The sequence below is a fragment of the Capricornis sumatraensis genome, chromosome 16, assembly GCF_032405125.1.
Source record: "Capricornis sumatraensis isolate serow.1 chromosome 16, serow.2, whole genome shotgun sequence".
Classification (NCBI taxonomy): Eukaryota; Metazoa; Chordata; class Mammalia; order Artiodactyla; family Bovidae; genus Capricornis; species Capricornis sumatraensis.
Window position 1 is genome coordinate 83,180,374 of NC_091084.1, and position 72,089 is coordinate 83,252,462.

Below are 72,089 nucleotides of genomic sequence, written 5' to 3' on the forward strand. Positions count from 1 at the left end.
AATTTGTATTATGACAGCAACCCAAGGCAGTAAGGTCTCTTAAGACACAGAACCTACTCAGAGAATTCCATCCAAAAAATGTGGAAAGGAAAATATTTGTAAATACCCAGTTGTGGATGTGACTGGTGGAGGAAGTCAAGTCTGACACTGTAAAGAACAATATTGCACAGGAACCCAGAATGTTAGGTCCATGAATCAAGGTAAATTAGAAATGGTCAAACAGGAGATGGCAAGAGTGAACACTGACATTTTAGAAATCAGTGAACTAAAATGGACCAGAATGGGCGAATTTAATTCAAATAACCATTGTAACTACAACTGTGGGCAAGAATCCCTTAGAAGAAATGGAGTAGCCCTCATAGCCAAGAAAAGAGTCCAAAATGCAGTACTCGGGAGAAATCTCAAAAACAACAGAATGATCTCTGTTCATTTCCAAGGCAAATCATTTAATATCACAGTAATCCAAGTCTATGCCCCAACCATTTATGCAGAAGAAGCTGAAGTTGCAATGGTTCTATGAAGACCTACAAGGCCTTCTAGAATTAACACACAAAAAAGATGTCCTTTTCATCATAGAAACTGGAATGCATAAGTAGGAAGTCAAGAGATTCCTGGAGTAACATGAAAGTTTGGCCTTGGAGTACAAAAGAAAGAAAGGCCAAGGCTAAAAGAGTGTTGCCAAGAGAACGCACTGGTCATAGCAAACACCCTCTTCCAACAACACAAGAGAAGACTCTGCACATGGACATCACCAGATGGTCAACACTGAAATCAGATTGATTATATTCTTTGCCGCCAAAGATGGAGGAGCTCTATACAGTCAGCAAAAACAAGACCAGGAGCTGACTGTGGCTCAGATCATGAACTTTTTCTTGTAAAATTCAGTCTTAAATTGAAGAAGTAGGGAAAACCAATATGCCATTCAGGTATGAATTAAATAAAATCCTTTACGATTATACAGTGGAAGTGACAAACAGATTCACGGAATTAGAGCTGATAGAGTGCCTGAAGAATTATGGATGGAAGTTGGTAAAACTGTACAGGAGGCTGTGATCAAAACCATCCCCAAGAAAAAGAAATGCAAAAAGGCAAAATGGTTGTCTGAGGAGGCCTTACAAAGATCCGAAAAAGAGAGAGAAGCAAAAGGCAAAGGAGAAAAGGAAAGCCATATCCACCTGAATGCAGTGTTCCAAAGAACAGCAAGGAGTGATAAGAAAGTTTTCCTAAGTGATCAATGCAAAGAAGTAGAGGAAGACAACAGAATGGGAGAGACTAGAGAACTCTTCAAGAAAAGCAGAGACACCAAGGGAACATTTCGTGCAAAGAGGGTACAATGAAAGACTGAAACGGTATGGACCTAACAGAAGCAGAGGATATTAAGACGTGGCAAGAATACACAGAAGACCTATGCAGAAGATCTTTATGACCCAGATAACCACAATGGCGGGATGAATCATGCACAGCCATCATTGCGGAGTGCGAGGTCAACTCAAACTGACAAAGCATCACTATGAACAAAACTAGTGGAGGTGATGAAATTCCAGTTGAGCTATTTTAAATCCTAAAAGATGATGCTGTGAAAGTCAGTCAGGTAGTCACTTCAGTCACTCAGTTGTGTTTGACTCTTTGGGACCCCATGGACTGCAGCACGCCAGGCCTCCCTGTCCGTCACCAACCCCCGGAGTTCACTCAGATTCACGCCCATTGAGTTGGCGATGCCATTCATCCTCTGTTGGCCCCTTCTCCTCCTGCCCTCAATCTTTCCCAGCATCAGGGTCTTTTCCAGTGAGTCAGCTCTTCACATCAGGGGGCCAAAGAATTGGAGTCTCAGCTTCAGCATCAGTCCTTCCAACGAATATTCAGGACTGATCTCCTTTAGGATGGACTGGTTGGATCTCCTTGCAGTCCAAGGGACTCTCAAGAGTCTTCTCCAACACCACAGTTCAAAAGCATCAATTCTTTGGTGCTCAGCTTTCTTTATAGTCCAACTCTCACATCCATACATGACCACTGGAAAACAGAAGCAGAAGATATTAAGAAGAGGTGGCAAGAATCCACAGAAGAACTGTACAAAAAAGAGCTTCATGACCCAGATAGTCATGATAATGTGATCACTAATCTAGAGCCAGACATCTTGGAATGTGAAGTCAAGTGGGCCTTAGAAAGCATCACTATGAACAAAGCTAGTGGAGGTGATGGAATTTCAGTTGAGCTGTTTCAAATCCTGAAAGATGATGCTGCGAAAGTGCTGCACTCAATATGCCAGCAAATTTGGAAAACTCAGCAATGGCCACAGGACTGGAAAAGGTCAGTTTTCATTCCAATTCCAAAGAAAGGCAATGCCAAAGAATGCTCAAACTACCGCACAATTGCACTCATCTCACACGCTAGTAAAGTAATGCTTAAAATTCTCCAAGCCAGGCTTCAGCAACACGTGAACCGTGAACTTCCTGATGTTCAAGCTGGTTTTAGAAAAGGCAGAGGAACAAGAGATCAAATTGTCAACATCTGCTGGATCATGGAAAAAGCAATAGAGTTCCAGAAAAACATCTATTTCTGTTTTATTGACTATGCCAAAGCCTTTGACTGTGTGGATCACAATAAACTGTGGAAAATTCTGAAAGAGCTGGGAATACCAGACCACCTGACCTGCCTCTTGAGAAATCTGTATGCAGGTCAGGAAGCAGCAGTTAGAACTGGACCTGGAACAACAGACTGGTTCCAAATAGGAAAAGGAGTACGTCAAGGCTGTACATTGTCACCCTGCTTATTTAACTTCTATGCAGAGTACATCATGAGAAACGCTGGACTGGAAGAAACACAAGCTGGAGTCAAGATTGCCAGGAGACATATCAATAACCTCAGATATGCAGATGACACCACCCTTATGGCAGAAACTGAAGAAGAGCTAAAGAGCTTCTTGATGAAAGTGAAAGTGGAGCATCAAAATGTTGGCTTGAAGCCCAACATTCAGAAAACAAAGATCATGGAATCCGGTAGATGGGGAAATAATGGAAACAGTGACAGACTTTATTTTCTTGGGCTCCAAAATCACTGCAGATGGTGACTGCAGCCATGAAATTAAAAGACGCTTACTCCTTGGAAGGAAAGTTATGACCAACCTAATGGCATATTCAAAAGCAGAGACATTACTTTGCCAACAAAGGTCCATCTGGTCAAGGCTATGGTTTATCCAGTGGTTACATAAGGATGTGAGAGTTGGACTATAAAGAGAGCTGAGAGCTGAAGAATTGATGCTTCTGAACTGTGGGGTTGGAGAAGACTCTTGAGAGTCCCTTGGACTGCAAGGAGATCCAACCAGTCCATCCTAAAGGAAATCAGTCCCGAATATTCATTGGAAGGACTGATGCTGAAGCTGAAGCTGAAGCTCCAAAACTTCGCCCACCTGATGTGAAGAACTGACTCATTAGAAAAGACCCTGATGCTGGGAAAGACTGAAGGTGGGAGGAGAAGGGGATGACAGAGGATGAGATGGTTAGATGGCATCACTGATTTGATGGACATGAGCTTGTGCAAACTCTGGGGGTTGGTGATGGAAAGAGGAGCCTGGCATGCTGCAATCATGGGGTCACAAAGAGTCGGTCAGGACCAGCAACTGAACTGAACTGAATGCATATATACAGAATCTGGAAAAATGATACTGACGAACCTATCTGCAGGACAGCAACAGAGATACAGATATGGAGTACAGACTTGTGGGCACAGCAAGGGGAAGCAGAGGGTGGGACGAATTGAGAGAGTAGCGCTGACACAGTCATATTACTGTAGGTAAAATAGATAACCAGAGAGAATTTGACACATGATGCAGGAGCTCAACCTGGTGCTCTGAGACAGCCTGGAGAGGTGGGTGAGGCGGGAGGCTCAGGAGGGAGGGGACATATGTATACCTATGGCTGAGCCATGTGGACGTATGGCAGAAAGCAACACAGCTTGTAAAGCAGTTATCCTTCAATTAAAAATAAATAAAACATAAAAACGCAGAAAAAAAGAAATGCCATATGATCCAGGAATTCCATGCCTGGGCATATACCTCCCCCCCAAAAAAACCCCAAAACACTAAATTGAAAGGATACATGTGATAGCTTATGGTGAACAGGCTGCGTTCGTGGTCTCTGAAAGAGAAACTTTCAGTCCAGAGCCAAAGACGCAGTCTCTGTCACTCAGAGCTTTGTAGAGCAGAGATTTCGCTAAAGTTAAAGTGACAGAAACAGTTTCCAGCACAAAGCAGTTGAAACAGGCTGTTGGGAAAGAGGGTAGAAGAGTACTTGCCTCACTAGTTTGAGCAGAACCAATTAGCTGATAAAAATAGATAAAAAGAACACCTCAAGGTTGTGAAAGTTTTACCAGACCTTTTCTCACAACATACAATTAGAGATAATATCAGCATAACATAAGCCAGAAACGGCTCTGGGCACGTGAGAAAGCAGTGAATTGGAAAATGGACTCCCAGGCAAGATTTGTTACAATTATAATCATTAACATGAAGCCTAAGAAAAGCGTTTTCCATGGGTAAGATATATCGTGCTTAAAGAAAGCCCAGTTTTCAAATGAAATAGGTTGTTTAAAATTGACACAGAGCCTAGGGAAACATGCCCTGTGTGGCCGAGGCAGAGGAAGGTGGAAGAGAAAGAACGCTTGCCTCCTCCTCCTTCAGGGGCCATGGACTCCCGATCAACCTGCCCCAGCTTTAACTCTCTCACGTGCTCCCTAGAGTTCACAGCAGCATTATTTACAGTAGCCAGGACAAGGAAGCAACCTCAACGTTCATCAACAGATGAATGTATAAGGAAGATATGGCACATACCTACAACGAAATCCTCAGCCATAAAAACCAATGACTTGCCATTTGCAGCAACATGCGTGGACTTGGAGAGTGTTGTGTTGAGTGAAATAAGACAAAGGAAGATAACTACTGTATGGTATTTACATTATTTAAAGGTAAATACATCAAAAAGATAAATACACCATTTATACATGTAATTGAGAAAATAGAGTGAAACTAGTAAATGGAATCAAAGGGAAACAAACTCACAGATACAGAGAACAAACTACTGGCTACCAGTGTGAGGGGGTGGGGATGTCACAAAATACCTGTGCGGGAAAGAGAGGTTCAAACCGCTGGGTGTGAGACAGGCTCAACAATGTGCTACGAAACAAGGGGCGTGCAGCCACAATTGTGTACTGACTGTAAATGGAAAGTACTGACTGTGAATGGAAAGTGACCTTTGAAAACTGTATATGAATAAAAACTTGTTTTAAAGTATACTTAAGCCAGAAAGCAGCAACAACAAAAAAAAGAATTACCTTTCTAAAATCCATAAATGTATCTCAGATACACACATAGCATTCCTTCATGCCAGGCCTACTCAACATTCCAGGAAACTCTTTTTCCCAGAGTGTGGGATGCACTTGATCTCCCCGGAGAAAGGGTGCTCTCCTCATTTATGCACAGACTATAACCAGGCTCCTGCTCTGTAAGAAGGGTTGAAGAAAACACAAGACTCTCTGACAGCCTCAGGACTTGAAGCTCTGGGGAGAGCTTGGAGGCAGTATCTGGGGCCAAGTGGCTGCCTCCCAGAGAAGCAACAGCAAGCCTGAGCAGCCTAAGGCACGGACAGAGCGTGGGGGCCCACAGGCACAGCAGAGGCTCAGCAGAGGCGTGATAAGCCAGAGGATGATGCGGAGACTCTGGGGACTCCAAGAAACACTTTGCTGCCGGGAGCCAGTGTGAGGAAATCCGCTCAAGGCAAAGGTCATGAGGAAGGAGGCTTCGGCATACGCAAAGGCGGGATCAAGCCTCAGGAGACCCCCTGGTCCCGAGCATCTACCCCCAAAACCAGAGTCTGCCCACTTTACTGTTTTGCGCTCTCACCTACACCTCTGACTTTACAGGGGGCTGTCCCCCATCACCTCTCTCGGAGAAGGAGTTAACCTACAGCTCCAGTTAGTAAAAATTCCTGGGTGCGACAAGAGTGTTTCGACTTACGAACTCCTCTGAAGGTTACCTAGCCTGCCTGTACAGTTTCGTCCGGCCACATGTGATTGTTTACAGCCTCCCAACCATGAGAGGCACGAGATGTTTTAAACTTACTAAAGGCAGATTCTTTTAGGAAGTTAGAAATTATTAGTATAGTGGGTTGGTTAGGAATTATATTGGTGAAGGGTTTTTCATTTATTGGGCCAATGTTTGCTGCTAAATCCCCTGCCCTTATACATGTTAATGAATATGTAACTAGCATATAGGAGAAATGAGTATTAACCTTTAGATTAATCATGTTAACCTTAGGCTAAGTAAATTCCTTTCTTAGTTGTAACCCACTACACCCTCACCCTATAGGAATGCAACTTTATCTGGTACCTTCAGAGGGTGGTGCCTGGTTTAAGAAAAATCACCCCTGGAAAATAAGTTTCTGGTTGACTGACCGTTATCAAAAAAGAAAGGATCATAAAATGTCAGCAGGCCTCATGGCCAGAAGATGATGTAAAACCCCTAAGATCTTTTTGTATACATTTATATGAAGCACCTGATTTTGGTAAAGGTCAGGACTGCTGACCCCCGCTTGACTTTAAAATTTCCATTTGTCTCTATGTGTGAAAAAAAGGTATATAAGCAAACTTGAAAATAAAGAAAACGGATCAGTTTCTGGAAAGACTGATTCCCCCATGTTGTTCTTTCTTTCCCCTTCTGGCTGAATTCCCATCTGGAGCATGGGTACTTGCCAAGCCTCCTAATTTTGCCCTGGCATCTAAGTTCCGCATGAGAGGGAGCCCAAGGCGGGGCACCCTCCGATATTCAAGTGGGCGCTGGTGGCCTACGTAGGTGGTGCAAGCTTCTTGTCTCAAAGCTTCATTGGTATCCCACGTAAACCAAGTTATTCAGCCTCTTTTTCTCCACTAATTCTCCTACCACACTATTGCTTTCTAATCTCCCTCTATATCTTTAACTAAGCAATTAATTCCTAGGACGCTGACTCCACCCCCGCTTCAAATTACCCTGGGTCCCCCGGGACTGGACCCCGGCACTTTGCAAGTGGGGATGTGCAAAGAGCTGAGGTGTACCTGGCAGCTTTGTTCATCTGAAAACCTTAAATAGGATTGTGTGTGTGTGTGATTTTGCTGTGACCAGTACATTCTCTTGGCAAAACTCTGCTAGCCTTGTCCTGCTTCATTTTGTACTCCAAGGCCAAATTTGCCTGTTCCTCCAGACCAGAGAACAAACCGCTCATAGCAAACACCCTCTTCCAGAAACACAAGAGAAGACTCTACACAGGGACATCACCAGATGGTCAACACCAAAATCAGATAACCACGATGGTGTGATCACCAACCTAATGCCAGACATCCTGGAATGGGAAGTCAGGTGGGCCTTAGAAAGCATCACTACAAACACAGCTAGTGGAGGTGATGGAATTCCAGTGGAGCTATTTCAAATCCTGAAAGATGATGCTGTGAAAGTGCTGCACTCAATATGCCAGCAAACTTGGAAAACTCAGCAGTGGCCACAGGACTGGAAAAGGTCAGTTTTCATTCCAATTCCAAAGAAAGGCAATGCCAAAGAATGCTCAAACTACCGCACAATTGCACTCATCTCACATGGTAGCAAACTAATGTTGAAAATTCTCCAAGCCAGGCTTTAATAGTACATGAACCATAAACTTCCAGATGTTCAGCTGGATTTAGAAAAGGCAGAGGAACCAGAGGTCAAATAGTCAACATCTGCTGGATCACACAGAAAGCAAGAGAGTTCCAGAAAAAAACATCTATTTCTGCTTTATTAACTATTCCAAAGCCTTTGACTGTGTGGATCAAAACAAACTGTGGAAAATTCTGAAAGAGATGGGAATACCAGACCACCTGACTTGCCTCCCGAGAAACCTGTATGCAGATCAGAAAGCAGCAGTTAGAGAACTGGACATGGAACAATAGACTGGTTCCAAGTAGGGAAAGGAGTGCGTCAAGGCTGTATGTTGTCACCCTGCTGATTTAACTTCTATGCAGAGTACATCGTGAGAAACGCTGGACTGGAGGAAGCATAAGCTGGAATCAAGACTGCCGGGAGAAATATCAATAATCTGAGATAGGCAGATGACACCTGCTTTATGGCAGAAAGCAAAGAACTAAAGAGCCTCTTGATGCAAGTGAAAGAGGAGCGTCAAAACGTTGGCTTAAAGCTCAACATTCAGAAAACTAAGATCATGGAATCTGGTCCCATCACTTCATGGCAAGTAGATGGGGAAATAATGGAAACAGTGACAGACTTTTTATTTTCTTGGGCTCCAAAACCACTGCAGATGGTGAGTACAGCCATGAAATTAAAAGACACTTGCTCCCTGGAAGAAAACATATGACCAATCTAGACAGCATATTAAAAAGCAGAGACATTACTGTGCTAACAAATGTCCGTCTAGTCAAGGCTATGGTTTATTCAGTGGTCAGGTATGGATGTGAGAGCTGGACGATAAAGAAAGCTGAGCACCGAAGAATTGATGCTTTTGAGCTGTGGTGTTGGAAAAGACTCTTGAGAGTCCCTTGGACTGCAAGGAGATTCAACTGAAAGGTTGTTGCTGAATGAAAAGACACTGAGATTCTTGACCTCCAGAGGAGAAGAATTCAATCCGGGGCTAGAGACGAGGCTTGATCACTCAGAGCTTTTGTGTAATAAAGTTTTATTAAAGTATAAAGGAGATAGAGAAAGCTTCTGACACAGGCATCAGAAGGGGGCAGAAAGAGTTCCACCCTGCTAGTCTTTAGCTGGATGTTATATAGTCACTAGCAGTCTGTTAATGAAAGAAAGGAATGTCTTAAAACTCAGAATGGCACCAGGCGCCATAAGATGCATTTTGCGATAATCTTGGCACCAGATGATTCATCCCAGGCCATAAAACGATTGACTTGAATCTTGTAGAAGGGCAGATTGCCATACAAATAGTTTCATTTACATAGATTAGGGGAACAATATCTGAGTATAACATACTGGTTTGTCAAGTCGATTCTGAGCCATTAGGCGGAACTGACTTGAAGACAGAGTCTGGGGTAAATGCATAGCACATTAACATAGCTTAAGACAAACATTTCCATTTGAAAAATGCATTGGTTAACTCAAGGTTTGAGAATAGTTAACTTCAGGTGAAACCAGGTGTCATTATGGCAACACAGTATTTTAAGAGAAACCTCGTTTTAAATGTGTGCAGAGAAGGAAAAATATCACTAGTTTGTTTCCTCCTGCCGCTTAAGAGAGATAAAAACGTCTGACACTTGCAGACCCTGTCTCCTCCATTTGGAGACCCCTGGCCTTCCTGCCTGTTACCCTCTCACAACCAGTCCATCCTAAAGGAAATCATTCCTGAAGATTTATTGGAAAGACTGATCTTGAAGATGAAACTCCAATCCTTTGGCCACCTGATGCAAAGAACTGACTCATTGGAAAAGACCTGATGCTGGGAAAGATTGAAGGCAGGAGAAGGGGACGACAGAGGATGAGATAGTTGGATGGCATCACCAACTCAATGGACATGAGTTTGAGTAAACTCTGGGCGTTGGTGATGGACAGGGAGGCCTGGCATGCTGAAGTCCATGGGGTGGCAAAGAGTTGGACACGACTGAGTGACTGAACTGAACTGAGTCAAAGTTATGATTTTTCAGTAGTCCTGTATGAATGTGAGAATTGGAACATAAAGAAAGCTGACTGCTGAAGAATTGATGCTTTGGACTGTGGTGTTGGAGGAGACTCTTGAGAGTTCCTTTAACTGCATGCTAGGAGATCCCACGAGTCCATCCTAGAGGAAATCAGTCCTGAATATTCCTTGGAAGGGTTGATGCTGAGCCTGGTGCTCCAATACTTTGGCCACCTGATGTGAAGAACTGATTCATTAGAAAAGACCCTTGTGGTGGGAAAAATTGAAGGCAGGAGGAGAAGTGGATGACAGAATGTGAGATGATTGGATTGCATCACCGACTCGACGGACATGAGTTTGTGGAACTCTGGGAGTTAGTGATGGACAGAGGAGCTGGGAATGCTGCAGTCATCGGGTCACAAAGAGTCAGACAGGACTGAGAGGCTGAACTGAATGTGTGTGTTCGCTGCTTAGTTGTATCCAACTTTTTGGAAAACCATGGACTGTAGCCCTTTAGACTCCTCTGTCCATGGGATTCTCCAGGTAAGAATGCTGGAGTGGGTAGCTTTTCTCTTCTTCCGGGGATCTTCCCAACCCAAGGATAAAACCCAGGTCTCCCACATTGCATGCAGATTCTTTAGTATCTGAGCCACCAGGGAAGCCCTTGCCTGGGCAGGCACGGGTGCAAGCCAGGCTAGTGTGGCCACATTACCAGTGTGTCCTAGTTCCCACAGGCTGGAGAGGACTCAGACATCAGTGTTTCCCTAAAACTGCCTGTTAATGCCTTTCTCCCATCATGCTGTAAGGAAAAGAAAGCCTTCCCCTGTACAGAGTGTTCTCTATGACAGAAGTTATCATGCATAAACAAATATCCCACATGAAACTCCTCTCCACAAATTCACGTTTTCTCAGTGCCTCAGGATCCTATTGTTCATTGCTGTTTAGTTGCTCAGACATGTCTGACTCTTTTGCAACCCCTTGGACTGCAGCCTGCCAGACTCCTCTGACCATGGAACTCTCCAGGCAAGAATACTGGAGTGAGTTGCCACTTTCTTCTCCAGGGGACCTCTGGACCAGAGATGGAACCCATGTCTCCAGCTTGGCAGGCAAATTCTCTACCACTGAGCCACCTGGGGATGTCTCAGGACCCTGACTTAACTCTAAGGATGGACAGCTCTTCACTCAATTCCATCATCGCAGCAGCACTCAGCCAGCTTCACTCAATCTCTCTCTCCACTTATGGTCTCCACCCAGCTTAAGCCTCACTCACAATTTTATTTTTCACAACTCCTTTCACTCCCCCGAATATTCAGCAGCACTTTAAAATATGAATGCAGATCACTCAAGATGGTGGAGTAGGGGTGCATGGAGCTCATCTCTCGCCACAAACACATGGAGAATGCTTCTACACGTGAAAAGATGGTCACAGACCATCAGGGAAACAGAAGTCAGAACCACAGTGAGGCGTCACCTCACATTTGTCAGAATGGTCATCATCAAAAAGTCTACAAATCGGAGCCAAAGGGAGCCTTTGACACTGTTTGTAGGAATGTAAATTGGTGCAGCCACAGTGGAGACCACATGGAGGTTTCTCAAAAAAGTAAAAGAACTACCATATGACCCAGCAAGTCCACTCCTGGGCATAGAAACAGAAAACAAACAAAAACATCAATTTGAAAGGATATGCCCATCCAGACGTTCACAGCAAGATTATTCACAACTGCCGACATATGGAAATAACCAGAGCATTCATCAGCAGATGAATGAACAGAGACGCTCTATGTATACACACAGTGGAATCCTGCTGCTGCTGCTGCTGCTGCTGAGCCGCTTCAGTCGTGTCCGACTCTGTGCGATCCCATGGACAGCAGCCCACCAGGCTCCCCCGTCCCTGGGAATCTCCAGGCAAGAACACTGGAGTGGGTGACCATTTCCTTCTCCAATGCAGGAAAGTGAAAAGTGAAAGTGAAGTTTTCATTCGTGTCCAACACTTCGAGACCCCATGGACTGCAGCCCACCAGGTTCCTCCGCCCATGGGATTTTCCGGGCAAGAGTACTGGAGTGGGTTGCCAGTGCCTTCTCTGACAATGGAATACTACTCAGCCATAAAAAAGAATGAACTTTTGCAAACTCCAGCAACTTGGATAGACTTGGGGGGCATTATGCTATGTGAAATGTTAGTCAGAGAAAGATAAAGAATGCATAATATCACTTATATGTATAAAAAAACACAACAAAAAGTGAATATAATACAAAAGAGGCAGACTCTCCGATACACAGAACAAACTAGTGGTTAACAGGAGCTACGGGAAAGTGAGAGTGTTAGTTGCTCAAATGTGTCTGACTCTTTGCAACCCTATGGACTATAGTCTGCCAGGCTCCTCTGTCCATGGAATTCTCCAGCAAGAATACTTGAGTGGGTAGCCATTCCCTTCTCCAGGGGATCTTCCTGACCCAGGGATCAAACCCAGGTCTCCCACATTGCAGGGAGATTCTTAACCATTTGAGCCACCAGGAAAGTAGGGAGGGGAGTGGGATTCTATAGACGTGGGAGAGCAGGAAGTACAAACTACTGGATGTAAGATAGATTCAAAGTGTATTGTACAACATGGGACTATAGTCAATATTTTGTAATAACTCTAAACAGAAAGCAATCTTTGAAAACTATATAGAATTTTTTAAACGATTAAAAAAAAATCTACATGTGGAATGAGCCTCACCAAAAACTAACTGGAAACTGGTACAAGGACACCTTTACAACCAAAGCTGTAAGCAAGATACACATGTAATTGGATAAAACAGGCAGAGATCAGGTCAGGATCTGTGATGCGGGAGACTCGGAGGCAAAGGGAGATTACACAGGCAGGCCCCCCCGAGGAGCGAGGGTGCAGGCCACTTACCGGGCACCCCTCACTAGAGGTCAGGCCCGGGGAAGATGAGCTCCTCGGCTGGTCGGAGGGCTGCTGGGACTAACAGGAGGGCTGTGGGAAGTGTGGCCTCTGCCTGCGAGGAGCACCAGAGCACTAGCTTGCCCTTGAGGCCAAGAGGAGAGGCGGACTGAGGACTGCTCCAGTGAAGGCCATGTCCCGCAACTGCCCGAGCACCAAGTAGGCCAGCCTGAGCCGAGGGAACACTCCAGCCCTGTTCACTCCACATCACAGCTCTACACTGGACCTACGAGGGCTGCCGTGACCAAGGAGAGCACACACCCAGGGACTCAGAGGCTGCATGGCATCTGAGCAGGGCACGGGCAACAGCTGCTGGGCACAGCTGCCTGCACCGCCCTGCTGCTCAGCACTGCCCGGCTGTGGGGCAAGGACCCCAGCGCCTGGAGAGAGGACATGAGCACTTAAAGGGAGCAGAGCCGACCGTGGGCTCAGGGCTTCCACCCCAGGGACCTGGGACCTGAACCCCTCGCCCCCGATGGGGCAGTGTCGGCCACTGAGTAGCAGGGAACCCCACCTCACGCTCACAGTGGCTCTAGTGCCCCGATCTCCAGCCTGCCGAGAATGAATCAGGAAGACAAAGACAGTGTGAACAGACCAACCACGAGTCCCGAAGTTGCATTCCTGGTTTTAAAGCTCCCAGCAAACAGAAGTCCAGGATGAGATGACTTCACAGGGAAATTCTACCGACCTTATAAAGAAGTGACAGTCATCACTTCTTGAACTGTTTGGAAAACCCGAAGCAGAAACAACACTCTCAAATTTATTTTACACGGCCACCATTACCCTGATACCAAAGCTAGACAAAGACGTCTATTCATACCCACGTCCATCCTGAATACATGTGAATGAATATGTATTCATACGCACTGAATTAAGATACATATATATTTGAAACCCCATCCAAGAAAATCATCAAATCTACAATAATTTCCAGAGACTTCCCTCAAATCACTCATGACAGTAAGTTACAACAGGCCACCATCTCATCAGAACTCTTATTCCTACTAAATTCATAATCTTGAGGTTGAAGACACATTCAAGGCAGATTCCTTTTTTCTTAGCACATGCATGCTAAGTCGCTTCAGTCATATCTGATGCTTGCAGCCCTACAAACTGTAGCCCGCCAGGCTCCGCTGTCCATGGGATTCTCCAGGAAAGGATACTGGAGTGGGTTGCCATGCCCTCTAAAGGGAATCTTGCAGACCCAGGGATCAAACCCACATCTCCTGTGGCTTCAATAATCCGGGAAAAAACCCTTCTTTAGCACATATTATGCTTAGTATTGTCAGACCCTCTCTTCTCACAACAGGTAAAGTGCAAAAGAAAATACAAATGTTAGAAAACAAAGTGCCTCATTACATAAGAATAAAATACCCTCGTCTTTGCATAAAATACTCCCTTGGTATCTTTAATTTTATTGAAGAGATCTCTAGTCTTTCCCATTCTATTGTTTTCCTCGATTTCTTTGCATTGATTGCTGAGGACGACTTTCTTATCTCTCTTTGCTATTCTTTGGAACTCTGCATTCAAATGGGTATATCTTTCTTTTTCTCCTTTGCTTTTCACTTCCCTTTTCACAGCTATTTGTAAGGCCTTCTCAGACAGCCATTTTGCTTTTCTGCATTTCTTTTTCTTGGGGATGGTCTTGATTCCTGTCTCCTGTACGATGTCACGAACCTCCGTCCATAGTTCATCAGGCACTCTACCAGCTCTATTTCTCACTTCCATGGTATAGTCATAAGGGATTTGATTTAGGTCATACCTGAATAGTCTAGTGGTTTTCTCCACTTTCTTCAATTTCAGTCTGAATTTGACAATAAGGTGTTCATGATCTGAGCCACAGTCTGCTCCTGGTCTTGTTTTTGCTGACTGTATAGAGTTTCTCCATCTTCGGCTGCAAAGAATACAATCAATCTGATTTCAGTGTCAACCATCTGGTTATGTCCATGTGTAAAGTCTTCTCTTGTGTTGTTGGAAGAGGGTGTTTGCTATGACCAGTGTGTTCTCTTGGCAAAACTCTATTAGCTTTTGCCCTGCTTCACTCTGTACTCCAAGGCCAAATTTGCCTGTTACTCCAGGTGTTTCCTGACTTCCTACTTTTGCATTCCAGTCCCCTATAATGAAAAGGACATCTTTTTTGGGTGTTAGCTCTAGAATACCTTGTAGGTATTCATACAACTGTTAACTTCAGCTTCATCAGAGTTACTGCTCAGGGCATAGACTTGGATTACCGTGACACTGAATGGTTTTCCTTGGAAACGAACAGAGATCATTCTGTCATTTCTGAGATTGCATCCAAGTACTGTATTTCAGACTCTTTTGTTGACTATGATGGCTACTCCATTTCTTCTAAGGGATTCCTACACACAGTAGTAGATATAATGGTTATCGGAGTTAAATTCATCCATTCCAGTCCATCTTAGTTGGCTGATTCCTAGAATGTTAATATTTCCCTCTTGTCATCTGTTTGACCACCTCCAATTTGCCTTGATTCATGGACCTATCATTCCAGGTTCCTATGCAATATTACTCTTTACAGCATCGAACCTTGCTTCTATCACCAGTCAGATAATCACACACGTAGAGCCAGACATCCTGGAATGTGAAGTCAAAAGGGACTTAGGAAGAATCACTATGAACAAAGCTAGTGGAGGTGATGGAATTCCAGTGGAGCTGTTTCAAATCCTAAAAGATGATGCTGTGAAAGTGCTGCACTCAGTATGCCAGCAAACTTGGAAAACTCAGCAGTGGCCACAGGACTGGAAAAGGTCAGTTTTCATTCCAATTCCAAAGAAAGGCAATGCCAAAGAATGCTCAAACTACCACACAATTGCACTCATCTCACATGCTAGTAAAGTAATGCTTAAAATTCTCCAAGCCAGGCTTCAGCAATACGTGAACCATGAACTTCCAGATGTTCAAGCTGGTTTTAGAAAAGGCAGAGGAACCAGAGATCAAATTGTCAACATCTGCTGGATCATGGAAAAAGCAATAGAGTTCCAGAAAAACATCTATTTCTGTTTTATTGACTATGCCAAAGCCTTTGACTGTGTGGATCATGAGAAACTGTGGAAAGTTCTGAAAGAGATGGGAATACCAGACCACCTGACCTGCCTCTTGAGAAACCTATATGCAGGTCAGGAAGCAACAGTTAGAACTGGACATGGAACAACAGACTGGTTCCAAATAGGAAAAAGAGTATGTCAAGGCTGTATATTGTTACCCTGCTTATTTAACTTATACACAGAGTACATCATGAGAAACGCTGGGCTGGAGGAAGCACAAGCTGGAATCAAGATTGCCAGGAGAAATATCAATAACCTCAGATATGCAGATGACACCACCCTTATGGCAGAAAGTGAAGAGGAACTAAAGAGCCTCTTGTTGAAAGTGAAAGAGGAGAGTGAAAAAGTTGGCTTAAAGCTCAATATTCAGAAAATGAAGATCATGGCATCCTGTCCCATCACTTCATGGGAAATAGATGGGGAAACTGTGGAAACAGTGGCTGACTTCATTTTTCTGGGCTCCAAAATCACTGCAGATGGTGATTGCAGCCATGAAATTAAAAGACACTTACTCCTTGGAAGAAAAGTTATGACCTACCTAGACAGCATATTAAAAAGAAGAGACAATATTTTGCCAACAAAGGTCCGTCTAGTCAAGGCTGTGGTTTTTCCAGTGGTCATGTGTGGATGTGAGAGTTGCACTATAAAGAAAGCTGAGCGCCAAAGTATTGATACTTTTGAACCATGGTGTTGGTGAAGATTCTTGAGAGTCCCTTGGACTGCAAGGAGATCCAACCAGTCCATCCTAAAGATCAGTCCTTGGTGTTCATTGGAAGGGCTGATGTTGAAGCTGAAACTCCAATAGTTTGGCCACCTGATGCGAAGAACTGACTCATTTGAAAAGACCCTGATGCTGGGAAAGATTGGAGGCAGGAGGAGAAGGGGACATCACAGACTAAGTGGACATAGGTTTGGGTGGACTCCAGGAGTTGGTGATGGACAGGGAGGCCTTGTGTGCTGAGGTTCATGGGGCTGCAAAGAGTTGGACATGACTGAGAGACTGAACTGAACTGAAAATACCCTCAATGACATACCAACCAAAAGAAAATGTAAAAGTTTTAGGAAAGCCTGCATTGTGTTTTTCTATTGAATGAGGAGACTTTAGAGTCACAATGTAAGAAAGCTAGCCATGGGGCTAAAGGCAAACTGAATTTATAATCAATATTCAGGCTTTACAATAATCATAAAAGGTCTTCAGTTCAGTTCAGTTCAGTCGCTCAGTTGTGTCCGACTCTTTGCGACCCCATGAATCGCAGCACGCCAGGCCTCCCTGTTCATCACCATCTGCCAGAGTTCACTCAGACTCACATCCATCGAGTCCATGATGCCATCCAGCCATCTCATCCTCTGTTGTCCCCTTCTCCTCCTGCCCCCAAGCCCTCCCAGCATCAGAGTCTTTTCCAATGAGTCAGCTCTTCACATGAGGTCGCCAAAGTACTGGAGTTTCAGCTTTAGCACCATTCCTTCAAAAGAAATTCCAGGGTTGTTCTCCTTCAGAATGGACTGGTTGGATCTCCTTGCAGTCCAAGGGACTCTCAAGAGTCTTCACCAACACCACAGTTCAAAAGCATCAGTTCTTCGGCGCTCAGCCTTCTTCACAGTCCAACTCTCACATCCATACATGACCACTGGAAAAACCATAGCCTTGACTAGACAGACCTTAGTCGGCAAAGTAATGTCTCTGCTTTTGCATATACTATCTAGGTTGGTCATAACTTTTCTTCCAAGGAGTAAGTGTCTTTTAATTTCATGGCTGCAATCACCATCTGCAGTGATTTTGGAGCCCAAAAAAATACAGTCTGACACTGTTTCCACTGTTTCCCCATCTATTTCCCATGAAGTGATGGGACAGGATGCCATGATCTTCGTTTTCTGAATATTGAGCTTTAAGCCAACTTTTTCACTCTCCTCTTTCACTTTCATCAAGAGGCTTTTTAGTTCTTCTTCACTTTCTGCCATAAGGGTGGTGTCATCTGCATATCTGAGGTTATTGATATTTCTCCCGGCAATCTTGATTCCAGCTTGTGCTTCCTCCAGCCCAGCGTTTCTCATGATGTACACTGCATATAAATTAAATAAACAGGGTGACAATGTACAGCCTTGACGTACTCTTTTTCCTATTTGGAACCAGTCTGTTGTTCCATGTCCAGTTCTAACTGTTGCTTCCTGACCTGCATATAGGTTTCTCAAGAGGCAGGTCAGGTGGTCTGGTATTCCCATCTCTTTCAGAATTTTCCACAGTTCATTGCGATCCACACAGTCAAAGGCTTTGGCATAGTCAATAAATCAGAAATAGATGTTTTTCTGGAACTCTCTTGCTTTTTCCATGATCCAGTGGATGTTGGCAATTTGATCTCTGGTTCCTAAAACATACCTTTTGTGGTTTGGCAAAGAGTGCTAGTGGCACTTAGGCAATTTCTGTGTAAAAGAAACGTCAGTTTCTCTTTCTGAATGTTTTGCTCACTGGCTGTATCTTTCACTAAATATTTACACCCCAAACCTGAATTTTAACTTCCAAAATGCCAAGATAAACATTCCTGGATTATACCACAGTCATAATGTTAGGGGAAGCACACTGATTGAAACCGCCCACCCTGGCCAGGTACCATAGTAACCATTTGCATGAGTTGTTTTATGACAGGAGATCCTGATGAGGAATACAGAACTAATAAGCCACCACCAACCGGAAGAGTTCGAGAAAGGTCTAAAGGAGACACTGCGTGTCTGTCCACTTCCCAGAATCCCTCTTGCTAGCATCCATCTTCGCTGAGTGATGCATGCGCCACCAGGAAAGACTGTGAATTAGAATGATTGGTCAAAGACCACCCAGAAACTAATCCCATCACCATAAAACCCGAGACTGCGAGCCACGCGGCAGAGCAGCTCTCCTGGGTTCCCTTACCCTACTGCTCTCCACCTGGGTGCCCTTTCCCAATAAAGTCTCTTGCTTTGTCAGCACATGTGTCTCCTCGGACAATTCATTTCCAAGTGTTAGACAAGAGCCCAGTTTTGGGCCCTGGAAGGGGTCCACCTTTCTGCAACAATAACATTCAGGAGTCGCAGGCCATCTGCTCTCCAGGTATTTTAATGCCTCAGTAAGTCCTAATGGTTGCATAACAGCTTATTTGTACTTGTCAGTTAATTCAAAATGACTGCTCTTTTTCTTTCCACTTCCTCATCCACCTTTCCAGAACTTCTCTATTTTCGAGCTGCTACCCTCTACTTCTTTACATGGTGGTGGTTAGTCGCTCAGTCATGTCTGACTCTTGCGACCCCATAGACTGTAGTCTGCCAGGCTCCATGCGATTCTCCAGACAAGAATACTGGACTGGGTCACCATTTCCTTCTCCAACTTCTTTATGTGTCTCTTCATAAACGCTGTTTTAACCACTGCCCACACGCAATAGTTGATGCCAGGAATAACCTGAAAGCTAAACTCACCTTAGCCAGTCAATGAAAAAGTCATTCCGGTGTCTAGCTAAATATTTTCTGAATTTAATTTCCTTCTTTAGCTACTTATAAGTCAATGACTCATTAGCTCATGAGTCAATGACTCAGCTACTCACCTTTTTCAATATGTTTGTGGCCAAAATTATTCTTTGAGAAGAGAGCAGGTGAAAGATGGGCTTTTCCTCAGATTCTGGTTGCTTTGCAGTGAATGTACATATGAGAAACACCCCAGGAGGGAGAAGATAACAAACGGAGGTGTGCAGAAGCCCCCGCTGGAGGAGAAGCCTCACTGAAGGAGAAGCCTCCGCTGGAGGAGAAGCCTCACTGGAGGAGAAGCCCCCGCTGGAGGAGAAGCCTCACTGAAGGAGAAGCCTCTGCTGGAGGAGAAGCCTCTGCTGGAGGAGAAGCCTCACTGGAGGAGAAGCCCCCGCTGGAGGAGAAGCCCCCGCTGGAGGAGAAGCCCCCGCTGGAGGAGAAGCCCTCGCTGGGGGAGAAGCCCCCGCTGGGGGAGAAGCTCCCGCTGGAGGAGAAGCCCCCGCTGGAGGAGAAGCCTCACTGGAGGAGAAGCCCCCGCTGGAGGAGAAGCCCCCGCTGGAGGAGAAGCCTCCGCTGGAGGAGAAGCCCCCACTGGAGGAGAAGCTTCACTGGAGGAGAAGCCCTCGCTGGAGGAGAAGCCTCCGCTGGAGGAGAAGCTTCACTGGAGGAGAAGCTCCCGCTGGAGGAGAAGCCTCACTGGAGGAGAAGCCCCCGCTGGAGGAGAAGCCCTCGCTGGAGGAGAAGCCCCCGCTGGGGGAGAAGCCTCCGCTGGGGGAGAAGCTCCCGCTGGAGGAGAAGCCCCCGCTGGAGGAGAAGCCTCCGCTGGAGGAGAAGCCCCCGCTGGAGGAGAAGCCCCCGCTGGAGGAGAAGCCCCCGCTGGAGGAGAAGCCCCCACTGGAGGAGAAGCTTCACTGGAGGAGAAGCCCTCGCTGGAGGAGAAGCCTCCGCTGGAGGAGAAGCTTCACTGGAGGAGAAGCTCCCGCTGGAGGAGAAGCCTCACTGGAGGAGAAGCCCCCGCTGGAGGAGAAGCCCCCGCTGGGGGAGAAGCCCCCGCTGGAGGAGAAGCCCCCGCTGGAGGAGAAGCCCCCGCTGGAGGAGAAGGTCCCCCTGGAGGAGAAGGTCCCGCTGGAGGAGAAGGTCCCGCTGGAGAAGAAGCTTCACTGGAGGAGAAGCCCTCGCTGGAGGAGAAGCCCCTGCTGGAGGAGAAGCCCTCGCTGGAGGAGAAGCCGCCGCTGGAGGAGAAGGTCCCCCTGGAGGAGAAGGTCCCGCTGGAGGAGAAGGTCCCGCTGGAGAAGAAGCTTCACTGGAGGAGAAGCCCTCGCTGGAGGAGAAGCCCTCGCTGGAGGAGAAGTTGCCGCTGGAGAAGCCCTCACTGGAGAAGTGTCTGCTGGAGGAGAAGCCTCGCTGGAGAAGAAGCCCTCACTGGAGGAGAAGCCCCCACTGGAGGAGAAGCCCCCGCTGGAGGAGAAGTCTTCGCTGGAAGAGAAGCCTCACTGGAGGAGAAGCCTCACTGGAGGAGAAGCTCCGCTGGAGGAGAAGCCTCGCTGGAGGAGAAGCCCTCACTGGAGGTGCGGCACTAGACAGCCCACGGCCGGCCAGGCGCCAGGAGTCCGTGCGCGCGCCGCCCCCTCTCCCGCGCCCCGCTCTCGCGCAGGCGCAGGAGGGCCCGGGGTCGCGGGGTCGCGGGGTCGCGGGGTCGCGAGGCTGCCGTTGGAGGCCTGCGCTGCCTGAGGAGCCTGCGGGCCGGCTGGATCCCAGGCCCCTTGAACTTTCCAGGATGCCGGCTTGGCGGGGTCTGGGGACCTGGCGCTGAGGGCGCGGCTACCAGAGACGCGCCCCCAGAGCCGGGGCGGGGCACTGGCGGGAGGACCCCGTCGGGACAGCCGCTCCGGAGCAGGGTGACCTGCCGGTGCCGTGGCCAGCCAGGGCCTGGGCCAGGCAGGGCGAAAGGACCGTGAGCAAGTAAAATGAGGGGTAACGATGTCGCTTTGCTTTTGAACTTTAACTGTTAAAGGCCCCAGGGAGGCACGGAGACAGAATTCAGTGCCTCGCCACGCCCGCCCGCCTGTCTTGTCTCCTTCCCCCTGTCTGCAGAGGCTGGGACTCACCCCCCCCCGCCCCGACCCGCAGAACCAGTCTCTTTCTCCCTTGTTAGCTGTAGTTGGTGTATAATACTGTGTTGAGTTCCACGGGAACAGATACCGCACTTCCCTTTGCTGAAGTGACTCTTCGTTTATCTGCTTTGTGCACAGCGGCATCTGGCGGCAATCCTGCACGCCTCACTTAACTTCTTGCTCCTTTCCCCTTTGGTAACCGTAGTTTCCCCCCGCCCCCATGTCTGTGAGTCTGTTTTGTAAATAAGTTGATTTGTACTATCTTTTAAAGATTCCCCTGAGAAGTGATATGTATGTCTTCCAATGTCTGACTTGCTTAATTTAGACCGATAATCTCTAGGGCTTCCATGTCGCTGAAGATGCATTTTATTATTATTTTTTATGGCTGAGTCTTGGCGTGCTGCAAATTCATGGGGTCGCAAAGAGTCAGACACGACTGAGCGACTGAACTGACCTGAATATTCCATTGCATATATATATACATATATTTGTATATATGTGTGTGTATAATATCTTCTTTATCCATTTCTTTGTTGAGGAACACTTAGATTGTTTCCATGTCTTGGCTACTGTAGATAGTGCTTCTATGAACATCTTTACGAATTAGTTTTTTCTCCAGATATATGCCGAGGAATGGGATTGCTGGATCATATGCCATCTCTATTCTTAGTTTTTTAAGGGAACTTCAGACTGTTCTCCATACTGGCTGCACCAGTTTACATTCCCACCAACAGTGTAACAGGGCTCGAACTGGGTTTCTCCACACCTTCTCCAACATTTGTTATTTGTAGATTTTTTTGATGATGGTCATTCTGACTGGAAGGAGGTGATTAATATCTCATTGTAGCTTATTTAATAAAGTCTGAGTCTCTTGGTCACAGTGCAGGACTGGCCCTGGACAGACAGAAATTAATTCCTGGACTTCTGGGAGCTCACACTGATCTTGGGAACCAGTCATGAAAATCAAAAGTCAAGACTACACGGTGATAGGAAGTATGCACAGAATGTTAGGGAATCAAAGAGAGGACCATCTTAACAGACTCATGAAGCAGAGGCTTCCCAGAGAACATTTCTGCCACCACTGTTAGGGCTCAGACTTAAGGGAGTGGCCAGGTGAGGCTGAGAAGCTGAGCACAGAGCAATTCATGAAGGGCTTTATGAGCCCTGCCAAAGGATCTGAGCTTCATTCTGAAGACTGTTAGGAGTTGCAGCCCTGCTAAAGGCACTGAAGATGGAGAAATGGTTTCTCCACGTGAGCTCTCTGTAATTGTTCCAGAATTTCTGTGTAGCACTAAATTAAGGGGTGAGGAGGGGGTTGAGAATAATGGCTCGGGGCTTTCCTGTAGCTGCTTTTTGGCTTAGTGATGGATCACCAGAAGATAAAAATAAATCATTAATTTTCTTTTATATTCTACTTTTAGTTTTTAACTGGGTTGTAGAGTAACCACATGTAGAATTTTTTGTTTAGTTTCTAACCATCATGTATTACAGGAAGACATTGTAGCATTTCTCACTCTCTTCCTTCGGTCAGTTAAGCTGAGGCTTTCTAACACACAATTTTTTTCTTGGTTTTTTAATGAATACTTCATTTGGAGTGGTTTTGGTGGAGCCTGATGGCAGTTATAATGATACTAAATTTCTACTTCCCCAGTCACTCATGGTGTTTCCACTATAAACTGAAAAGACTTTTTTCTATACATACAAAAAGGCTTACTATTTTGATTATCTTTCTTTTATCTAAAATGTGGCAAATAATAGCAGTCTAGATATGACTTTTCTTCATTACTCTATACATGAATTTTATAATTTGTCTTTAAGCATGACAGAGTGATTGATCTTCATTGCCTATAGGCTTATACTCTTTAACATTTCTCAAAAGTGACATTTTAATATATAAAGCTTAGTAGCTATAATTCAGCTGTTAAAATATTGTTTTCTCTATTTGCTCTCACAGTTCTTGTATTCTTACCTGGCTTTTTGTGTTTCTGTACTTTATAGAATTAAGAGACATTCAGGAAATCAAATATAGAAACCAGAATTTCATTAAAATAATCAATTCATGAGATTTTAAGGGTGCAGAGAATGACAGATAATTTAGTCAAACTCTTCTCTCATTTCTGGAAGGTCCAAGGAAAGCTTTGAGATCATCTGTTAGGTGATCACTTGAGTGGCTGAGTGACAGAACTCATGTTTTTGACCTAAGTATGCCATGTTAGAAGATATTAAGCAGTGTTATTCTAGATCCTCAAGTGGGTGAAATCTCAGAAAGAGATGCTTTTAGCCAGGTTTTTAATGTTCACATAAGTAAGAAAGTGATTTAAGCGCAAGGGGAAGCTGCAGGAATAACAGTAAGAGTGTTTAGGATTGTGGAAGCACTTTAATAAGTTGTCTGATGGAAGAAAAATCCATTTTATAGAAATAAGAACTAGGTAGCAAATATATGTCAGGGGGAAAAAAGTCACAAGCCCATGATGAATTCAAGTCCAAGAATTTGGTTTTAAAAATGCAAACATGGCATTATGAGTTACATTGAATTGATTATGAATTGCAAATGAGCTATTAAAAGCTTTACTAAGATTCTCTAATACTAGTCTTATTTCCTGCTACTGCTGCTGCTGCTAAATCGCTTCTGTCGTGTCTGACTCTGTGCGACCCCATAGACGGCCGCCCACCAGGCTCCCCTGTCCCTGGGATTCTCCAGGCAAGAACACTGGAGTGGCTTGCCATTTCCTTCTCCAGTGTGTGAAAGTAAGAAGTGAAAGTGAAGTCGCTCAGTTGTGTCCAACTCTCAGCGACCCCATGGACTGCAGCCTGTCAGGCTCCTGCGTCCCTGGGGTTGTCCAGGCAAGAGCACTGGAGTGGGTGGCCATCGCCTTCTCCAGTCCTATTCCCTAGGTTTTCTTTATACTTCATAATCCAGAGATGCTGTTCACTACTCAGAGAAAATATGTGTAATATTGTATATATCAAAATTTTTTAGTCAAAGGGAGGCTTTTCAGTTCTGGAAACCTAACTCAAAACAGGTGAATGCAAATTCCTTCTAAAAAATCAAGGAGAGAAGAAAGGGATTGCTTCAGAGTTTGGGAAAGTAATTGCAAAACAGTAAGAAAAGAAGTGACCTAAGTGTTTTTTTTTGAGCAAAGCTTGCATTTATGTTTTGTGCTGTTTTGTAGAAGTTTGCTACTAGAGATATCACCAGAGATTAGAGACGTAATCCTCTAGAGGAGATGCTGGTAGTATGGCTGTATGTGCGTGTTGTTCGAAAGTCTCTACAGCAGATTCTCTTGTTTTAGCGGTAAGTAAGACTTTAACTAAATTCAACATCATGTACTGTTTCTATTTAGTAATGGTAAAGAACCTGCCTGTAATGCAGAAGACCAAAATCTCAAGGATTTTGAGATCTAGTAGAGGATTTTCTCCCAGTCAAATCCAAAGAACCTTTGAAAATGATGTTGTTCTTCCAAATCTGACGCAGAGGAAACCTTGAAGTCTGAATCTAAATGCATAAGATTGTTATCCCCCAAAAGTGGGTTTTCTATGCAAAAATTTTTCTCTAAAACACAGCTTTAATATTAACCAGTTGCATTTATGTACTTCATAGATCACTTGCTTTACAAAGAAACAAAGAGCTGAAACTACCAACCGTAAAACATTAAATAGCTTCCTATTAATATTAGGAATATTAGCTTCCTTTAATATTAATCAGTTGCATTATGTGTTTCATAGATGACGTGCTTTGCAAAGAACTGAAACTACCAAACATAAAACATTAAATAGCTTCCTATTAAAGTTTATATGAAAATGAAAGTGAAAATAATGTATCATCTGGAATTTTTAAAGAGTGATTAAAAATGTGATTTAGTATTTGAAATATTAAGTTTACATATAAATTCAGAAATTTACTGGTACGTATTTACTGGGATTATAATTGCCTTTTGACAAACTGAAGTTGAGTAATAATTCTCCCTGACCCTAAACTATCCCCTATCCAACAGGAAGACCTTAGGCAAGAAAGTCTCCCTTGGGTATTCTTTGTATCTCTGTGTTGACTCTACCTCATCTCAGCATGCTCGTGAACAAGATCCATATCGAGTGTGCCGTGACCGAAAAGAAGCACCCTCAGTATTCTCCTGACATGTCATTAGTTGATAGAGAGGATAGCCAGCAGCAGAGTCAGATTGTCAACTTTCTTATGGGAGAATTCACCAGAATTTCTATTGAACAGTCTGATGCTCCAAGTATGGCTCATTTCTGTTGGGTAAACCTCAGTACTTCCTGGTTAGGGCCCTCTTTTTAGACTAACCAATCCAGGAATTTCATGGTCACGTGCACTTCTATTTTACTACCATCTTTTGTAAAAACTTTGAATTTTTTTATGGTTAGCGCTTGTTGGAATTGTTATAAATCACATGGTTTCAGTACTAACAGCGTTCTCTCCCCATAGGCTATCCAGATCATGACTGGCACCTTCTGTGTTTTCATGTGGTATCTTGTATTGATTTTGTATATGGGACAAATTAAAGGCGTCTTTGGGACATACGAACCGATAACTTATAAAACAGGATGTTTTTTATGGGGAATTATTGTGAGTAGAACACATTTTTTTATTAATCATTTAGTAAATAGTATTCATGCCACTAGTAGAACATAGGAAGAGTTTCTGAAATTTTCAGGAGAGTTAAGTAACCAAATTCCACATTGATAATTCAAAGTCAGATGCCTTTTTTTAAACAAATATTTATTGAGCACCTTTAACTTGCCAGCGCTGTTATAAGAGACATTGATACAGGACTGAATGCATGATGACAGCCACAGGCTGGGCTGTCCTTAGATATGGGGACATGTCTATACAGTTGCAGAACTGTAAGCGTAATCTCCATTAGCACGGTTAATTTTCACGTTAAGGTCTTTGCCTTAGGGCCCTCATACGATGAGTCTATACTCACACATTTTTAAAATCTGTCGTCACCTGCACTCTTCTGCGGCTTCTTATAGCCATAAAGAAGTAGGAAGGTCTGGAGAGTGACATCCTGGAAGCCAAGTAAACAAAGAAGAGGGAAAGGCGAGACATATTAATTCTGTTATGTTGTCAGATAAGAGAAGGGCTGAGAATTGACCATTGGAGTTAGCCATATGAAGGCCGATGGTAAGCTTGACAAATAGTTTCAGTGGGAGGTGGGGAAAAGCCTGACTGGAACTGGTGTAGAAAATAATGCAAGGAGAGGAATTAGAGACAGCAAATGCAGACAGTTTGTTTAAGGGTTTTGGTGTGATGTGGTGTAGAGTGATGAGGCTGCTGAGGGAAGCCTGAGTCGGGAGAGGGTTAGCTTTTTGTTTCAGTAAGATGCTCCATGTCCTTTGTTGAGGGGACTGAACCAGAAGAAGCTGATGGGACATGAGACAAGTGATGGAGGAGGGTATTAGAATCATGGGCGTAGACGCAAGCAACGAACGCCTTTTAACACAAACAGGAGCCTGGGTAGCGCTCCTCTAGCAGTGGTTCCCAGCTAGAGGTGATGTTTCCCCTCAGAGGACATTTGGTGGTAACATTTTCAGTTTTCATAGCTAAGGGCTATACATCCAGTGGTCAAATCAAGGATGCTGCTGAACATCCTATAATGCAACGGACAGCCCCCAACAAAGGATTATCCACCTTTAATGCAAATAGTGTCAAGGCAGGTAACAGGAAGGAAGGTAGAGGAACAGAGAAAATGTGCAACTTTCAGGCCATTGGGTATTGGGAGCTTGTGGAACTTCCCTTCTGATGGCCTCAACTGTTCCAGTAAACTAGAAAGCAGGATCCTGCTCTGAGAGTGTGAATGGATTGGTTGGTTGATGTGAGAGAAAAGAATGAGGAAATGGTCACCTAGGAAAAATGCGAGTGTGCATGGATTGTGGAAAAGCAGTGAGACTTTGATGCAGCATTAAAGACTCGAGCTTTTGGAACATGGTTGCGTAGTGAGATGCCTCAAGACAGTTACATGCATCTGTCTCAGGCCATGCTCAGCGGCACGGGTGCAGGCCTGGAAGAAGGAGAACTGTGTTTAATCAAGAGTTTGGCCTGTCCACACAACTGTGACCAAGAAAGGTGCAGAGGAGTTGAGAATGTAAGAAAGCAAGCATTTTAAATAGCTGGCCATAGAATTTAAACTGGTAAAGGAGAGAATATGACAAAGAAGTGAGGGGCTCAGATTATAGATCCGCATGGGGTCAGTGGATTATTAGAATTGTAAAATTATTATGAAAACTGTAAAATTATTATGAAAACTGAGTTGGTGGACAAAGTGAGATAATTAACATGGAGACTTGAGAGGTGTTACTATTCTCAGGCGGCGCTAGTGGTAAAGAATCCGCCTGCCAATGTAAGAGGTGCGAGTTGGATCACTGGGTTGGGAAGATCCCCTGGAGGAGGGCATGGCAACTCACTCCAGTATTCTTGGGTTCTCCTGGAGAATCCCTATGGACAAAGGAGCCTAGCGGGCTGCAGTCCATGGGGTCGCACAGAGCTGGACACGACTGAGTGACTAAGCATGCAGAAAGAAGAGTGACCGAGGTAGGGGGTCGGTAGATGACGTCAGTCAGAGGGGCAGTGGGTGATGGCATCTGGTGACATCTGATTCAAAGCTGGAGGAGAGAGCGAGGTTGGAAGGAAGAAGGGAACCACTTACCCGCGCTTAGAACCGATGGTAGAGGGCAGTAGGAGGTCCGATGCTGCCATTTGCTAGGGCTGTAAAGGAGCAAGACACCTCGAGGAGAGCCTCTGCTTTTGTGTGCTGGCTTACAGGTGTCAAAGCATTGCCGTGGAAAACAATAGGAGAAAAATAGTGACTTTGCGGGTAAAATTCAGATAAATGATTGCTGTCCTTCACTGTTTCTAATCATCATGTTATAAAAATATCATAGTTATCACCTATATTAAGTTATCTAAAATTTCAATTAAATATAGTTTAATTCAAAGTTTCTCATTTAGGTCATAAACTTTGAAAGGCCTTTCTTAAAGCACATAGTTTGGTAATCTAGTTAGCACTAGTTTAAACTTCACAGGGCGTTTTCACTTTGCATTTTGAACCAGTTGTTACCTGCACTTTGCCTCCTTGGAAACCGCAGTTCTGCTACAGAATGCAGTGCTGAGCATGTACACTCAGGTGATCTCCAGTAGCTCGTAAACCTCGAGTGTGGCCTTTCTGTATGTGCGGTGTAGTAGGAGTACTGTTTTCCTACAAATTAGCCTTTACCTTAGATCTTTGTCAAAGCCATTAAAACAGATAAGACAAAAGGAATATTTCAAAGGGATTGTGCAGCCCACTTTCAAACAATATGGCATAGCTTTACACTTCTGGGAAATAGCCAAAGTAGCCTGGTATGAAATAATGGAACTTCTTTTTATAAAATAAAGGCAAAAATAGGAATAACATCTGTTACCTTAATAATGGCTACAGTCTCAATTAAGAGATATATTTTGTACAAACACGAGTTGGAATGTAGATTCATGGACTACTTTTTCATATCTGGATATATACACAGTAACCATAATCAGTAATAGCATCTCAGTCAGAAGTATAGCATTAGAAGTAAGAATTGAGTTTCGGAAGCATGTGCAGATACAAGCAAATTTGGTCCCTGTTTCAGGACTGTCTAAGTCATCTTTGGCATATTCTACATCCCACTGTCTGAGTCATGCACACTGTCCCTTACATGTTTCTATTATTAGCGATCCTACTGTCATCTTCATTACCATAGATGTAAATTTAACCCCTTCTACTGAAACTTCTTTGTATTATTCTACTCTGACTATTCTAAAAATAAGTGACTTAGAAGAGGGAATTGTTTAAAATATATTTTAAGTTGATGAGCATTGTCAATGAGTATTTATAAATATATGTTTTTATATTCAGTTTATCATTTCAGGAATCTCCATAATAAGGGCAACAAGGCATCCGTCTCAGAGCCAGGTAAGTTAAAATGTTTAGTGTGCCCTAGACATCACTTGGCACAAAGCTAAGTAGGTTTTAATGAAAACATAGTGGGCATCTAAGCAATAAAGGAATCTACTCTATCTGTAAAATAAATGAAGGAGTTAAATGAAAACCTAGGAGCATATAATTTAATGTAGACAGACATGCTATATTAGAGTTATGTAAAGGTTTCCAAGTATAGAGGTCTTTTGTTTTTTTGGTTTGGTGTTATACCTTTTTTTTTAACCTTATATGAATTTTACTGTTAGCAAAAAATTTAATAGAACTCAATGAGTTTATAAATAGACATAATACTGTTATAAAACTTCATTTTCCTAACTCTAATTTGAGAACACAATTGTACCTTGTAACAAAATAGAAAATCTGTTCAAAATAAAGATCCATCTATATTATAGGTAGAAAGATATTGGGAAGGAAAATAATCCTAGAATCTCAGAGCTGAAAGATACCTTAGAGATGAATTAGTCTACTCTTGTGATTGTAGAGATAAAAAACCAATATCCAAAGATGTAGATGGATTTCCCTAGAGAGTTAAAACCCTGGATTAAAGTTAATTGAATCCTATTCAGCCTGTTTCTGCAAGCAGTCATTTTCCATCTTTTTTCTCTTTTTGATGTGGAACTCCTTTTGTTCAAATCATATATTATAAGGCTTTCTTCCAAATGAGTCAGAAGATTGTAAAATATAATATTTTTGAGCCCAAATGGAAGATTTATGCTTATTGGTATGAAGATGTTTTGATATTTACTCCAAATTAATCAGCTTTCATATAAACCAGAGAAGGGCTTCACGCTAATGGCAAGCATACCAACACTTCTAAAGCTACCGAAGCTAGATCAAAGTTTTAACTAGATTTCCTTTTCCAGTAATACAAACTATTGAACAATATCATTTATTCTGAGTATAATAAATTTACTCTATATCTTCTTTTTAGCTTACCTGTGCTATGTTTATGAACATCTTATGCATAATTGTCGCAATTATTTCAGTGATTCTAACAATAGTTGAGTTGTCTACTTTTGAGTCTGTGTCATACAGGAACTATGGACAAGCGGTAAGTGACCAATTCTGTGGGAACATCTTACTTTCAAAATTATTCTTTTCGGAGGTTTTAAAACCTTAGAAGGTAAAATAAAGCTTTAATTCATATCCATGAAATTCTTTGATTTAGTAGTAAGCTCACAACTGAAAGTTTTAATTAAAAAATTACTCTTCACATAATTTTTTGTAAATACTAATAGGATGTTTGAATTCCTGACATGCCCAATGAAAATTAAGTAAAAATCTTAAGACTTAAGTGATACACAAACACCCACACACATACACACACGTTAGGATTATTCTCTTAAAGAAAGAAAAGTATAATCCAAGACTTAAAACCGTTCCCAAAATCAGCAAAAGAATTCTGCTATTGATGCATATGGTTGGAATTGTGTAAAGCTACTCATTTCTAGTTTAATGTAGATATTTTCATTTATATCCTGTTTTTTATATCTCACATGAAGTTTACTTTAGGCCCCCTCAAATGCCAAATGTGCATGAATCTGCATTGCTTCCATTTAATTAACTGTCTAATCACATGCTTTGTACTAGAGAAATAACCATATTTCTAAGATAGTAACATCTCCAATAAATGTGAATATCTTTACTGATACTATAATAGATTTATTTCAGTTGTGTTCAGAATCACAGAGTATAGTGCTGCAAAAGACTTTAGTAATATAGCAATTTACTATATTATAGCAATATTCCATTTAAAATGAGAACAGTTTGGAGTGGAGCTCCTCTTTGTTATTTAACAACAGAACAAAACAAATAACAATTTGGAAATTTTAATTTAAGGTAATCTGAGTAGAAGGGTCATTACGGATAAGGGATAAACGTCCTCTGCCCCTATATACCCTCTCTCCATGCCTGCAGTATATCGTAAAGGAAGGATGGGGGAATCAGATGAAAGAATCCACACATGGAATACAAAAGTCTAGAAGACAATAAGATAGGGAGAGGAGACACGGTAATACCTCCAGATAGGTTGTCAGTCATGAATGATGTATTGATTTAAATAAGCATGCATTAGATTTCCCCTGTAAACTATAAGAAAATTTCCATTGGCCCTGGAAATTCAAATCTATCAATCTTCCATTATAACTTCAGGGGCAGAGATGGGGGAGGGATAGAATTAGTAAGTATAGAATTGTTTCAAGTTATTTCAACTTACCCCTCTTACTCATAAGCTTATAATCTTAATTTAAGAAATGGCATAATTGCCAAGACTTTGAGAATCCACCTTCAATACTGGAGACCTGGGTTCAATCCCTGGGTTGGGAAGATTCCCTAGAGAAGGGAACGGCTATCCACTCCAGTATTCTCACCTGGAGAATTCCATGGACTGTATAGTCCATTGGGTTGAAAAGAGTCAGACACTACTGAGTGACTTTCACTCACTAACTCACTCACTACCTTTTGCAAACAGTATTAGAAACCATTGTATACCAAACTTATCTGACATGAACTAAATAGTAATGATCAGTTTCACAATCTCCCAAACATAAAAATTTCAATTTTACTTGCTGTGATTAATTGCACAAAATCAACTTAGATACAGTATCTTTTCCTAGAGGCATTATAAAATTATATACCTACATTTTCTATCTTTTTTTGCCTTTTCATACTGTTCATGGGGTTCTCAAGGCAAGAATACTGAAGTGGTTTGCCATTCCCTTCTCCAGTGGACCACATTCTGTCAGACCTCTCCACCATGACCTGCGCATCCTGGGTGGCCCCACACGGCATGGCTTAGTTTCATTGAGTTAGATAAGGCTGTGGTCCATGTGATCAGACTGGCTAGTTGTCTGTGATTGGGGTTTCAGTCTGTCTGCCCTCTAATCCCTCTCTCAGCCCCTACCATCTTAGTTGGGTTTCTCTTACCTTGGACGCGGGGTATCTCTTCACGGCTGCTCCAGCAAAGCGCAGCCACTGCTCCTTACCTTGGAAGTGGGGTAGCTCCTCTCAGCCGCTGCCCCTGACCTTGGACGTGAAGTAGCTTCTGTAGGCCGCTCCTGCGCCGTCGCAGCCGCTGATCCACAGCAACCAGTTGTGATGGGACTGGTGATGGAAGCAAGTTCCGATGCTGTAAAGAGCATAGGAACCTGGAATGTTAGGTCCACGAATCAAGGCAAATTGGAAGTGGTCAAACAGGAGATGGCAAGAGTGAACATCGACATTCTAGGAATCAGCAAACTAAGATGGACTGGAATGGGTGAACTTAACTCAGATGACCATTATATCTACTACTGTGGGCAGGAATCCCTCAGAAGAAATGGAGTAGCCATCATGGTCAACAAAAGAGTCCAAAATGCAGTACTTGGATGCAATCTCAAAAATGACAGAATGATCTTTGTTTGTTTCCAAGGAAAACCATTCAGTATCATGGTAATCTAAGTCTATGCCCTGACCAGTGACTCTGAAAAAGCTGAAGTTGAACAGTTTTCTGAAGACCTACAAGACCTTTTAGAACTAACACCCAAAAGAGATGTCCTTTTCATTATAGGGGACTGGAATGCAAAAGTAGGAAGTCAGGAAACACCTGGAGTAACAGGCAAATTTGGCCTTGGAGTACAGAGTGAAGCAGGGCAAAGGCTAATAGAGTTTTGCCAAGAGAACACACTGGTCATAGCAAACACCCTCTTCCAATAACACAAGAGAAGACTCTACACTGGACATCACCAGATGGTCAACACCGAAATCAGATTGATTATACTCTTTGCAGCCGAAGATGGAGAAGCTCTATACAGTCAGCAAAAACAAGACTGGGAGCGGACTTTGGCTCAGATCATGAACTCCTTATTGCCAAATTCAGACTGAAATTGAAGAAAGTGGAGTAAACCACTATACCATTCAGGTATGACCTAAATCAAATCCCTTATGACTATACAGTGGAAATAAGAAATAGATTTAAGGGACTAGATCTGATAGATAGAGTGCCTGATGAAGTATGGTTGGAGGTTTGTGACATTGTACAGGAGACAGAAATCAAGACCATTCCCCAGAAAAGGCAATGTGAAAAAGCAAAATGGCTGTCTGAGGAGGCCTTACAAATAGCTGTGAAAAGAAGGGAAGCAAAAAGCAAAGGAGAAAAGGAAAGATATACCCATTTGAATGAAGAGTTCCAAAAAATAGCAAGGAGAGATAAGAAAGTCTTCCTCAGCCATCAATGCAAAGAAATAGAGGAAAGCAATAGAATGGGAAAGATTAGAGATTGCTTCAAGAAAATTAGAGATTCCAAGGGAACATTTCATGCAAAGATGGGCTCAATAAAGGACAGAAATGGTATGGGCTTAACAGAAGCAGAAAAGATTAAGAACACATGGCAAGAATACACAGAAGAACTATACAAAAAAGATCTTCACAACCCAGATAATCACGATGGTGTGATCACTCACACTCACCTGGACTGTGAAGTCAAGTGGGCCGTAGGAAGCATCACTATGAACAAAGGTAGTTGACGTGATAGAATTCCAGTTGAGCTATTTCAAATCCTAAAAGATGGTGCTGTGAAAGTGCTGCACTCAATATGCCAACAAATTTGGAAAACTCAGCAGTGGCCACAGGACGGGAAAAGGTCAGTTTTCATTCAAATTCCAAAGAAAGGCAATGCCAAAGAATGCTCAAACTACCGCACAATTGCACTCATCTCACACGCTAGTAAAGTAATGCTCAAAATTCTCCAAGCCAGGCTTCAGCAATACGTGAACTGTGAACTTTCAGATGTTCAAGCTGGTTTTAGAAAAGGCAGAGGAACCAGAGAACAAATTTCCAACATCCGCTGGATCACTGAAAAAGCAAGAGAGTTCCAGAAAAAACATCTATTTCTGCTTTATTGACTATGCCAGAGCCTTTGACTGTGTGGATCACAATAAACTGTGGAAAATTCTGAAAGAGATGGGAATACCAGACCACCTGACCTGTCTCTGGAGAAATCTGTATGCAGGTCAGGAAGCAACAGTTAGAACTGGACATGGAACAACAGACTGGTTTCAAATAAGAAAAAGAGTATGTCAAGGCTGTATATTGTCACCCTGCTTATTTAACTTATGTGCAGAGTACATTATGAGAAATGCTGGGCTGGAGGAAGCACAAGCTGGAATCAAGATTGCCGGGAGAAATGTCAATAACCTCAGATATGCAGATGACACCACCCTTATGGCAGAAAGTGAAGAGGAACTAAAAAGCCTTTTGATGAAAGTAAAAGAGGAGAGTGAAAAAGTTGGCTTAAAGCTCAACATTCAGAAAATGAAGATCATGGCATCTGGTCCCATCACTCCATGGGAAGTAGATGGGGAAACAGTGGAAACAGTGTCAGACTTTATTTTTTTGGGCTCCAAAATCACTGCAGATGGTGACTGCAGTCATGAAATTAAAAGACGCTTACTCCTTGGAAGAAAAGTTATGGCCAACCTAGAGAGCATATTCAAAAGCAGAGACATTACTTTGCCAACTAAGGTCCATCTAGTCAAGGCTATGGTTTTTCCAGTGGTCATGTACGGATGTGAGAGTTGGACTGTGAAGAAGGCTGAGCGCCGCAGAATTGATGCTTTTGAACTGTGGTGTTGGAGAAGACTCTTAAGAGTCCCTTGGACTGCAAGGAGATCCAACCAGTCCATCCTAAGGGAAATCAGTCCTGGGTGTTCATTGGAAGAACTGATGCTGAAGCTGAAACTCCAATACTTTGGCCACCTGATGGGAAGAGCTGACTCACTGGAAAAGACCCTGATGCTGGGAAAGATTGAGGGCAGGAGGAGAAGGGGACGACAGAGCATGAGATTGTTGGATGGCATCACCGATTCAATGGACATGGGTTTGGGTAGACTCCAGAAGTTGGTGATGGACAGGGAGGCCTGGCGTGCTGCGGTTCATGGAGTTGCAATGAGTCGGACACAACTGAGCGACTGAACTGAACTCACCTGAACTGAACAGTTTCTAAGGCAGCCAATATTTCACAAGATTTTCTAAATGCCAGCTTTTCTAACATAAACTAGTGGCTTGACTAAATTCACAAACTGAACAAGTCATCAGTGTTCTCATGTAGGTTCAGCTGCCCCCGAAAGTTCATGCCTCTGAAAAATACTTCTCATACAATAAATCCAAAGCCAATATACTGCCTTTATTCAGACAGTACCTTTCATACTCACTGTGTGTAACCCCTTGAACAAGTTTAACTTCCCTCTTCCTGGTATAAGTGGAGAAAATCCTATCACATATCTGTTAGTTAACTGCTCTGTCCCCCCCCAAATGCCAAGCCTGTTGTTCTAACATCCTAATGACTTTTCTACTTGAATTTGTTTCTGTTGCCATCAGCTCAAGCTCTGCATACATAAAATAGAAAATATTTGCCTCCTCAAAAATACTGTATTGCGAGACTCCTTTATTTTGATATCCTAGTCTCAAAACCTTGAACTAAACCTCACCCTTAGCTTTACACTGTCTTCCCAGTTACCAACTACTGCGTATCATTTAAATTTTTACTAATTAAGGATCACTTGGTTGAGACAAGAAATACAACCCAAATTGACTTCCAGAAAAAGGGGCACTTACTGACTTAAGCTGAATTTAGAGGCTTAAATCATATCTTGAGAACTCAGTCATGCTTCCTATTGTTTTTCTCAGATACACAACTTTCCACTTTTAGGAGAAGACTTTGTCTGAAATTGAGGAGTGAGGGCAAAATTCCTTTCTACAGTCTTGCCAGGCCGCAAGTGCTTTCCAGCTAAAGCGCCATGACTATCTTTCTGTCGATAAAATTAAATGAGATTCTTTACTTTGCTATTTCAAACCCACTATAGACTTTTCTTTATTTTCTTGTTAATATCATCTTGAATGAACACTTTACTTCTGTTAAACTTGTTTTATAATTTTCTCAAAAAATGTTATGTTCATTCTTGCACTTAGTTTTTTGCTCACATTATCAAACTGTAGGTCATATATAGTTTGGGTTTATTTTTTAATGTCTCCATTTCTTAATTATTTTTGTCCCAATTTATGTTATTAAATTCTGTCTTAAACAAAATAGGTTATAGAGAAACAAGTAAATCAGAGCTGCCTGGACTATTATTGCTTTCCTCCTTCAGTTTTCTTAGTCCTTATTTCAAATGTCCTACTTCTTTATGAAGCCTTCTTAGATGTGAATGACTTTAAGATGAGTCTCCTATCCTCTGTAATTATTGAGCAAGTTTTTAATCCATTTTGACATCTTTAACCTTATCATATATAACCTTATATTATCCTTCTGTATTTTCTACTGGAATATAAACTGAGAAATCAGGAACTTTGTCATTTCATTCTTACCATCTAATGGCTACCACCCAATAATTTCTTGCATATAAAAGGTATTAAATAAACCCAGAAAAAGAGAAGGGGAGAGGTGAAGGAATTGAAAGAGAATTGTGATGTTATTTCATCTAGATCAGTATTTCATTCGTGTCTTTCCACAGCCAGCACGAGCACTGCGTTTACTTTCAGGCTTAGTACCAAATCATTCATCCTCATATGTACTTGGAAGTATCTTTCCAGTAGCAATGAAAGGGATCTGCTGTGTTTATCTCAGAAATCACAATCACCTTATACTTCTAAGTAAAATGTTCTCTTTTTGAATTTACTCATTCTTCTATCTATGGGAAAGACTGAAGGCAGGAGGAGAAGGGGATGTCAGTAGATGAGATGGTTGGATGGCATCACTGACTCGATGGACATGAGTTTGAGCAAGGTCTGGGAGTTGTTGATGGACAGGGAAACCTGGCATGCTGCAGTCCATGGGGTCGCAAAGAGTCAGACACGACTGAGCAGCTGAACTGAACTGAACTGATTCTTCTGTCTGATACTCTGGCAATTTCTATGTGAGATTTTTACACATGTAAATTTAAGTATGTGTAATAATAGCTGTTTTAATGATGAGAATGGCTTGGTGTTCAATAAAATCTCTTGGTACTCTTCTTATCATTGGAGACATGAGCCAAATCTTGTTGACTGATGCGTTTGGATAGTGAGCTATACCAGAGACTGTAGTGAATAGAATGAAAACGAAGAGTTGCAAGAATTGAGACAAGACTGCTGAGTGACGAAGATCAAGAATCAAAGCTGTAGGTAACTAATTGGGGGAATGAAAGCTAGGAAAGAGAAGCAGAAGGCACAGGAGTAGGAATGCCTAGGGAAATCAAATGGTGAAAGAAGCTTATTCATTCTTGTATTTCCCATCTTCTCCTTGACTGCCATATTAGGAGCTCCTGAGAGCACATCTGCACTTACTCAGGGTAATAATGCAGGTAAAGTCACTGCGTCCACTAGGCTTTCCTGTGACTTGAGCAAAGCGCCAGTCTTCTTGTGCTTCCTGTCTGCTGCTTCAGGTTGGCCTGGATTCTTAGCTAAGAGAACTACACAGGACTGAGCACTCTTTTGGTGCTGTGACTTGGCTCAAGACTGGATCTCACGGCCGATCTCTGTCATCCCTACACATTTAAACATAGTTTTCAAGATCTTTTAGGCATCTTAAACTTTAAACTTGAAGGAGAAAAGACGGCAGAAGAGAAGGAACTTGAGCTCACCTCCTCTCAAAAGCACACCAAAATCACAAAATCACTGCTGAACAACTGTGGATAAAAAAAGACTAGTGCCTACTAAAAGAGATACTCTGCATCCAAAGACGTACAGAAGAAACCTCAACTAGACTCTAGGAGGGGCATACTCATGATATAATCAGATCTCATACCTCCAAGGTGAGCGGCCCACAGACTGGAGAATATATCATAAGTTCTCCACAGGAGTCAGAGCTCTAAGCCTCACATCAGGCTAACCAGCCTAGGGGTTGCATCAGGAGGAGGAGCCCTCAGAGTATTTGGCTTTCAAGCCCAGTAGGGCTGCTTACAGGAGCTTCACAGGACTGGGGAAAACATATTCCACTCTTGGGGGGAATATGCAAGGCCTTGCAAGCATCAGGACCCAGGACAAAAGCAATGGACTTCATAGAAGCCTGGGTCAGACCTACCTGCTGGTCTTAGCAGGTCTCCTAGGGAAGCAAGGAGTAGCTGTTCCCTCTGAGGTCATAAAAGCAGGTGGCAGACATCTCGGAGTATTCATCTGTATGAACTCTCCTTGAGGCAGATGTCTTGCTTGGGTCTTTAGCACCAAGACCTGGCCCCACTGAGCAGCCTGTAGGCTCCAGTTCTGCCATACCTCCAGCCAAACAGCTAAGTAGGCTGACACACAACCCCAGGCTTCCTAAAGACATTCTGAGCCCATTGCCCTTGGACACAGTCCTACACAGAGGGCCAAGACTTAGCTCCACCAACCAGTGGGTAGACACCAACTCATCCTGCCAGGGAGGCTGCGTGAGCCTGTAAACCAGCTTACCCCCCCAAAGGGCAGACACCAGAAGCAAGGAAACTGATTCCACAGCCTGGAGAAATGAGTCCACAAACAGATCAGAAACTACTTTGGGACCAGCTGGTCCCTTGCCCTTGGATGATGAGAGAGGGATGTACTTCTGGGTTACATAATCTATCCCCTACAGAGGATCTCCAAGACTGAGAAATGGAACCTACCACATTCATAAAAATAAAAGAAGTTTAAACAAAATGAGACAGCAAAGGAACATGTTCCAGATGAAAAACAAAATCTCAGAAGAACAACTAAGTCAAGTGGAGATGGGCAGTCTACCCAAGAAAGAACTCAAAATAATGATTGTAAAAATGATCCAAGAACTCAGGAAAAGAAAGGATGCACAGAGGGCAAAGTTTTTAACAAAGAGTTAGAAAATACAAAGTGTTGAAGAATACAATAACTGAAATGAAAAATACATTAGAAGAAATCAAAAGCAAAATAAATGAGGCAAAACAATGGATCAGTGAGCTGGAAAACAGAGTAGTAGAAATCAGTGCCATAGAAAAGAAGAAAAAAGAATGAAAAAAAAAATGAGGACAGGTTAACATACGTCTGAGACATCAAATGCACCAACATTTGCATTATAGGGGTCCCATCGAAGAAAGAAAGGGCCTGAGAAAATACTTGAAGATATAAAAGCTGAAAACTTCCCTAAAATGGGAAAGAGAACTGTCACCCAAGACCAGGAAGGGCAGAATCCCAAGGAGGAACATGCCAAGACACATAGTAATCAAACTGACAAAAAGTAATGATAAAGAGAAGATATTAAAAGCAACAAATTATACACAAGGGAATCCCCATAAAGCTATCAACTGAGCAGGACATGATATATTTAAAGTGATAAAAGGGAAAAACCTACAACCAGGAATTCTCTACCCAGCAAGCCTCATGTTAAGATTTGAGGATGGAGATATCAAAAACTTCACTGAAAACCAAAAGTAAAAGAATTCAGCACCACCAAACCGGTTTTAAAACAAATGCTCAAGGAACCTGTCCAGGCAGAAAAGAAAAGTCCACAACTGGAAACAAGAAGATTACAAAATGGGAAAGTTCGTGGTAAAGTCAAACATATAGGAGAGGTAGGAAACAATCCACACACAAATACGATACAAAACCAGTAACTGAAGAGGAAGGAAGTGTCAGTGCAAATGAAGGGTATCTAACATGCGCTGGGAATAAAGAGATCGGCAACTTCAACCACGTGTAATGTAAGTAGATTAAGTGACCCAAGCGAAAGGAATAGACTGGCCGAATGGATAAAAAAACAAGATCCCTATATAAGCTGTCTATCAGAGACCCACTGACCTGGAGACACATGCAGACTGCAAGTGAGAGGATAAAAAGGGGACGCCAGCAAATGGGTATCAAAAGAGAGCTGGAGTAGCCATACTTACATTGGTCAAAATAGACTTTAAAATAAAGACTATTCTAAGAGACAAGGACACTACATAATGGTCAAGGGATCAATCCAAGAGGATACAATTGTAAATATATATGCACCCAGCGTAGGGCACCTCAGTGTATAGGCAAATATAAACAGACACAAAGGAGAAATTGACTGTAACACAATCGTAACAGGGGACTTAACACCCTACTGTCATCAGGGGACAGATCCTCTAGACAGAAACCCAATAAGGAAACACAGGCTTTAAAATGATGCGTTAGGCCAGATGGACCTAACTGGCATTTATACAGTATTCCATCCAGAAGCAGGAGAATACACATTCTTGTCAAGTGCATATGGAATATTCTTCAGGAGAGATTACTTGCTGGGACAAAAAGCAAGCCTCGGTAAATTTAAGAAAAGTCAAATCATATCCATCAACCATCTATTCCAGCTATGAGGTTAGAAATAAGCTACAAGAAGAAACAGAACCAGACATGGAACAACGGACCAGTTAAAGTTTGGAAAGGAGTATGACAAGGCCGTGCATTGCCACCCTGCTTACCTAACGTACATGAAGAGCATATCGTGTGAAATGCAGGCGGAATGAATCCCAAGCTGGAATCAGGATTGCTGGGAGAAATATCAACAACCTCAGATATGCAGATGTCACCACTCTGATGGCAGAAAGTGGAGAGAAGCTAAAGAGCCTCCTGACGGAGGTGAAAGAGGAGGGTGACGAAGCTGGCTCAAAACTCAGCATTCAAAACACTAAGACTGTGACGTCCAGTCCCAACACTTCATGGCAAATAGAAGGGGGAAAAGTGGAAGCAGTGACAGACTTGATTTTCTGGGCTCCAAAATCACTGCAGATGGTGACTGCAGCCATGAAATTAAAAGACGCTTGCTCTTGGAAGGAAAGTTATGACAAATCTAGGCAGTATATTAAAAAGCAGAGACATCACTTTGCTGACAAAGATCTGTACAGTTAAAGCTCTGGGTTTTCCGGCAGTCAGGTACAGATGTGAGAGTTGGACCATAAAGAACTTGAGAGTCTGTTGGACTGCACGGCAATCCAACCAGTCAATGCTAAAAGAAATCATCCCTGAATATTCATTGGAAGGACTGATGCTCAAGGTGAAGATCCAATACTTTGGCCACCTGATGCAGAGAGTCAGCTCTTTGGGAAGGGACCTTGTAGCTGGGAAAGATCGAAGGCACAAGGAAAGGGGATGCCAGAGGATGAGATGGTTAGATAGCATCATAGAACTCAGTGGACGTAAATTTGAGCAAACTCTGGGAGAGAGTGAAGGACAGGGGAGCGTGGCATGCTGCAGTCCACGGGGTCACAAAGAGTCAGACACGACTTAGACACTGAACAACAACAAGAAAAATACTGCAAAAAACACAGACGTGGCAGCTGAACAATACTCTGTTGAGCAACCGACAGATCACGGAGGAGATAAAAATGCCTGAGAGACAAATGAAAGCAGAACCAGGATAATCCAGAGACTTACGGGACAAGGCAAAAGCAGTCAAAGAGGGAAGCTTATCGTGGTACAGGGTTGCCTCAGGAAGTGAGAAAAGTCTCAGACAACTAACCTTATGCCTAAAGCAACTAGAGAAAGAAGAACAAATAAAAACCAAAGGTAGTAGAAGGGAGGGAATCATAAACATCAGAGCAGAAATAAGTGAAGCAGAGACTAAGAAAGCAGTAGAAAAGGTCCATGAAATGCAAAGCTAGTTCTTTGAAAATGTGAGCAAAATAATTGATAAAACTTTAGTCAGACACAGCAACAAAACGGGAGAGGGCCCAAATCGATAAAATTAGAAAAAAAGGGAAGTTACAGCTGACACCACAGACATACAGAGGCCCATGGGTTGCCAGTTACTACAAGCAGCTATATGCCAATAAAATGGACAACCAAGAAGAAATGGACAGATTCTTAGAAAGGCACAATCCGCCAAGACTGAAAGAGAAATAGAAAATATGAACGGACCAGTTAAAAGAACTGAAATTGATTCTGTGATTTAAAAACTTCCAATAAACAAGTCCAAGACCAGACGACTTCACAGGTGACTTCTAACATTTAGAGAAGAGTTAACATCTAGTCCTCTGAAGCTATTACAGAAATTGCAGGGGAACGAACACTTTCAGACTCATTCTACGAGGCCTCATCACCCTGACACCAGAACCAGGCAAAGATACCACAGAGAAGAAAATTACAGGCCAGCATGACTGATGAAAATGGATGCAAAGACCCTCAACACACTACTAGCAAACCAAGTCCAATGATGCATTGAGCAGATCACACGCCACGATCAAGCGGGATTTGTCCCGGGGATGCAAGGATTTCTGAATATCTGCAAATCAATCAGTGTGAGGCAGTCCATTTAAAAATTGAAGAGTAAAAATTGTATGTCCATCTCAAAGATGCAAATGAACTTCTTTAAAAAACAGAAATAGACTTACAGACATCAAAAACAAACAGAGTACCAGAGTACAAAGGGAGGAGTGCAGGGTAAATGAGGAGTTTGGGGTTGGCACATATTCACTGCTATATATAAAGTAGGTGACCCACAGGGAATTGCGTATATATATGGACACCACTGTGTACACTGTATATGGACACCACTGTGTCCACTGTGTATCTATATGGACACCACTGTGTCCACTGTGTATCTATATGGACACCACTGTGTCCACTGTGTATCTATATGGACACCACTGTGTCCACTGTGTATCTATATGGACACCACTGTGTCCACTGTGTATCTATATGGACACCACTGTGTCCACTGTGTATCTATATGGACACCACTGTGTCCACTGTGTATCTATATGGACACCACTGTGTCCACTGTGTATCTATATGGACACCACTGTGTCCACTGTGTATCTATATGGACACCACTGTGTCCACTGTGTATCTATATGGACACCACTGTGTCCACTGTGTATCTATATGGACACCACTGTGTCCACTGTGTATCTATATGGACACCACTGTGTCCACTGTGTATCTATATGGACACCACTGTGTCCACTGTGTATCTATATGGACACCACTGTGTCCACTGTGTATCTATATGGACACCACTGTGTCCACTGTGTACACTGTGTATATATATGGACACCACTGTGTACACTGTGTACACTGTGTATATATATGGACACCACTGTGTACACTGTGTACACTGTGTATATATATGGACACCACTGTGTACACTGTGTATCTATATGGACACCACTGTGTACACTGTGTATCTATATGGACACCACTGTGTACACTGTGTATATATGTGGACACCACTGTGTACACTGTGTATCTATATGGACACCACTGTGTACACTGTGTATCTATATGGACACCACTGTATATATATATATGTACACCACTGTGTACACTGTGTATATATATGGACACCACTGTGTACACTGTGTACACTGTGTATATATATGGACACCACTGTGTACACTGTGTACACTGTGTATATATATGGACACCACTGTGTACACTGTGTATATATATGGACACCACTGTGTACACTGTGTACACTGTGTATCTATATGGACACCACTGTGTACACTGTGTATCTATATGGACACCACTGTGTACACTGTGTACACTGTGTATATATATGGACACCACTGTGTACACTGTGTACACTGTGTATATATATGGACACCACTGTGTACACTGTGTATATATGTGGACACCACTGTGTACACTGTGTATCTATATGGACACCACTGTGTACACTGTGTATATATGTGGACACCACTGTGTACACTGTGTATCTATGTGGACACCACTGTGTACACTGTGTATCTATATGGACACCACTGTGTACACTGTGTATCTATATGGACACCACTGTGTACACTGTGTATCTATATGGACACCACTGTGTACACTGTGTATCTATATGGACACCACTGTATATATATATATGTACACCACTGTGTACACTGTGTATATATATGGACACCACTGTGTACACTGTGTACACTGTGTATATATATGGACACCACTGTGTACACTGTGTACACTGTGTATATATATGGACACCACTGTGTACACTGTGTACACTGTGTATATATATGGACACCACTGTGTACACTGTGTATATATATGGACACCACTGTGTACACTGTGTATATATATGGACACCACTGTGTACACTGTGTATATATGTGGACACCACTGTGTACACTGTGTATCTATATGGACACCACTGTGTACACTGTGTATATATATGGACACCACTGTGTACACTGTGTATCTATATGGACACCACTGTGTACACTGTGTATATATATGGACACCACTGTGTACACTGTGTATATATATGGACACCACTGTATATATATATATGTACACCACTGTGTACACTGTGTATATATATGGACACCACTGTGTACACTGTGTACACTGTGTATATATATGGACACCACTGTGTACACTGTGTATATATATGGACACCACTGTGTACACTGTGTATATATGTGGACACCACTGTGTACACTGTGTATCTATATGGACACCACTGTGTACACTGTGTATCTATATGGACACCACTGTGTACACTGTGTATCTATATGGACACCACTGTGTACACTGTGTATCTATATGGACACCACTGTGTACACTGTGTATCTATATGGACACCACTGTGTACACTGTGTATCTATATGGACACCACTGTGTACACTGTGTATCTATATGGACACCACTGTGTACACTGTGTATCTATATGGACACCACTGTGTACACTGTGTATCTATATGGATACCACTGTGTACACTGTGTATCTATATGGACACCACTGTGTACACTGTGTATATATATGGACACCACTGTGTACACTGTGTATATATATATGGACACCACTGTGTACACTGTGTATATATATGGACACCACTGTGTACACTGTGTATATATATGGACACCACTGTGTACACTGTGTATATATATATGGACACCACTGTGTACACTGTGTATCTATATGGACACCACTGTGTACACTGTGTATCTATATGGACACCACTGTGTACACTGTGTATATATATATGGACACCACTGTGTACACTATGTGTATGTATATGGACACCACTGTGTACACTATGTGTATGTATATGGACACCACTGTGTACACTGTGTATGTATATATATAGACACCACTGTGTACACTGTGTGTATATATATGGACACCACTGTGTACACTGTATATATATATGGACACCACTGTATACACTGTACACCACTGTATATATATATATGTACACCACTGTGTACACTGTGTATATATATATATGTACACCACTTCCCAGGTGGTGCTGGTGCTAAAGAATCTGCCCGCCAGTGCAGGAGATCAGGAAGATCTCCTCGAGCAGGAAGTGGCAGCCAGCTCCAGTATACTTGCCTGGAAAATTCCACGGAGAGAGGAGCCTGGCAGGCTATAGTCCATGGAGCTGCATAGAGTCGGACACCACTGAGCACACACGTGTACATATATGTGTGTATAATTGAATCACTGCTGTACACCTGAAACTACCACTACACTGTGAATTAACTATACTTCAATCAAAATTTTTCTAAGTGTTTAAAAAGATAAGAATGCAAAATGTATCCCTATTTTCTGATTTCAGAAACTTGGGAGAGAAATTTCACGTGTCTTACTGAGCTTCTACTCACTGGAAGTGTCTGTCGCATTCACATACACAATCTTCAGCTGCGTTGGTCTGGTAAGTGTTTCATTTAACTTGCTGGCAAAACTAGAGATGTAATTTCTAGTAAGTACACTTTATGAGGAGATAAAGTGTTCTGATATAATGTTTGGTACTAATAAAATATAATATTTCACTTTCTATTTTTTCTGTTTATAAAATTAGAAAAACAATACATGAAACAATATTAAAACAAAAATAAACAAGATCAAACCAGCCAATCCTAAAGGAAATCAGTTCTGAATACTCATTGGAGGGACCGATGCTGAGTCTGAAGCTCCAATACTCTGGCCACCTGATGCAAAGAGCTGACTCATTGGAAAAGACCCTGATGCTAGGAAAGATCGATGGCAGGAAGAGAAGGGGGTAACAGAGGAGGAGCTGGTTGGAGGGCATTGCTGACTCATGGACATGAGCTTGAGCAGCGGTGGTGAAGGACAGGGGAGTCTGGCATGCTGCAGTCCATCGCATCACACAGAGTCAGACACAACTCAGCACCTCAGCAACACAACAGAGGAGCGTTTGCTTTAAACCTTAGAAAACCCTGGGCAAGAGCAGTGGGTGTCTGTGACAGTCCAACTTGCGGCGGCTCCAGTTCCTTCCAACTTGTCCCCTCAGCTCCAAGTTCCACTTTGAAGAAATTTACCTGGGTGAGACAGACTGCGAGGACCAGCAGTCTCACTGCTGCAGAGGGCTGCTTTTACTTGGAGTAGAGCAAAGAAATTTTTATGACTAAGGGTATTATTAAAACAATGGTGACTTCAGTTGCAAACTATCTGGAAAAGCCAGTCTGACACCTGGCCTAACTGAGATTACAACACCATTGGGGCAAGAGATTGACAGCCAGCCAGGCCTGAAGATGCACACTTCAGTTCAGTCGCTCACTCCGACTCTCTGTGACCCCATGGACTGCAGCACGCCAGGCCTCCCTGTCCATCACCAACTCCCAGAGTTCACTCAAACTCATGCCCATTGAGTCAGTGGTGCCATCCAACCATCTCATCCTCTGTTGTCCCCTTGTCTTCCCACCGTCAATCTTTCCTAGCATCAGGATCTTTTCAAATGAGTCAGCTCTTTGCATCAGGTGGCCAAAGTATTGAAGTTTGAGCTTCAGCATCAGTGCTTCCAATGAATACTCAGGACTGACAATCTTTTCTGAAATGAAAAACCCAAGGGCATATCTGAGTCAGCAGAAGACAAAATCTGCAAATGTGGTAGAACAGTATAGATCATCCAGTCTGAAGAAGTGAAAAAAAAGAAAAATAAACAGCCTCAGAGGTTTGTGGGGGACCCCATCTACTGCACTCATATACGCATAATAAGGATACCAGAAAGGAGGAAATGGGGAAAAATGGAAAAATAATGGCCCCAAATTTCCCATATTTGAGGAAAAATATTATTCTGTCCATCTAAGACACAGGTTCAGTTGGGCTGGGAAGATCCCCTGGAGAAGGAAATGGCAATCCATTACAATATTCTTGCCTGGAGAACCCCATGGACAGAGAAGCCTGGCGGGCTATAGTTCATAGGATTACAGAGTCAGACACAACTGAAGCAACTTAGCATGCATCCATCTAAGAGGCTCAGTAATCTCAGAATAAACACAGAGATGCACTCCTAGATTATTCAGAAATAAACTAATAAGAGAAAGTCTTGAAAGCAGCAAGAAAAAGTGACTTCATGCGCAGGGTAAGTGTAATCCATAGTAAGATTAACCGCTGACTCATCAGAAACAATGGAGGCCTTAAAGTAGTAAGAAAGCATATTACAGTGCTGAAAGGAAAAAACGGCCAAGCGTGAATTCTAGATCCTTTAAAACTGTCCTTCACAAGCGACTGTGAAATGAAGACATACAGATGAGCAATGGCTGAGAATGCGTGGCCAGCAGGACTCCCTTACAAGAAACAGCAAAGGAAGCTCTTCAGACTGAAAGGAAATAGTACCAGGTGGGACTCAAATACACACGAAGAAAGAGCACCAAGAAAGGTGATCGTGCAGATAACTATTTTAAAAATAGTCTAAATACGTCATTTGTTCTTTCTTAACTAACTTAAAAGGCAATCGCATAAACCACATTGAGCTCACCCCATTAATCCAAGGTCATCTCCTTATTTTAAGTTCGTGTTTATCACCAACTTTAATTCCATTTGCCCCAGCTACTCACGTAATAGCATGGAAGCAGCCGTGGACGGTGTTTGCATGAATAGGTGCGGCTTTGTGTCAGTCAGACTTTATAAAACAGGCAATGGAGCAGATTTGGTTCGTGTGCTGCAGTCTGCCAACTATTAGTCTGTAAATATATATTTTTTCTTTTTTTATATGAAATTTTAAAAGAGGTAAGATTATAAAAGCAAGAATTATAACACTATATCATTGGTTACACAACATACGCTCATGTCTGACACTTTGCGGCCCCATGGACTGTAGCCCTCCAGGCTTGTCTATCCATGGGATTTTCCAGGCAAGAATATTGAAGTGGGTTGTCATTTCCTTCTCCATGTCACATATGTAGATGTAATACATGTGGCAATAATAGCACAAAGGAAGGGGAAGGAATGTAGCCACACTAGAACAAAGGATTTGTATTTTACTGGAGTTAAATTAGCATTCATCTGAAGCAGGCTGTGATAAGGTAAAATGCGTACTGTAACCCCTGACCAATGACTGAGAAAATTCCCCAAATCATAGTAAAATAAAATGAACAAGTGAAGGAGGGCTATAAACACGGGACGCACACGGAGAACACACAGCAAGCGGCCAGGCGTAAACCCAACCGTCCCAATAGTAACATTAGAACAGAGCTGCAATGAGGTGTTGATTACCTAACAGAATGACTATTCAGAGTACAGTTTTAAGTGATGGTAATGACTGTGTATAAAAGAAATTTCTCACTCCTAGTTGGAGTATAAATTACTGCAACAACTTTGAAAATCTTTGGAGCATTATTTACTGAAGATTAAGATATGCATACCCTATCAGTAACTTATTATGTACTCAACAGAAATGTGGGTACACATGTAGCAAGATAAACTTCTAGGGAAAAAAATAAACATATATATGTCAGTACTATTCATAATGGTCCTGAAGTGGAAATGCATTCAGTGAGTGGTGAATATATTGAGAATAAAATTCTTCATGGTGATTAGCATGAGGAATAACTACACTTAGCAACACAGATCACTCTCACCTAATAATCTTGACTATTGAGAGGTAGATTCAAAAGAATGCATACTTTCTATTCTACTCACAGAATATTTGAAATCGGACAAAACTAAATCTAAACTATAATGTTTAGAGGGAGGGCTGGAAGCTATTGGGAAAATTAGAAAGAAAAGAAAGCATGGATTACCTGTAAGTGAAAGGGGCATGACTTTCAGAGCAAAGGAGCAGGCAGTAATTGGGAATGTCAGGACAGGGTGACTTCTGGAGTGCTGGCATTTGTTGATGTTGCAGAAGACCATGAATATTTTATTTTAAAAGTCTGGGAGTATACCAAAAGTCCTATGCGATTCAGTAGCAATTAAGAGAGTGGGTTGAGATAGAGATGCAACCAAAAGAGGGCAAATGGCACCTTCACATTTTGTTCTATAAACATCACTATTGCTTGTATTTTTAAAGACTAAGTATTTACTATATGTATGATTTTAGGAATCATAATGTGATTTTTAAGATGTTAATTTTTTTTCAGTGTCGCAAAAAAGAAGATGCTCCTACAGCTGACACAGAGGAAGTTGAGGATGCTTTTTAGAAACCTTAGGAATGTGAGAATTTTCCTGGTGCTCTTACCTGATGTGGGCCCTAATGATATAACTGTGTAACAAAGCTGCTACAAAGTCCACAGATTTTGTGCAAAAGAAAATATGAAACAAGGTGAATTTTCCTTTTCAGTATTCAAGAAAATTCTTTGCACATATTTTTGTAGGCTCCAGCTGGAAAGCTTTTTCCCCAATTAAATATAATATTATCACAAGGAAAAATGTATTCTCTAGGTATGCTGAACAGCTGTCAGCTCTTCCTAATGGAGCTTTGGTAAGAGCCCATTTAGACGTCTGCGATGGTCTCCAGAGTGCAGGCTACACAGACTTGGACCATGGTGTTGTATAACTCTCACGGAAATCTCAAATAGCTTAAGATTCTGATTCTATGAGTAAAGGGTACATTTCAGTCTGAGTTCTTCTATCTGAGCTAGCTACCTGAACAAAGTGCAAATCAAAAGGCATCCAATTCAGCCCCTTCATGGACTGCTCCTCTCCTCATTAAAATTCCTTTCTGCCCTGAAAGTGTCTGCTCTCTTTCTTCCCTTTTGTTCCCCCTTGCTTCTTATTCTTTTCATTGCTTGGATCACCTGTTCAGTTGCTCTTCAAAGCAACAGGCTGCTCTTCCATACTGAGAAATACTTCCCAAGGATTTGTTGTGACTTCAGTCGCCCTTCCTTCAAATGTGGGAAAGGGCTTCAGAAAGCCTTGCTCAGCAGTACTGATCATGCCAGTGAGTATGTGCAGCTCTCTTTTAAGTGCTGCTGCTGGTGTTTATCTGTTTGCTTTCTACCCTGTCTCTCAAGCTTCATCGATTGTCATCTAATGATACAAAAGAAGACTTCGTTGCTCTGAGAATGTTAGTGTTTATCTTACACACTGAGTGATCATAATGTACCAACAAGTCTATTAAACTTTGTAGTGTCAAAAATTAATGAGGTGCCTCATCACAAAGAGTTTTTAAGGAAGGAAACAGACGGTTAAAAACTCAGTACTGTAGTGTGACACATTATTAACATAAATATGAGAGAAACATAAGAAAAAAGATGATTCTTTTATTGGGAAATAGGAAGGAATAAAGCTGAAGAATGTGACCTCTGAGCAGAGGATTAATCATAGTTTACTGAGCAGATTGAAAGGTGACAGACATTTGAAAGGAAAAGATTCGTTCATGCCAAAAAAAAAGAAAACATTGTGAAAAAGGTCACAGCATATTCTAATAGTAAAATAAAAAATGCATCATTAAGACATAGTGACAGGGAGAAAGTAAAAGCTGGAAAAGTAGGAAGAGACCAGACGATAGAGTCAAACTATCAAAGATTCATGACTAACGTGTTGAAATGTGTCTTGCAGACAGTGCAAAACCACTGAAGAGCTTTTAAGCAGGAAATAATCAGCTTGAAATTACACCTGAGAAAGAAGCAATAAACAGAGGGAGATGCATTAAGAAGGAAAATTTCGACAAGATCAAGTAGACTGTGGGAAAGGGCAATGGGTAATTACTGCAATGACTCAAGCAGAGAAAAAAGGACAAGTTTTAGTTTTGTTGGCTGATTAAAAATAAGGTATTAAGGGGAAAGATAATCTTAAATGACCCTCAGTTTTTGTATGCAAAATGCAGAAGACACAGCAGGATTGGATAAAGTGATAAGTTCCATTTTGGATAGTTGAGTTTGAGATTGATAGGAGATTTTAAAGTGGTGATGTCTCTTGGGCAGTTGAAAATATACAATTGGAGGCTGGGGAAAAGGTTAGCTATATGGAAGGAGAATGATTTTGATGGAAATATGGAAATAGGAGGGTTTCCATTTCCAGCAGTTAAAAACTAAGTTCTTGAAGTCTAAGCCTCCTACAAAGAATAAACAGAAGCAAGGCAAAATTTTAAAACATCATCTGTTTGAAGGTACTGGAAATTTAGGACTTAAGGGAGCTGGGACTTAAGGAACCAAGATTCCAGAATTGAAACCAAGAGATGATACAGACTTCCAGCATAGCTTTTCCTGCAGATGCATTTTCTGAATTGCAAGCAACAGATAAGTGTTAAGAAACTTATAAGAATTATGAAGGCAATACTTGGAATTCACGCCCACCAGAAGCTCACAGACACCCAGGACTTCCTATTATGATCCTTACAAAAGCTATATCCTATTTATGGCTGAGTAATATTCCATTGTATTGGAATATATGGAATCTAGAAGAATAGTACTGATAAACCTATTTACAGAGAAGAAATGGAGACTCAGATGTAGAGAACTGCCTGATGGACACAGCGGAGCAAGGAGTGGGTAGGACAAATTGAGAAAGTGGCGTTGACGTATATACACTACCGTGTGAAACAGAGAACTAACAGGAAGCTGCTGTGTCAGCAGGAGTCCAGTCTGGCGCTCTGTGACTACTTAGAGGGGAGGAACGGTGGGGAAGGGGGGAGACTCAAGAGGGAGGGGATATCTATATAATTAGACTGACTCTCACTGATGTACGGCAGAGATCACCACAACATCGCAAAGCAATTGTTCTCCAATTTTTTAAAAAAAAGTTAAATTTGCAGAAAAAAAAAAGAACTATATCCTAACAGTAAAGGTGAACAAAAATGAGCCATCCCTCTCGTAGACTGAGGCCATCCCTCTCATAGACTGAGGCTCAGTCCAATTGCAGGTTGTATGAAAATGAGCTTCCCCAAATCTAGCATTTTACCAAGCAAATATAAATCATTGCAAGAGGAAGATAGCATTATCCAAAGCATCAGGTTATCACTACAGTTTTTCATACCCAATGTCTGGAATTCAATCAAAGTAAAACAAGAATTAATTGAAATCCAATTAAAAAAATACAGACCCACAATAGATTGAATATCACAACTATAAAACCTTAAATGACAAAGATTTCAGCAGAGAAGTGAAAATTGTTAAAAAAAAAAAAAGAGAATAGCACTACAACTGAAATTAATATATAAATATATGAATGTAACAGCACATGGACATAACTGACAAGAAATTAGTAAGCTGGAAGAAAAAGCAAAAGGAAAAAAAACTAAAGCATTGATAAAACATTGGAAAATGCAATAATGGACATGGTAAGAGATGCGATGCTGGTGAAAAGTGCAATCCCACGCATTTGGAAGTTCAGAAGGAGAGTAGAGATGAGAGAAAACAAGTGATATCTAAAGAAACTATATCTTGGAATTTTCCCATTTATTTTTAAAAATGACTAGCTATAGATTCAAGAAGAGTTACAGTCCTAAGCTAAGTAAATATAAAGAAACCCACGTCTAAGTGCAATATAGTAAAACCACATAAAACCAGCCACAAAGAGAAAAGTCATAAAAGTAGACAAGGTATAAAGACATTGTGCCTTCAAAGAGCAGCGATAAAAAGAACGATGTCTGGCTTGTCAACCAAAACCAATGAAAGCCAAAAGGCTTCAACATTGAATCAGACTTTCAGTAAGTGTTCTTTAGACAAGTGGGCAATGATTTCAGATGGAAACCTAAAGAAGCAGAAAAGGGAAAGACGCACAAATGTAACAGGGTAAATGTCTGAGAGAATACAGTGGCCGTGTAAATGGCCATTGCTAGGCAAGTGGAAATATCTTTAAAGAGAGTGAAATAGCCCAAGGCAGGCGATAAATGTAGTTAAGGTGGTCTAAGGTTTTGCCTTGTCTGTAAAGCAGTAAAGAACTAATGTACAACAGCCCTTGATAAATTGAGGTTGCATGTTATAACCTCTAAGGCAAACGCTGAAAGCATAATAAAAGACTATAATAACTAAATAAAGTGAAATAAAAATATGTGAAAAATTCAAAAGAAGGCAAGAAAAGAAACAGAAGAGAGGAAAACAAAGTATTTTTAGAGAAAATATTCAAGAAAAACTAAGATGTAAAGGAAATTCGATCAAAAGTTTCACTCTGTTAGGCAGATATAATTCTATATTTGTATGTGAATAATATTAAAATACATAAAACAAGTTGAAAGAACTAAAATAAGTAATCATTCATGATTATACTGGAAAAATTTTAGCAACTTTTCTCAATAATTGATGGAATAAGCAGACAAAAATCATTAAAATGTTGAAGATTTTAATAAAACATAACACTACTCACACACCTGAATGGCAAAAAAATTTAGCAGTGATAATACCAAGTCTTTGGAATCATGTGTAGAATCTGTAATTTACATACCCTGCTGGTAGACTTATATAAATTGCTTAAACCACTTTGGATACCAATTTGAGAATATCCAATATCAAAACTTCATTCCTAGATTCAAAGTGTAAAGGTTAGTATATATGCTGTTAAAAGACAAGAATATTCATACACTAGTCCTAGAATATGTATTCCAAACCCCAACTGGAAAAAAAATCTAAAATTCCAAATCCAAATGCTTATCAGTGGTAGAATAATTTCACTAAATAAATTTAGTGTTGAGCAAAAGTATCAAGTGTGAAGTACTACATACTTCATGATTCAATCTGTTTAATGATTAAAAACCAACAAAATACCTATTGGAAGTCAAGATTGTGGTAACTTTTCAGAAGAAAAGATGGAAATTAAACAACATAATTCTAAATAATTCCCAGGTTAAAGAGGATGTCTTAAGGGAATTTTTAAAAATGTTTCACAGCAACCCACTCCAGTATTCGTGCCTGGAGAATCCCATGGGCAGAGGAGCATAGCAGGCTACAGTCCAGTGTGCCCCAGAGTCAGACACGACTGAAGTGACTTAGCGTGCAAGCAAGTAACACGATAGTGAAAATGCAGCACACCGAGTGTGTCGCGACACAGCTGAAACAGTGAAATGCGTAGCATTTAACGTTTACATTAGAAAATAGGAAACGCCTTACATCAGCCTAACCTTTGAACTCAAGAAACTTAAAAAAAAAAAGGAACCAAAAGCAAGCAGAAGGAAACAGAAAAATAAATCAATGACACTGAAAAGAGAAAACTAGAAAAATCAAAACCAGAAAAAAATAAAACCTAATTCTTGAGAAGATTGATGATGAAACTGACTAAAGTTTAGGAAGACTAAAGGCAAGAAGAAACACGTTACTAACATAAGGTATGAAATGAGAGCTATCACTAAAAAGCCTACAGACAGCAAAAGGACGGTAAGGGGTCGCAAAGAAAGCCAACTCAACCTATGACGGCTGCGTCGACCAGACACATGTCTACCTGCACTTTGCAGGTTTGGACAAACAGTTCCTGGTCATCGTGGCCATGGCTGCTTCACGGCCCCCTGGCAGCCTGGACCCTGCCACCGTGAGCTCCCGCTCTGCGGACTGTTGGTGCTGGTGTGCGGGTTCACGGAAGCCCTGCATGCCTTGACACCGAGGCGAATGGTGTTGCAGCCGTCCTCCTGTACAGACTTGAAAATCCCTCGTTTTTCTCTGTAAAACCAAACAGGTGACAGGTTTCTTCACCACACGGTGATATATTCTGAAGCTGCAGTACTCCTGGGCACTGATCTCTCATTTGGGAGCCTTTATTCACACGCAGACAGTTTCCACCATGTGGAGAATATCAGTTCAAGGGAAATATAAAGCGTTTTCCACCTGTGGTGAGGGGAAAGGATGGTAAGGGAACGCTACAAACAACTCTATGCATAAATCTGACAGTTTACTTGAGATGGATCAATTCCTTGACAAGTGCAGGCTGCCACAACTCGCTAAAATGAAATAGAACTTTTGAATATTCCTATGGATATTTTTCAAACCTGATTTATACTTTAAAACCTGCAAATAATTTTCCAAGCCTACGTGGTTCCACTGGAGAATTCTATGGAATATTTTAAGAAAAAGTAATACCAATTCTACATAATCTCTTCGTGAAAATAGAACAGGCAAAACACTGTCACCATGATGGTAAAACAGTAAAACAGCAATAGCAAAAGAAGAAAATTACCGACCATATCCTTCATGAGAATGCAAAAAAAAAAAAAAAAAAAAAAATCCTTAACAAAATGCCATGAGCAAATATAGGGACTTGAATGGGTTTCAAGAGCATTACTCTGAGCAAAAGCCAGTCTCAAAAACGTCACGTATTGTATCATTCCACATTTTTTTGTTGTTGTTTTTGGACTTCCCTGGTGGCTCAGATGGTAAAGAATTGGCTTGCAGTGCAGAAGACCTGGGTTTGATCCCTGGGTTGGGATGACCCCTGGAGGAGGGCATGGCAACCCACTCCAGTATTCTTGCCTGGAGAATCCCCATGGACAAAGGAGCCTGGCAGGCTACAGTTTACAGGGTCACAAACAATCAGACCCAACTAAGCACAGCACAGCACGTGCAGTTCGCCCTTGAATAATACAATTTTGAACTGCATCGGTCCACTTATACACAGATTTTTTTCAGTAAATGCTACAGTGCTGCATGACTGCAGCTGAATTCATGGGTGCGAGCCACAAATAGAGTCGACTGTGGGATCTGAACACCTGTGGACTTTGGTGTCCCCGGTGGGTCCTGAAACCAATCCCTGATGTTGCTCCAGGGTCTACTGTATAAATATTCTTGAGTGTCAAACACGGAGATAGCGGGAAATAGATTATTGCTTTAAGGATGGTGGAGCTGGGCGTGGCTGCAAAGGAGCAGCGTGAGGGCCATCTTTGTGGTAATGGAATAGTTCTGTAGCTGATCGCTTTAGACGTCACACGACTCTGCAGGCATCCCCCGCTTTTTAAAAGTTCACTTTATGTTCACTTTTATGAAAGACGTACATTAGAACCTGCTTTCACCTAACTGAAAGAAATCTGAAGAGTGTTTTTGATTTTATGAAAGAAAAAAAAAAAGGCAGAAAGCAAAAATAGCATCCAGTCTTTATTTGGCAGCAAGCTCTTATAGAGGCAGCAAGCACTTCAAGCAGCAAGAGTGGTACTGCCAAGCTCCCTCTCCAGAACTACACTCAGCATCTCAGCATCAAGTCGCCATAGCTTTGAACTGTGTCTCTGAGCATCTGTGCTTTATCTAGGTTCATTTTGTGAGTCTGTTAGTAAGATGTATCCTAAGGTAACTGAGTCTTCACTTGATGCCGTTTCAGCTCACAAAAGGTTTCATAGCAACACCCTGCTTTCCGGTGGCAGAGGAAATCTGTACGTCCATGATAAAATGGCCTACAACTATGCCACACACAGTACCAACATGAAATACTGGATTGAATATTGTACTGTGCTACATAAGACGTAACCGCCGGGGGTACTGAGTAAAGACCACATGGGACCTCTCTGCACTATGTAAGCCTTAGAGGGGTTAAAAACAGAAAAGATATGGGTTGTGATACCACAGAGCCAGTGAGTGATTCTCAAGAGATAGGATGTTTTCTTTATTAAACTGGGTGAAGGCGACATGGATTTCCAATTTGCTTAATTCATCTAACTGTATACTTGATACGGATAGCCCCTGGTGCATTTAATTCAGCCCAGTTATTTTTAAGGGCTTCCCTGATGACTCAGACAGTGAAGAATCTGCCTGCAATGCAGGAGACCTGAGTTGGGAAGATCCCCTGAAGAAGGAAGTGGCAACCCACTCCAGTATTGTTGCCTGGAGAACTCTATGGACAGAGGAGCCCAGTGGGCTACAGTTCATGGCGTCGCAAAGAGTTGGACATGACTGAGCAACTGACAATCACAATTGTTTTTAAAAGTGTGAGGATGGATGAAACCAAACAGGATCAAAGTACTGGGTGAATAGTTAAGAATACTAAGGGAAGAACTCTGAAAAAACTAAGATCATAACCAGAAAGAAATGCAGCAGAATCTGGGAAGCGGTCATAGGTGGAAAAAAAGAAAATTAAGGAATTATAGTACCACGAAACCAAGGGAGTTCCAAGATAGGGACTCAAGTTAGTCAAATAAGTCAGTGATGGAAATGGCAAACAACAAAGTCTCAGTACTTGAATCTTGGGCCAAATTGCAGGAAGTTAAAAATACTCAACAGGATATGAAAATGTAGACATTAGAGCATATGCTACTGTATATGATTTATGCTCTTGGGTTTGGGGAAAGTTAAGTTTGCATGCGGGCCGAGAGAAGGAATATAGAGAGAACTGATAAGTGGTATACTGCACGGTGATCACAAATTCTTCACCATCTGCATGCTCCTCTGAAGTGTGACTATGAAGTTCCTGAATATATTAAACATTATTAACAGACCTCAAGGCAAAAATAGACAGCAATAATGGATAGATTATCCAGACAGAAAGTCAGTAAGGAAACAATGCACTTGAACTATACTTTGGAACAACTGAACCTCACATACGCACAGAAGATCGTATCCGACAGCAGCAGAGTGCAGATTCATCTCAAGGGGGCACAGAACATGTTCCAGGACAGATCATTTACTGGGTCAGGAAAAACTAGTCTTCACAAACTGAAGAATATTGAAACATACCAAATATCTTTTCTAATCACAATGGAATAAAACTACAAAGAAATTGAGGAAAGCTGGAAATTTTACACAAGATGAAAAAATGCTTCTGAACAAAGTGTCAAGAAATGAGAAGAAATAAATATTTTGAGAGAAATAGGGGCGTAAAGGCAACATGTTAAAACGGATGCAGTGCAAGCCGTGGTAAGAGGGAAGTTTATAGGGATGAAAGCCCACATTAAAAAGATCTCAAGTGCACATCTAAGTTTACAACTCAAGGACAGAAAAAGAACAAACTAGACCCAAAGTTAACAAAAAGAATACAGAAAGGTCAGAGCAGAAATAAATAAGAGGCCAGAAAGACAGCGGACAAGATGAACAAGCCTGAGATTTTTGAGAAAACTGACAATTTTCCTTAGTCTTAGCTAAACTAAGAAAAAAACAGATGCCTCAAATTAATAAAATTATAAAAATAGACATTACAGCTAATACCAATTATAAAAGATTATAAGAGAATACTATGAACAATCACATGCCAACAAATTAGACAGCTTAGAAGAAATGGATAAAGTCCCAGAAAACTACAGGTGACTAAGGCTGAATCGTGAAGTAATAGGAAGTCTGAGCAGAACAGCAACAGGCAAGGGTGCTGAGTCAGTGATCGAGACTCTCCCAACGAACAAAGTCTCAGGACCAGAGAGCTCCACTGATGAATTCTACCCTGTAGCTCAGACGGTAAAGAATCTGCCTGCAATGCAGGAGACCCGGGTTCTATCCCTGGGTCGGAAAGATCCTCTGGAGAAGGGCATGCCCATCCACTCCAGTATCCTGGCCTGGAGAATCCCATGGACAGAGGAGCCTGGCGGGCCACAGTGCATGGGGCCGCACAGACTCAGACATGACTGAGTGAGTGACACCGCTCCTACTACCCAACAGTTATGTCCAAGTCCCCTGTTTCCAAGGCTCGCGTCACAGACTCACTCTCAACGGACCATCCAAAGGCAGCGCCAGGGTCCAGCAGAGAGAGCATCTCTCTTCTTCCAAGGAGTACGGGGGTTAGGGCTTTGTGAGAAAAAGGTGGCACCTGGGAACACTGGAACTGGAGGAAGGGCTGAGGGTTGGGCCTTTCGGCAGCAAGAGGGGATTAGGAACCGGATGATACAAGAGGCTTACTTTCAGCTAGAGCATGCCCGTGTGGATCAAACCACAACCCAGACAGTCATTATTCTAGTCCTAGGCTCTCACAGGGATAGACTAATAGTAGTCTCGATTCTGAAATTCATTCATATAAAAGCACAAATAAATAATACTAGGCTATCCATTCCACTATTCTTGGGCTTCCCTTGTGGTTCGGCTGGTAAAGAATCTGCCTGCAATGTGGGAGACCTGCGTTTGATCCCTGGGTTGGGAAGATGCCCTGGAGAAGGGAAAGGCTACCCACCCCAGTATTCTGGCCTGGAGAATCCCAGGGACTGTGTAGTCCACGGGGTCGCAAAGAGTCGGACACCGCTGAGCCACCTTCACTTTTACTTCAAAGCGCAGTGATTGATAGCAGATAGGATGTAGAAACAGCTCACATTCTGTGAAGAAATGAAGTTATGAGTTTCAGTCTAGAAGAACAGGATGTCACACTCACCAAGTCAGGCCTAAGACTTCTCAGTTTGACTCACAACAAATGTGTCAGATAACAGGGATAGTCACCAATAAAGACGGTAGTATCTGGAATATGAAAAAACTTCCTAGAGAGACAATTCTATAGAAGAAATCAATAAGGGAAAAGAAAACACACAGATATATTTGACCGTAATGCCTCAGTTTTATTAATCAACCAAGTGTTTAAGAACTCAAACTATCTGAACTGACATTAAGCTCACATATTTTAAGAAAACAAAATGTTTTCAGTCATTAAAAATTATGAGCCAGCCCCTGAAATTGAGTGAAAAAGGAAAATAATGCTACACACACACAAGTTCTAATGTCTGATAATGGTGTCCCCCTACTTACTAGACTTCAAAAGTAGAGATTTGATCAAAATGAGTTCAGATTCAATGGCTACTTGACCTGGTCTGATCAAAGGAAGAAGGCATGGCATATTTGTAGAATGGAAAGTAGTCTGATAAATGAACCACGGTGTCTATGGCGAGAAGGTGGGAAGTGAGGCTGAACAGTTGACAAGGGGAAAATAAAATATGATTTGAACGACATGCTAAGGCACTGGAATCCCAGCTGGCCCATGATGGAGCACTGTGGAAACAGACGTTTGGTTAGTTCTTGCAGTGGGAATGTGGAGAATGTAACTGAGGTGGCTGTTGTACTAAAAATGGGACATCCAGGTTAGATAATTACTGCAATTTTCTAGAGAAGAGATGATGCATATGACAGCTAGAATATGGGAGATGAAGACAAGGAGCAAAAAATCTGGGATGTATATGAAAGAAAAAAGCGAAAGAATTTGGAGATTGGTTATATCTGCAAGTGATACCAGTACTGGGGCTTGGGAGTTAGCTGGAATAGATGGGAAAGAAAAGGTTTATGGGCAGATGATGCATTCAGATCAGATTGTTTTTTATCCGAGGTGCTTTGGAAAATCTATGTAGAAGCATTTATTAGGAAGTCAGAAATATGAGACTAGGAATTCAGTAGAGAATTCTAAAATGGTAATTCAGCTTTGGAAGTTATTATAGGATTATGGTGCACTCCATATATGCAAATAGCATTTCTAATCAAGAAAGCCCAGATTCAGCAATCAAATGTCCACAAGAAACCAGGTATGAAATGTTACAAAGTAATGACCAGATGGTCTCAGAGAATCCAGACCTCACCGAATGGCCTTCAAATCAGAGACAAACAGTCTTTTCTAATTATGAATTTTGACAAGAGTAAAAATGGAAGAGAACTTAAGAAAGAATTTCATTTAAGGCCAAAATATAAGGCCATGGAAAGGAGTCCACAAACAGCTCACAGAGAGCAAGGAGAGAGCCAAGTGCTGGAAACTTAAGGAAGAGACAGACAGTGGTGGGAAAGCAAGTTGTTTCAGCCATAATTGCTTAAATTAGCTTTAGCCACTTATTTTTAATTTCTATAATTTCCAGTAACATACTACCCAGCCAGATATGTACCAAATTTGACTAAAACATTGAAGTATTCCTATGTTATCATATAATCAATTTTTATTGCTTGTGCTCAAGTAACATCTATTTAGATATCCACCCTTGTTTTAGATCCTGGGTGTAAACAAGACAGACAAGATCCCTACTCTAATGGAGTCAAGGAGAAGATAAATGATACATATGTTTGTTTGCTTGTTTTGATGACTTTGCAAGAGAATTTTAGGAAGCATGGCATTAGAAAGTGCTTTTTAGGAAATGACTAGGATGATGGGACGAGAGATGGTGTGGATAGCTGGCACTATTTTAGATAGAAAATAAGTGCTTACCTAAGAAGGTGGCTTTTCAGGCCATTTTCCAAGTCAGAAGACAAGTACCCTGAGCAGAGGAAATAGAATAAAATCCTGAGAAAGGAAAGAGGTTGGCTGGTCTGAGAGGAAAGCATGTCTAGAACTCACTGATTAAAAAGGAAGGTGATTAAGGACCAAGTTGGAAAGACAGGCAGAGCCAGCTCACATGTGCCTTTTGGGCCTCGTTAAGATTTCGTGTGAATGTAGACAGGAGACATCGAGAGGTGAGCTGAACGAAGGGAGGGGCTTATAGGGGAGTGGAAAGATCTATAGCGCCCCTGTCCAATGGAAACTGATAAGAGCTGCACGCGTGCTTCAAAGTTTTCTAGTAGCCACACTGAAAAAGTGAGCAGAAACAGGTGAAATTAAGTTTAATAATATATTTCATTAACCATATATTTCAAAAATATTTAGACATTTTACACTCTTTTTTTTATCATATCCAGTCTTCAAAAATTTTGTGTGCATTTTACACATCAGCTCAGACGAACTACATTTCAAAGGCTTAACTACCACATGTGGCTACTGAATTGGGCAGTGTGGGTCTTGAAGTTTCAGTAGAATTCACAGAAAACATATTCATCACTCACCCTACCTAAGGACTCTTGGTTCCAGAAAGTGAGCAAATGCTTAGAAAAGTCTTGCCCTCAAAAGAAAGGTAGGTTTTTCAGGCAAAGGAGATACAGAATGTCTCCTATGAAGAGGTTAAAGATATACAAATTTCTGTGCCCAATAAAATGTAGATTCCAGGAGACACAGTCGAAAAGACTTCCCACTCCACCCTCACTTCATTTGATGACTTCAGGTCTTCCGTCTCTTCTGGATCACTCTCACAAATACATAAAGATGTCATTGCTTCTCCTGTTTAAAACAAAAACCTCCTGACCACTTTAGTTTTCTCACTGCTTTTATCCCCAATATGTGGGACAGTACCTAACATTCACTGATGCTCACCAGGTCTTCAGAATTCCTTCAATAAATTATATAGTATATAAAGTGTCAAGCACCTAAAGCCGCAACAAGTGTTAACTACATTCCCTACCATAATGCGACTTCCCAATGTTATCTTTAGTTAGCCATCAAAGCAAATCACTTATATTCTTAAGCTGGAACTCAGCATAAACTGAGGGAGTTTGAATAGAAAACATTTTGGTTCATTTATTCATTTCTACTATGGCCTTTACAGAGTGCTGAGTTTTTGTTGTTTTTTATTTAAAGTTCTCCATGATACCATCTTGTTGGTAAAAAAGTTATGACCAACCTAGACAGCATATTAAAAAGCAGAGACATTACTTTGCCAACAAAGGTCCATCTAGTCAAAGCTATGGTTTTTCCAGTAGTCATGTATGGATATGAGAGTTGGACTATAAAGAAAGCTGAGTGCCAAAGAATCGATGCTTTTGAACTGTGGTGTTGGAGAACACTCTTTAGAGTTCCTTGGACTCCAAGGAGATCAAAACAGTCAATCCTAATGGAAATCAGTCCCGAATATTCATTGGAAGGACTGATGCTGAAGCTGAAACTCTGATACTTTGGCCACCTGATGCAAAGAGGTGACCCACTGGGAACTACCCTGATGCTAGGAAGGACTGAGAAGGCAATGGCAACCCACTCCAGTATTTTTGCCTGGAAAATCCCATGGATGGAGGAGCCTGGTGGGCTGCAGTCCATGGGGTCGCTGAGGGTCAGACACGGCTGAGTGACTTCACTTTCACTTTTCACTTTCATGCATCGGAGAAGAAAATGGCAACCCACTCCAGTGTTCTTGCCTGGAGAATCCCAGGGACGGGGGAGCCTGGTGGGCTGCCGTCTCTGCGGTCGCACAGAGTCGGACACGACTGAAGCGACTTAGCAGCAGCAGCAGCAGCAGCAGGAAAGACCGAAGGTAAAAGGAGAAGGGGGCGACAGAGGATGAGATGGTTGGGTGGCATCACAGACTCAATGGACATGAATCTGAACACGCTCCGGGAATTGGTGATACACAGAGAGGCCCGCAGTCCATGGGGTCACAAAGAGACACGACTGAGCCACTGAACTGAACTGATAGTACCAAGTATCACGGCATCATGGAGATGGCTCTCAAGCTAGGATTCTAATATATTAGTTGCTGGGACCTGTTTACAGCAATTTTAAACTTGTATAACCCAGTTCTGAGAGTAACTTAGTGAAAATATATTATTCCATTGTACAGAAAAACCACCGAAGGTACAGGAAAGATAAGTATTTCGCTGAAGCACCATGCATCTGATAAAACCTGGAACCCAGCTTTGCTGAGCAGCTCTCTTCCCGGTACAGCTTGTGAAGATTAAAAGCAGAAAGGCTGTTGCCAATACAAAGCCGGCAGAAGAGGCGGAGGAGATCGTGTGTTTGATGGCGATGTCTCTGTTGAAGCAGCCAGGGAATAATCGGGCGTGGCCCAGACTGTGATGCTCACAGACGCAGACTGATGCCGACACAGGCAGCAAAGGCTTCGTCTCTGTAAACCGCCTGCGTGCGTGCTTCGTCACTTCAGCAGTGTCCGACTCTCTGCGACCCCATGGGCCACGGCCCGCCAGGCTCCTCCGTCCATGGGAGTCTCCAGGCAAGAGGTCTGCAGTGGGCTGCCATTGCCCTCTCGTCTGCCCCTCCAGCTCATCCTCATCCTGTCCCGGGAACCTGCAGACTGGGCATCGCGGCGAGGCCGCACCGCGCACGCGTCCCGGGGGGCCCTCGCGCGGCCGCCGGAAGCCGCCCTCTCGGCCGCAACTGCTGCGCTGCAGCCGCGAGGGGGCCGCGGGGCCCTGCCCAGGACGCAGGACCGGCTCGGGCAGTGCTGCCGCCCCGGCTCCGGGGTCGGAACGAAGGCTCCTCCTGCGGGATCGGGGCCCCCTGGCTCGCCCTCTGGTGCGGTGAGCAGGGACCCACGGTGGGCGTAGACCATGCCAAAGGCCGGCATTCCCGACGCAAGGGGCTGAGTGTCCGTTTTCTGCCAGTTAGTCTTATTTGCCCCCCTGCACAATCCTAGAGGGGGGTTGCTGCTGAGGAATCACCCTGTGAAAGATTAAAGGATGTGGGTAAGGACAAGATTTGAACTCAAGTTGGCTCTTTCTGCTGTACTTTTCTACCTCTGTCAGGCTTCAGCAGGCCAGCTGAGAGAACTCAAACCTTGAGAGTTCGTGTACATGGAAGGAAAAGTTTATTAGTGAAGAATTTAAAGACAAAGTCTTATATTTCTGATAGGGCTATACAATAAAGAGGTTGAAGGGGGAGAAAAGGTGCCAGACTTTGGAGATTCGGGAGATTAGATTGTGACAGTAGACTGCCATGTGAGAAAAATCAGAGGACAAGGTGATTTTTTTAAAAAAGACGATTTGCTTGCAAGAAAAAAAAAAACATCTCTTCCTAGCATTAGCAAAACGAAGGTGCATGTGTACATTTATTGTATTGTATGAACAGATATGATTACATAATCTAAAGGCAAGAAGTGAACCAGGTGCCATGAGAAACTCAGCAAGACAAAAAATCCAACTTTTCTGACCCTGTGGGGACATGGGTCATATCGAGAGGGACTGACGGGTTGGAGCAACCACCGTGAACTGTTTTTTACAGCCCTCCTTGGGTTTCCCTGGTGGCTCACACTTGGAAGAATCTGCCAGCAACACAGGAGACGTGGGTTCAGTCCCTGAGTTGGCAAGATCCCCAGGAGAAGGGAATCGGAGCTCACTCCAATATTCTTGCCTGGAGATTCCACGGACAGAGGAGCCTGTGGGCCATAGTCCATAGCGTTGCAGAGAGTTGGGCACAACTAGACAGCTAACACACACACAGAGAGTCCTATAGAAGGTTGTTAAATGAACAAAAGGTTGTGAAATGAACAAAAGTATTTGAGAACTAATTACTGGATTTTTCAATAGTGATATTGGTTTGATGAAAAACATCTCACAGGGAATTATAAAACAGTGAAAAATGAACAGCTGTAGAATTAAATTTCCCTCAATTTTAAACATCTTACTCAAGGACATAATTAGTACTTATTTGTCTCCGTATTTTCCTATAGAAAAAAAGCATTTATCGTCTCATTTCTCTCTTGTATCCTAGTGAAAAATGCCAGGAAATCCTGTGTGGATAAGACAGGAAGCAAGACTGTTGGGGGTAAGAACTACAGGCTACTTAAGAAAATGACTAAAATGTTGCAATTTCTTTTTAAAATTTATTTATTTTTTAATTGAAGGATAATTGCTTTATAGAATTGTTGTTTTCTGTCAAACATCAGTATCAGTTCAGTTCAGTCGCTCAGTCATGTCTGACTCTTTGCGACCCCATGAATCGCAGCACGCCAGGCCTCCCTGTCCATCACCAACTCCGGGAGTTCACTCAGACTCACGTCCATCGAGTCCGTGATCCATCCAGCCATTTCATCCTCGGTCGTCCCCTTCTCCTCCTGCCCCCAATCCCTCCCAGCATCAGAGTCTTTTCCAATGAGTCAACTCTTCGCATGAGGTGGCCAAAGTACTGGAGTTTCGGCTTCAGCATCAACCCTTCTGTAGAAACCCCAGGGCTGATCTCCTTCAGAATGGACTGGTTGGATCTCCTTGCAGTCCAAGGGACCCTGAAGAGTCTTCTCCAGCACCACAGTTCAAAAGCATCCATTCTTCGGCCCTCAGCCTTCTTCACAGTCCAACTCTCACATCCATACATGACCACGGGGAAAACCATAGCCTTGACTAGACGGAACTTAGTCGGCAAAGTAATGTCTCTGCTTTTGAATATGCTCTCTAGGTTGGTCATAACTTTTCTTCCAAGGAGTAAGCGTCTTTTAATTTCATGACTGCAGTCACCATCTGCAGTGATTTTGGAGCCCAAAAAAATAAAGTCTGACACTGTTCTACTGTTTCCCCATCTATTTCCCATGAAGTGATGGGACCAGATGCCATGATCTTCATTTTCTGAATATTGAGCTTTAAGCCAACATTTTCGCTCTCCTCTTTCACTTTCATCAAGAGGCTCTTTAGTTCCTCTTCACTTTCTGCCATAAGGGTGGTGTCATCTGGATATCTGAGGTTATTGATGTTTCTCCCAGCAATCTTGATTCCAGCTTGTGCTTCTTCCAGTCCAGCATTTCTCATGATGTACTCTGCATAGAAGTTAAATAAGCAGGGTGACAATATACAGCCTTGACGTACTCCTTTTCCTATTTGAAACCAGTTTGTTGTTCCATGTCCAGTTCCAACTTGCTTCCTGACCTGCATACAGATTTCTCAAGAGGTAGGTCAGGTGGTCTGGTATTCCCATCTTTTTCAGAATTTTCCACAGTTTATTGTGATCCACACAGTCAAAGGCTTTGGCATAGTCAATAAATCAGAAATAGATGTTTTTCTGGAACTCTCTTGCTTTTTCTCTGATCCAGTGGATGTTGGCAACTTGATCTCTGGTTCCTCTGCCTTTTCTAAAACCAGCTTGAACATCAGGAAGTTCATGGTTCACGTATTGCTGAAGCCTGGCTTGGAGAATTTTGAGCATTACTTTACTAGTGTGTGAGATGAGTGCAATTGTGTGGTAGTTTGAGCATTCTCTGGCATTGCCTTTCTTTGGGATTGGAATGAAAACTGATCTTTTCCAGTCCTGTGGCCACTGCTGAGCTTTCCAAATTTGCTGCCATATTGAGTGCAGCACTTTCACAGCATCATCTTTCAGGATTTGAAACAGCTCAACTGGAATTCCATCACCTCCACTAGCTTTGTTCATAGGGATGCTTTCTAAGGCCCCCTTGACTTCACATTCCAGGATGTCTGGCTCTAGGTGAGTGATCACACCATCATGATTATCTGGGTCATGAAGATCTTTTTTGTACAGTTCTTCTGTGTATTCTTGCCACCTCTTCTTAATATCTTCTGCTTCTGTTAGGTCCATACCATTTCTGTCCTTTATCGAGCCCATCTTTGCATGAAATGTTCCCCTGGTATCTCTAATTTTCTTGAAGAGATCTCTAGTCTTTCCCATTCTGTTCTTTTCCTCTTATTTCTTTGCATTGATCACTGAGGAAGGCTTTCTCATCTCTTCTTGCTATTCTCTGGAACTCTGCATTCAGATGCTTATATCTTTCCTTTTCTCCTTTGCTTTTCACTTCTGTTCTTTTCACAGCTATTTGTAAGGCCTCCTCAGACAAACCTTTTGCTTTTTTGCATTTCTTTTCCATGGGGATGGTCTTGATCCCTGTCTCCTGTACAATGTCACGAACCTCATTCCATAGTTCATCAGGCACTCTATCTGTCAGATCTAGGCCCTTAAATCTATTTCTCACTTCTACTGTATAATCATAAGGGATTTGATTTAGGTCATTCCTGAATGGTCGAGTGGTTTTCCTTACTTTCTTCAATTTAAGTCTGAATTTGGCAATAAGGAGTTCATGATCTGAGCCACAGTCAGCTCCTGGTCTGTTTTTGTTGACTATATAGAGTTTCTTCATCTTTGGCTGCAAAGAATATAATCAATCTGATTTTGGTGTTGACCATCTGGTGATGTCCAGGATATGATGTTTCAGGATACTGAAAGAGGAACTCCCCAGGTCAGTAGGTGCCCAATATGCTGCTGGAGATCAGTGGAGAAATAACTCCAGAATGAATGAAGGGATGAAGCCAAAGCAAAAACAATATCCCGCTGTGGATGTGACTGGTGATAGAAGCAAGGTCCGATGCTGTAAAGAGCAGTATTGCATAGGAACCTGGAATGTCAGGTCCATGAATCAAGGCAGTGGTCAAACGAGAGATGGCAAGAGTGAATGTCAACATTCTAGGAATCAGAGAATTAAAATGGACTGGAATGGGTGAATTTAACTCAGACGACCATTATATCTACTATTGTGGGCAGGAATCCCTCAGAAGAAATGGAGTAGCCATCATGGTCAACAAAAGAGTCCAAAATGCAGTACTTGGATGCAATCTCAAAAACGACAGAATGATCTCTGTTCGTTTCCAAGGCAGACCATTCAATATCATGGTAATCCAAGTCTATGCCCCAACCAGTAACACTGAAGAAGCTGAAGTTGAATGGTTCTATGAAGACCTACAAGACCTTTTAGAACTAACACCCAAAAAAAGATGTCCTTTTCATTACAGAGGACTGGAATGCAAAAGTACGAAGTCAAGAAACACCTGGAGTAACAGGCAAATTTGGCCTTGGAATACAGAATGAAGCAGGGCAAAGACTAATAGAGTTTTGCCAAGAGAATGCACTGGTCATAGCAAACACCCTCTTCCAATCAACTATATTAAAGTTAAATAAAGCAAAAATTATGAATCTATCAACTATATTTAAATAACCTCAAACCACTGCAACCTAGTCATACTCCCAAGAAATATACTCTGAGTCTGGAACTATGTATAAAAATCCCTTTTTGGCATCTATAAATTATCTTAAGCTGAGCTGATGATGACAGTGGTCCCAAATGAAATGGTCAGATTGTGGGAACAATATTCAGGAAAATCTGCAGACCGTCCAGCATTGGGGACCGTGATTGTAATGGCACTATGTTCTTGAAATCACCCTGCAGACACGGCACTGTTATCCCAATCGGCTTGTCAAATCTAGCAGGTTACATCCTTTTTCATTAGCCACCCACATTTTTGGATGATGGATCCAGATTGGGAATCAAACCAACAGGATTAAAGCTTGGTCCAGGAATGTTTCTGACACCTCAGTTCTTTTATTGCCTTCCCTTATTGAAGATCTACCTGACCTCAACAAGAATTGTACCAAAAGCCTTCTGCAAAGCAGACTGTGAACCCAAGTTTCCACTCCTCATTCCCAGTTTTATGATGGTAAGCTCTAGATCCCTAACCCCCTTTTCCACTGATCTGATATGGTTATTGAGAAGGAATAAAGTGTTTCTGAGAATACCTCTGTTACTGGTCGCGTTACTGCCCTGCTAACGAGAGCTACCTTTATCTAAGAGTTCAGATCGCATTTAATTCTGCCTTCCAGTTTCAGGCAAGGCAAAGTAGATCGACTTTTCTCTATTCCTGCCACTAGTTACAGCTAAAACTTGGGACGAGGAAGACCGAAAGGTTCACAGGAGGCAGAAGAGCTAGGGACCTTGAAATCCAAAGAATGACATGGTGGTGAGTTTCCTGGGGTATTTTGTTTGCTTTTCTTCAAATTTCCAGAACTGGGTGCTCAAAAAGCCTGTAACCCAAAAACACCATTAAGCACAAGACAAAAAAACAACCACAAGGAAAGCCTATTTTCTCAGCCAGGTTGTTGTTCAGTTGCTAAGCTGTGTCTGACTGTTTGCAACCCCATGGACTGCAGCACACCAGGCTCCACTGTCCTCCACTATCTCCTGGAGTTTGCTCAAATTCATGTCCATTGAGTCAGTGATGCCATGCAATCATCAGTTCCTCTGCTACTCCCTTCTCCTTTTGCCCTCAGCCTTTCCCAGCATCAGGGTCTTTTCCAGTTAGTCCTTGCTTCACATCAGGGGCCAAAGTATTGGAGCTTCAACTTCAGCATCAGTCCTTCCAACGAATATTCAGGGCTGATCTCCTTTAGGATGGACCGGTTGGATCTCCTTGCCGTCCAAGGGACTCTCAAGAGTCTTGTCCAACACCACAGTTCAAAAGCATCCATTCTTCAGTGCTCAGCCTTCTTTATGGCCCAACTCCCGTCTGTACATGACTACTAGAAAAACCGCAACTTTGACTGTATAGACCTTTATTTTCAAAGTGGTGTCCACGGTACAACTGAAAATCACTCATCCAAAAAATAACCAGGAAAATCTCAACCTGCATGAGAAAAGACAGTGAGTAGATGCCAATACCAGAACTACACTGTTGTTAGAATTATCTGATAAGAATTTTTAAGTAAAATGTAACAACAAGCACTTATGAACATACTCAAAACACATTTATAGATAAAAATTCAAAGAAAAGAAATAGAAGAAATAGAGAAAACCAAATGGAAATTTTATAACTGAAAAATGCAATAACTGGAAAAAAACTCACCAGATGAGTTCAATGAGGGTATGGACAGGGCAGAGAAAAGAATCAGTCAGCTTTAAGGATGACAATAAAAATTATTCCATGTGAGAGGAGATCCAGATGGCAGAGCAGAAGCAGATGCAGCTCTTGGCCCCCAACAACCACATCAAAAACACATCTGCATGTGGAGTACTTCTCACGGAAAGCAAACTGAAGCTGGCAGAAAAACTCTTACATAGCCAACGCTATAGGAAGAACCACACAAAGTCAGGTTTGAAGGGAGGAGAAGAGGTCAGGTCAGGATCCATGTCTCTAGGAGGCCAACACAGAGAGAGGATCACACAGTCTCAGAAATCCTCTCTGGGAAATGAACGACTGAAACCACACATTGGGCACTCCACACCTGGGGTCCAACACAGGGAGGGCACGTTCCCTTAACACGTTTGAAAACCAGCTTGAGACTGACAGTGGAGCGGTGAAAAAGCTCTACTCTGCTCGTAAGGGGTGTTCACATGCTCACTTAATCATGAAGCAAGGCAGAGCAAGCCTATTGAAGCTGCCTGGGACCCTGACTGGCATATCCCACAACTACCCCAGTGTACATGCTGATCTAAGCCGAGCACCTCACTCTGAGCCCTCTTGCACTGCTCCACTCTAGGGCAAAGGCTGCTGCTGCCAAAGAGAGAGCGCAGCTGTGGGAGGATCATACCCTGGGGTGAAATAGGATGTACTCCAGGGAGGCCAGGACGGTTCAATATCTGCAAATCAACCAATATGATACACTGCAATTTTAAAAGGGATATAAATCACATGATCATTTCAGTATACACAGAAGAAGCACTTAACAACATTTAACACACATTCATGATAAAAAAAAATTATCAAAATGAGTCTAAAGGGAACATGCTGCTGCTGCTGCTAAGTTGCTTCAGTTGTGTCCGACTCTGTGCGACCCCATAGACAGGGGCCCACTATCTCTGGGATTCTCCAGGCAAGAACAATGGAGTGGGTTGCCATTTCCTTCTCCAGTGCATGAAACTGAAAAGCGAAAGTGAAGTTGCTTAGTCGTGCCTGACTCTGTGCGACCCCATGGACTGCAGCCCACCAGGCTCCTCCATCCATGGAATTCTCCAGGCAAGATCACTGGAGTAGGTTGCCATTTCCTTCTCCAATGCATGAAAGTGAAAAGCGAAAGTGAAGTCGCTTAGTCGTGCAGACTCTTAGCTACCCCGTGGACTGCAGCCCACCAGGCTCCTCCGTCCGTGGGATTTTCCAGGCAGGAGTACTGGAGTGGGTACAAGGAACGTGACTGAACATAATAAGGGCCATTTTGGACAAACCCACAGCTAACATCATACATGATGGTGAAAAGCTAAAAGCTTATCCTCTAAAATCAGGAATAAAACAAAGATATCCATTTTTACCACTTCTACTTAACATGGTATTAGAGGTCCTAGCCACAGAAATCAGTCAAGAAAAAGAAAGAAAATGAACCCAAGTTGGAAAGGAAGAAGCAAAACTCACTATTTGCAGATGGCATGACGCTATATAGAGAAAACCCTAAATTTGCACCCAAAAACTATTGAAAATACTAAATGATTTCAGTAAAGTTGCAGGATACAAGATTAATATACAGAAATCTACTTCTTTTTGTGCATTAATGATGAACTATCAAAAAAAGAAAATTACATCAAAAAGAATATCAAGGAATGAACTTAAAGCAGTTGAAAGGCCTGTACTCTGAAAACTATGAAATGTTGATAAAAGAAATTGAAAATGGTACAGAGAAATGGAAAGATAT

The 72,089-nt window shown here is 42.4% G+C and overlaps 1 protein-coding gene across 1 annotated transcript; it reads left to right on the plus strand.

Moving 5' to 3' along the window:
- The first annotated feature begins 24,486 nt into the window (after nucleotides 1-24,486).
- On the plus strand, nucleotides 24,487-49,519 carry MS4A13 (membrane spanning 4-domains A13). The gene is made up of 6 exons (XM_068989354.1): nucleotides 24,487-24,543; nucleotides 25,693-25,833; nucleotides 29,144-29,200; nucleotides 30,159-30,278; nucleotides 45,694-45,789; nucleotides 49,460-49,519. Exons 1-6 carry the CDS (start codon nucleotides 24,487-24,489, stop codon nucleotides 49,517-49,519), a joined length of 531 nt encoding a protein of 176 aa, XP_068845455.1.
- Nucleotides 49,520-72,089: the final 22,570 nt, after the last annotated feature.

Coding starts and splice junctions, on each gene's coding strand:
- MS4A13 (XM_068989354.1), top strand. CDS start 24,487: ATGGCTGTATGTGCGTGTTGTTCGAAAGTCTCTACAGCAGATTCTCTT. Junction 24,544..25,692: donor CAGATTCTCTTGTTTTAGCG/GTAAGTAAGACT, acceptor CTCTCCCCATAG/GCTATCCAGATCATGACTGG. Junction 30,279..45,693: donor ACAGGAACTATGGACAAGCG/GTAAGTGACCAA, acceptor TTCTGATTTCAG/AAACTTGGGAGAGAAATTTC.